General features: G+C 46.8%; 1 protein-coding gene across 1 annotated transcript; it reads right to left on the bottom strand.

The window, feature by feature from the left end:
* Positions 1–18,902: 18,902 nt before the first annotated feature.
* On the bottom strand, positions 18,903–71,354 carry BIN3 (bridging integrator 3). Its single transcript, XM_066593446.1, has 9 exons — positions 71,224–71,354; positions 34,794–34,839; positions 31,242–31,282; positions 30,603–30,664; positions 29,903–30,039; positions 29,039–29,079; positions 28,560–28,701; positions 23,650–23,784; positions 18,903–23,561 (listed from the first exon to the last, which is right to left on the bottom strand). The coding sequence occupies exons 1-9, from the start codon at positions 71,337–71,339 to the stop codon at positions 23,415–23,417; spliced, it is 867 nt and encodes a 288-aa protein (XP_066449543.1). The 5' UTR covers positions 71,340–71,354; the 3' UTR covers positions 18,903–23,414.
* Between the last annotated feature and the right edge of the window lie 735 nt (positions 71,355–72,089).

Genomic DNA, 72,089 nt, shown 5'->3' with positions numbered 1-72,089 from the left:
GCATACACACCCATATTACGCAGTGCTGCAAACCTGCTAGGAAAAGCTAATACTCCGGGACCTCTTTAGGCTATATAGCCATTTAAATCCGGGTAGGAGGGTGTTCCCCATGTGAACATGCCGTGCAAATAGGTACCGTAAAGTACGCAGGCACACACACAACCAAGGGCAAATACGCCGCGCTTATGTATCTCCCTCGGTAAGGTTTAGCTGCATTGTTCCCTAAGAAATGCCTTCACCATATTGAATGTATGTAACTAAATTGCAGGGTTACAGGCTGAACGGAATGGCAGATGGGTATATTTTACCTTACAGACTATATACAGCAATGCACAAAAGTTTTGGGGCTAATTCCCGCGGACGGATTTCTGCCGCATTTAACACTGCGTTATCCCGCAGCTATTAGGTTCTATTGCACCGGTCGCTACTGTTGGGGGCAAGGGTCAGTTAATGAGATGGAAATATTTAAGCACCAGATTTTGTGGCTCTAAGCAGAGGCGTAACTTGAAGCTTCTGGACCCCGATGCAAAACCTGTAACGGGGCCCCCAACTATAATGCTTTATTCATAGTACTAGGCTCTCTATATGGAGAAGAGAGGTCTTATGGGCCCCCTAAGGCTCCTGGGCCCGGGTGCAACTGCATCCCCTATAGTTACGCCAGTGGCTCCAAGGACCTCCCTCTCGTTTGAGTTAAACATGTAATTGTTATTAGTTTGTGTGAATAATAAACAGCTGCTGTGGCCAATTAAACCAAACGTTGTGTCTTGGTTTGAGTTAATTGGAAAGGATGGGTTGGTTACAGTGGGAGTGACTCTGACCGACCGCGGTCATGGTCCTGTATAGAAGGATAGTGATTAATTCTTGTACTTCCACTTCACCACCTTCCAAAGGAAGAACAAACTATCAATCACTGCGGTAGACGATGACCAAGAGTGTCAAAGGGTCATCAACGTAAATTGTTTGAGGCTCGAAGTAAGCCAAAACGGTCTTCTTGGCTCATCCTGGGTCCTCTGATACCCATGGATGGACGCTATTATGAATAGTTTCTGTTCTGAAGGCCAAAGGTGGTCCAACGTGCTCCAACTTTAAGAAAGTGGCCATTCAGTGTATATATACACAATAGTAAAGGCTTTAGATGTCAGCTTGAGAATGAAAATCACACAAGCCCAGCTGATGTTTGACCAGAAGGGTTATCTGGACATAGTGAGTGGATTTTGGAGGGGGAACAAACAGCTGATCCCATTAGGATGTGTGGACAGGTGGCTAGAAGAAGGTACTGGATTGGTCTCCACTATGAATGGCGTTTACCTGCTGCACAGAAGAAGGGCAACAAAGGCACAATAAGCACCATTGTATGTTAATGGTGTAAGGGGCAATGTAGGCCCTACAGTAGGATAAGCCACTAATTAGCTCCTTAGTTTTTGTTTGTAGTCTCAGGTGGTGTAAATGTCGCACTTCCCCTACAGAGAGAGAACAAGGCATAGTTAGCGGAGATTGCTCTGTAAACTATTACATTAGAGAGATGATCACAGAAGACCGCAACTGGGCAGAAAAATGCCCAATGTAATATTAACCGCAAAGAGCTCCCTCTGTTGATCCACTGGAGAACTGCACCAAATTGAGCTCAAAAATCTGATTAATAGTGCAAACTGAGGAGTGGGATGGCTTTAGAGCGGACTCACACGGACAGGTTGGATTATTTATGCGGATTTCCGCAGCAGAAGACCTGCGATCATTCACGGAAAGTGATTGTAGAAGATCGCGGATGTACGCATATGCATAGCATATCTTTGTGGAAGATCTCTCTCTCCATTCCAGGTTTTCTATATATTTTCCTCTGAAGCTGCGAGCGCTTCCGCTGCTCATGTTAATATCATATGTCCAACTGAACACTCGCATCCACTGACTTTAATCGGGGATGTCCACATGGAATCAGCGTTAAAACAGAGCAGGCTGCCATCTTTCTTCCGCTCGTGGAATACGCAATTCATACCCACGAGCGTGAACGGAAAATCGAAAATACATGTCTTTCAATACCCGCGTTTCACCATGGATCTTCTGTGTGGATGGCGATCACAGATTCTGCAATTAAAATCCATTCGTGTGAGACCCCCTTTACTCAGGAAGCCAGTTCAAGACAAACCAGCTGTAAGAAAAGCATAGAATAGCAGCGAAGGCCTCGTCAGGCAGGTAAAAGGATTAATATTATTCAGCCCCAAAGGTCTCTTCTTAAACCGACACAAGGGTGCCGGTAAAACATGAAAAATTCGTAATTGCGTCACTTGACCCCTTTCCGCTTTTGTTCCTGATGCAGTGATGACGTCACCAACACCAGAGACATTGGCAGCCAATCACTAGCTCACTTTGGCCAGTGATTAACTGCAGCTGTCACATGTCCGCTGCCGCAGGAAGTGGAGAGCGTCGGGACACCGGCGGCTACTGTGAAACGGGAGTGTAGGAAGATCGGGAACAGGAGTATAACTTTATCCTTTTACACCACTCTTTAAAGAGGTATTGCAGAGACTGGACAAAAAGTTGCAAAATTCCTCTAAGGTTCCCACTTATTATTGTTATTGCAAACGGCCATCTAGATAATGTAACTGGACTTCAGTACCTTTTTTTTTGCCACTCTGCATCACCGCTACTGTAGCTTTGGAAAACAAGCATATGACGATCACTTAGAACCACCAGAAGACCCCCTTAAGGGCCTATTCAGATGGCTGTATATTTGGGCCGGCCGAGTTATAGCCGATTCACATGAACATCCTATCACATGGGCCGATGATGCCCAATATCCTTCTCTAGTCTGAGTATAGCTCATGCAACATACAAGGTTGGTGAATATTGGACACACATGGTGGGTTGTCCGTGAGCTGATCTAGAGTTTCTTAGACCCAACTGGCATACAGCCATCTGAATGCCTGTTACATGGGCTGACTATTGGGCCCGAGCATTCCTCCGAAGACTCATTCACCCAATCGGGCTGTGTAAAAGGGACCAATGCTTGTTCATCGGCTGATCGTTAGTTTATGAGCACGTAATAATGCTCGCTGCTCAACTAGACATCTTTCCGTGTAAACGGGGAAACATGCAGCTCATCAATTGTGCTAATGGTTGGTCAAATCAATAGAGCATTTAATCGGTCAGTGTACACAGAGGGAACGAGCGCTGACCGACATGACATGCTCATTGGCAGTCAGTGGTCACTGGCACTGTGGAAAAGGATCTGAATTCTCTAGCAATCACGTTGCTTCTGGTTACTTAAGTCATGGCACTGAAATGCGTGAAGGCTAGGCGTAATGAGGCTTTACCATACTCAAAGCATACTTTATTACTGTTGTAATAATCAAAATAAAAAAAAGTTAAATCACATATCACAATGTGGCCCCTAGAAGAAGAAGTTGTTTTGTTGCAAAACTCGTCCTGTAGGTCCATCTCAGGCAGATATACAAATGATGAGAGCTGTGGTGATTAGATGGACGGTCTTGTCATCTGAGGCCCTAGCAGTAGTTACCACCTTGGCCTAGAAAAGGCTCTCGGAGGCTCCTTGTGTGTAGTGGCCTCTTCTTCTGCTTGTGTAGAGCTTGTTGACCGCTAGACGCCTCTACGACGCAGAGAAGAGATTTCCCCCCCCCCCCATTACCAGAGTCTGAGAGGGGCGTGTTATTGGGATGTGAGAAGAGGGATGGTCGTTCTGTCCATACTGTTAGAAGGTGCTGGGACCAGAGGATGTGTGAGGGCATACATCTGATCATCCGACAAGTATGAGCAGCTCCAACTGTTTTGTTGTCCATCATCTAGAGACAGGGGGCTCCCTCGTTACACCCCTGTGTCTGCCTGAACCATTACCAGGTGCTTAACTGAAGGACATTTGGTCCAATGGTGCCCATTAAGTGTACGGCCTTTGATACCCACCCACCATCACCACTATTTGCAGTGGTGTCATGAATGATGAAACTGAACGCTATGAAGTGGACCCGGGTTATCCTCAGCGATGAATCCAAGTTTAGTTTGGGAATGGACAATGGCCGTGTTTGTGTCTGGAGACCTAGGGGTGAGCGCCTCAATCCTGCCTTTCCCGTAAAGCGGCAGACTTCCCCCACTGCTGGTGTGATGGTCTGATGGGCCATCGCATACAATAGTTGGTCAATCCTAGTAGCGGTACAAGGGACAATGATAGCTCAGCGATATGTTCAGGACATCCTGCAGCTCCAAGTGTTCCTCTCATGGTGGCTCCCAAGAGGTACCAGGATAATGCTCGGCGGCACACAAGGGGGGGGGGGGGGTGTCACAGGAAGCCCCCATAACATCGTCACACTTCTGTGACTGTCCGGTCACCAGATTTATTACCAATAGAACATGTATGGAGCCATCTGGGATACCAACTTGGACAGCCTACGAGTTTGTACGATTTAGAGGCTCAGTAACAGCACGGAATCTGTATGATTCGATGCCCACCCATATCCCATCTTATATCCAAGGTAGAGGCGGTACAACAGGGTACTAGAGCCTCCATGCCCACCCATATCACCTCTTGTAGCCAAGCTAGAGGTGGTTAAACAGGGTACTAGAGGCTCCATGCCTGACTGTATCACATCTTGTATCCAAGCTAAAGGTGGTACAACAGGGTACTAGAGCCTCCATGCCAGCCCGTATCACATCTTGTATCAAGCTAGAGGTGGTATAACAGGGTACAAGAGTCTCCATACCCACCCATATAACATCTTATATACAAGCTACAGGTGGTACAACAGGGTACTAGAGCCTCCATGTCCACCCATATCACATCTTGTATCCAAGATAGAGCCTCCATGCCAGCCTGTATCACATCTTGTATCCAAGCTAGAGGTGGTATAACAGGATGCAAGAGCTTCCATACCCACCTGTATCACATCTTGTACCCAAGCTAGAGGCAGTACAACAGGGTACTAGAGCCTCCATGCCCACCCGTATCACATCTTATATCCAAGCTAGAGGCGGTACAAGCGGGTACTAGAGCCTCCATGCCCACGCGTATCACATCTTATATCCAAGCTAGAGGTGGTACAACAGGATACTAGAGCCTCCCTTAAAGGGGTCAGGTCTCCACAATAAATGATCCATTTGCTCTGATATTGTAATCACTCATCTATAACAACGTTACAATCACACAGAGAAAGTTTCATTCCACTCCGACAACTTCTAGGGACTTAAACTTCCAAGTTTAGGGCCACAATGTGTTCTTATTTGTACCTACGATGAACCCGCAGCTCTAACACCAGGACTTCAGGCTGTTGTGATAAGCTGCACCTATTAAGAAAATAGTTGCCTTGTTTCACAACAACTGTGTGACTTTCTTTTATCTCCTATGGGAGGGGGGAAAGAGAAACAATAGAAGAAACACACAAGACCTCTCTCTCACGTGTCGTTGCACCATAGAGTGCGCCATCCTTGCCAGGTTCTGCCGTTTATCTTGGTGTGAAGAAATATCATGTGGGCACATACCTGAGTGGGTGACAGAGGTGAATTCCAAGTTCAGCACGCCTTAACCCTTTCATGGCGTGTCCTGTGCGGTAGTTCAAGATGCTTTTACACACAATGATTCTCATTACAAAAAAAAAGTTGGATCATTCAAATGTGAACGATAATCGATCAGTGTAAACAGGGCCAATTACTGAACGAGCAATCGTTCCTTTGCGTTCATTTATAAAAATCATTGTTGGTCCGTTCGCTCATTGCTTAGTTTAAACATCAGTCATCCAATCGTTCGCATTCACCGATGTAGTGAACTGAGCGATTCAGTTTAATCCCCTCCTCCTCCAAAAAACCCACCAAAAAACTAATTTATTTTTGCGTTTATACTGACCATCTGAGCAAACTGTGTCATCATTTGCATGTTCGATCTATTACTACGAGTAAAAGCTTTTGCTTTTCTCTTTAAAGGGGGTTTCCAGTGAAATACTATGATGACCTATCATCAGGATAAGTCATCAACAGTTGATTGTCTGGGGGCTGTCGCTCGGGACCCCGACTGATCAGCTGAGCGGGCGTATGCTGTCACCGCCACAAATACACAGAGGTCGGAGCGGAAGCCTCTGCACCGACCTCCATGTAGTGGTCGGCGCTTGTAACTGCAGTGCCTGCTCTCATTGATTTCAGTGAGAGCCGTGCCTGCAGTTACAAGTGCGGGACACTACTTAGAGGTCGCGTGGAGGCTTCTGCTCCCACCTCTGTGTATTTGGAACGGAAGTCTCTGTGTGGGCACTCCTATGTAGTGCCCGGCGCTTGTAATTGCAGGTACAGCTCCCATTGATTTCAATGAGAGCCATGCCTGCAGTTACAAGTGCGGGACACTACTTAGAGGTCGCGCGGAGGCTTCTGCTCTGATCCATGTAGTTGCATGCTCAGCTGATCGGTCGGAATCCAGAGCGACGCACCCCAGCTGATCAACTATTGTTGACTTACCCTGCTGATAGTTCGTCAATGGTATTTCACCGGAAAACCCCTTTAATTACTTCCTCACCAGGAATTTGACCCCTTTTCTCTTCCAGACTGGCGTATTTTAGCTCCGTGTTTTGTGGACCAGAATACGGAGCTAATATGAATCTATCGATTCACATGGCTGCATTTTTCGCTGCCGTTTTTTAAAACCGCGATAGGACTTTTTTTTTTCCGGTTTTGCCTTTTTGTATTGGTATCATTTTCTGTTGGGCAAATACAGATGTGGATTTGTCCAGTAGAAGATAAAATAGATGGAGGCAAAAACAGATCAAACACTGATGATATACGGCTGTGATGTCATCTGTGACACGTCCGTAACACGCTGGGAGGAAAGGAAATATCGCAGTATGTTCTATCTCTGGACCTTCCCTCGAAACGCTTTGCCTATTGTTCTCTATGGGATCTTCAAAGCCATCGCAGGGCACTTGCATACCATGCGATGTATCCCATTCCTGAAGTCAACAGGAAACACTTGCAATCATCTGACGCGCTTGAGGATCGCAGTTTCACAGTGGTGCAATTTTTAATCAAAAATACACGCTTAACATTTTAAGGAGCGACAGTCCTGCTCGCAAGAGCTTACGATCTATGAGGAAATAGGGATGACAAGAGGGAGCGGTGCTTGTTCTATACAATGGTCCTGCTAGCTTTTATATAAATTGGGTATATACATAAAAGGTGTATGAGCTGCTCACTGGCCGGTATCTGTGCATGTATTGGGATATATGGGGTAGATACAATGGGCTAAAGGGGGTCAGAGTCTGAGGAAGTATATAGAAAAGGAGTAAACCGACAAGAGTTAGTTTAGGGAATGTAGTAGGCCTCTCTAAAGACATCTATTTGCAATGTGATTTATGGATGTTGGCGGTTAACCTGATTGTTGGAGGTAGCGCAGTCCAGAGAACTGGTGCAGCTCAAGGAAATCTTGGAAAGTTTCAGCTTATGGAGGAATTTAGCAGAAAGGAGAACATGGGTAGGGTGGTAGAAAGAGATAAAGGAGGAGATTAGTGCAGCACGGTGGAGAGTTTAATGGAGGAGAGCGATTAGGTCTTCTATAATGGACAGGCAACCAATGCAGTGATTGGCACAGGGTGGAGGGATTGATGTAAAAGTTGGATGGAAAGTTGAGCCTAGCTTCTCCAGTCAGCACAGATTAGAGGGGAGAGTTTAGGGAAGTAAAGGCCAACCATGGTCCTTTCACACAGGATGACTTGGTGGGCACAGATGCCCAACAGGTCGTCCTAGTGATAATCGTTCCTGTGCCTGCCTGCCTCCACTCACAGTAAGTCATTCATAAGTAAATGACTGCCTGTTTACACAGTCCAATCCATTGTTCGCTTCTTGTTTGTCCAATGTCTGCATGTAGAAAACTGAACAAATTCTCATTTGTCGTTGGATTAGGGCACGACTTATATTGGCCCGTGTAAAAAGGGTGCTTGCTAGAGATGAGCGAGCGTACTCGGAAAAGCACTACTCGCTCGAGTAATTTGCTTTATCCGAGTATCGCTGTGCTCGTCCCTGAAGATTCGGGTGCCGCTGCGGCTGACAGGTGAGTCGCAGCGGGGAGCAGGGGAGAGCGGGCGGGAGAGAGGGAGAGAAAGATCTTACCTCCGTTCCTCCCCGCTCTCCCCTACAGCTCCCCGCTCCATGCCGGCACCCGAATCTTCAGGGACGAGCACAGCGATACTCGGATAAAGCTAATTACTCGAGCGAGTAGTGCTTTTCCGAGTACGCTCGCTCATCTCTAGTGCTTGCAGTAGTCAAGAAGAATGGATGCGCTGGTTAGAGTCTTTTTATGTCCTGCATGGAAGATAGCGCAAGTGTGATTTGCACAGATCTTCCTTGCTCGAACACAGATTTCCTCTGCTTGTACCATATTACAAAACTTGATTTCTATTGATTGAAGTGACATGCGAGAACTCTTGTGTCTGGGCACATTTACATAAAACGGCAGGACTGCACACTTAAGTGGTTAATTGACTTTGCTTCCATAGTCAAGATTTCTACTGCAGGCCCAATTCTGCCCAGTGCTGCCTTTGAACCCTTACAATGCGAGGCCATCACACCCAAAATGTGAAAGCGGTCATTAAATGAACCACTTGGCTCCATGAGTGTCAAGATTATGGCAGACATCAAAGTCGGAATAACGTGTCCTGCAGAAAAAGTACATCCTCAGGTTCAAGAGGTCCATAAACCTGCACAACCTTGAAGTATCTGCTCTCCATTCATCAGACACTTATTTCACACCACATTGTCCAAAAAGTACCTCTCAGCTTTGTGATGTAAGAGGAGGATATGTCATAAATGGGTGGAGAGCAGGACACAGGAAACCATCTCTGGCCACATTTATGTGCATTTCTATAGGAGAAAGTGTATTGCTGCTTTGGAAACATGCAAATGAGAGAAGAGACAAGAACATCCGCATAGTGGAAGAGCAACATCTCTGTATGAGAGCCGCATTCCAGGAGCCATAACTTTATTTTTTCAGCCAGCACAGCCATATAAGGGCTTGTTTTTTTGTGGGCCAAGTTGTATTTTTTAATGGCATCATTCTTGGGTACATAAAATGTATCGTGTAACTCTTATAGTTTTTTATTTTTTTTTTTGGGGGGGGGGGGTTGAAATTCTGTCATTTGTTTTTTGGTTCTCAAGTTTAGGGCGTTCAGTGTGCAAAAAAATAATGCAGTAACCCAATTCTCTGGGTCAGCACAGTTCTGGCAATCAATACAAAGTTTATTTAGTTTTTTAGGTTTTGCAATTTTTGTTCACAACTTTTTCTTTAAAAAAAAAAAAAAAAAAAGAAAAGATTTGCTTTTGCGTCATCGCATTCCAAAAGCTGTAGCATTTTTATTTTTCCATCAACTGAGTTGTAGCAGGCTGGCTTGACACAGGCGAGAAGACCATGCCAGACCCCGCATGAGTATGCACCCCATTCTTTTGAATGGGGTCATACATATCAGCGATATTTTCACACATTGTAGCAAGATGCGGGAACCAAATCGCAGCAGTCCTATCTCTGTGCGTGCTCTCGTATAAACAATGGCGCTGCGATGCGAGAGCATGCACAAGATAAGGCGTGCCACGATTGGTTTCCTGCATTGCATCGCTCATGTGTATGCCCCCACTCTAAAGAATTGGGTTTATATTTGAGCATCTCACACTGCACAAATTTCACGTGATTTTATCGCCCGTGTGAAGCTGGTGTAAGGGCTTCTTTTTGGGTTATAAACTCTGGTTTGCATTTATCCCATTTTTTGAAACCTATAACATTTTGAATATTTTTTATTCCATTGGTTTTTCTAGAGGCAAGATTAGCAATGTGCAATGCGGCACGATTACATCAATAGCAAAGTATGTATAGGGTTTTTTTTGCAACACACACACACGTTTATTATCGCTGCATTCAAAGACCCCTAACATTTTTCTTCTTTTGTCATTGGTGTTTTTTTTTAATGTTTTTTTTGTGGAATGAGTTGTACTTTTTAAGGTTACCATTTGTTGATGCATGCAACGTTCTGATCACTTTCTATATTCCATTCTTCGTAAGGCGAGGGAAGACATTTTTTCCCCATGACGTGCACAATGTGGGTTAAATAACATACTAAATTTTTTCTCCATGTCATTACGAACACAGCACTACCACATGTGATTTTTTTTTTTCACATAGTACATGGGAAAAGGGGGGGTGCTGTAATTTAAAAATTTTTTTATACTTAAACTTTTTCTTTATCTTCCACTAGGGGACTTTGAATGAATGAATATATATAGTGTGTGTATATATATATATATATATATATATATATATACATATACATATACACACATACACACATATATATATATATACATACATACTTTTTTTTTTATTATCACTTTTCTAATACCCTACAATACTTCAGTATAGCAGATAAAGTGATGAGAAGGCAGCTTGAAAAAGACCCACCTTGAGTCGAAATGTTGCTGGGCTTGGACCATGGGCTAATAAAGGTTTTTAGCATATATGTTCTGCTGCTTGGAGTGCTGCCTTTTTACCACTTTATCTGGAGTATTTTGGAATGGAGGATCCAGTCCCCTTGGGCGAGCACCTTTATATGTGGGATCTCCAACTAATTTCTGGATTATGGTGAGTGTTGCTGACGCCTGCTTTCTTTAATAAGGCTGTATACTTCATTATAGCAGTATCGGCAGTGTTGGTATCCAACCCCCGAGCACCTGTTCGCCCCGTCACGGGGGTCCCTTGGCAAGCTGCTGCTGCAGCCGCTGCAAAGAGTGTGATTATATCAGAATAAAACCAATTAACGACTGCTGACAAAAAAATGCATGTGCGATCGTTAGGGGGTTAACATTTGTCAGCTTCCTGGTCCTTAGTAAGTATGGGGGTTGGCTGAGTGGAATCTTACAAGTTAGGGCTTATTGACATGGGTGGGAATCTCACTCGAGGTTTGTGCATTGCGAGATGCACGAATATGAACGCCATTCTTCTGCACTAACTTATTCACATGGGCGATTTTTTCTTCCCTCATCGCGATGCTGCGAGGACGAAAATAGCAGCAGGCCTCATCTTTCATAGCCCTCTCGGAATGTTTTCAATGGGCCTTTGCATGGCATGCGAGTACGATACGGTTTTTAATGTGCAAGCGAGTTCAATGTGATACTTCTCATTGAAATCAACGGGAAACCCTCTAACGCACATGAAAGGCGCACACGAGGATCACAATTTCACAGTAGCAATGTGAGGAGTTTTCAAAAAAAAAAAAAAAAAGACAAAATCGCGCAGTCATGAAAAAAAGGCACACTGTAAAGCGCAATATCAGTCTTGCCCATGTGAATGTAGCCTTCAAGATTTCCAGGGCTAGGATCATCATTGATCAGGGCAGAGCATAAATATCATATTGGTGGGGTTTGCCGCAGAGGACTCCTGCCAATCAGCCTCTTCTGTGGCCAGCACCGTCAAGTTCATTTGTCACATGGCCTATGTGCAGCTCGGAGTGAATGGGAAATAGTGCACTTGAGTACTTGCAACAACCAACTGGGAGACTTAGTTGGGACGTGAAATGCTAGTAGGTCATCAGGTGTAAGTAAAAGTCCCCGGGTGCAAGCACCGAGTCATGACGGACCCCTAGGGTAACGTCACATTGTGACACTTTTGTTGGCAGACTGTTTTTGCGGGTTGGTCTGCCATTGCCTTGCCCAGTCATCTTTTACCCAACCAATTATAAGAACAGGGGTCCCGACGGTCGCAGAATGATTGGAGTGGAAGTTGCTCATGCATACCGCTTTTCATTCCGAATGACACCAGAGATTGGCGAGCGCAGCAGAACTCGAGGCTCTGCAGACAGCATTTTCTAATCTTCAGCGCTGTTGTACTTATACCCACTGCAACCTCAAAGTCCTCTGCTGGCAGGAGTAGAACTTGAGGTCTTCTGCTGAAGGAACCATCTACTTCCAGGTTGGACATGCAGGACATTCAGACACTCTTCGGCATGCTACTTTGGGATATTTTGACATCCACCTCCATAAAACAACCATGGGTTACCAGACTCCTCAATGGCAGATCAGCCCAGAGTGGAGCAATATAAAAGCATGTATGTAGATGTAGCGTAACTAGGGATAGCATGAGAATTTCAATGGGAAATTATGGATTTCACAACACTCTTTAATTTTAAGCAAATGGGGCTGCAGTCCCAGAAACAGCCACATGGCTAAAGCAGTGCTGCGTCACAGACTGCAGGGAAGAGGCTCTGCTGATTGGTGGAGGTCATCGATGTAACCACCTTTAAGGGGATGTACCCCAATTGACTTATCTGTAGGATGGGTTGAACAAGTGATCAGTGGGGTCTCACCTCCGTATCAGTGGAAGTCTCAGTGAATAGGTGTCCTGTGTCCCCCTGTAGTTGCACCACCACAGTGCAGAGGAGATTGAATGGAGCCATGGTTCATTTTCAAAGACCTTGCCGGAGGCGCATGTATTTAGCCATTTCCAGCAGCCCTACTGGAATGAGGGGAGTGGAGCCTTGCATATGGCACCACCGCTCCATTCAATCTGAGGCCGCTGTAGGTGCAGCAACCACCATTCTTAGGATCATGGTGGTCTCAGCAGACACCCCCACTAATTAGCTCATCACCTACCCTATGGATAGGTCTACTATGGCACAACCCCTTTAAATAGGAGCCATCACCTCCCTGACAGGCCTATTTTAGTAAATACTTGTAATTCCCATTAACTAACACTTCTGAAGCCTCTTCTCTTTTAAGACCAATGTTCACAGGCGGATTTTATTTATTGGATCCGCAGCTCCAGCCGCCCATAGAGAAGCATTGGGCATCCGCACTTCATTTAAGTCCTGCGGATTTGATTGTAAATGATTTGCGGATGGCACGTGCGGATAATAAGTCGCAGCATGCTCCATTTTACCGTGGATCATGTGCAGATCTGGCTCTATTCATCTCTATGGGAGCTTAGGATCTGCAGTGCATCCGCAGATTGATGTAAATGCATCCGCATACATCTGTGTAGGCAAAAAAATCTGCAATCTCTCCCAAGGAAAGAAGGACACGGATTACTTACCGGTAGTCCCTTTTCCAGGAGTCATCACGACGGCCCCATTACATATGGAGGTTGCCCTCTGACCCAGGTAGGGACAGGAAGAGTTTAAAAGCACCTCCCTTTCCACCCGTGCTTCAGTGACTTATAAATCATTACGGTGGACAATGTTTACTAAACCAAATTTTACCTTTATTCGGTCATATTTACATTTGAAGAACATAAATTATTCTTAAAGGGGAGGGAACTATGGGCCGTCGTGATGACTCCTGGAAAAGGGACTACCGGTAAGTAATCCGTGTCCTTCCAGAGCGTCATCCCGACGGCCCCATTACATATGGAGTATACCAAATTATACGTGGCCCTAGGGTGGGACTACTGCCTGAAGGACTTTACGTCCGTAACTCAGGTCTTTGTCCGACTGGACGTTAACCCTGTAATGTCGGGTAAATGTATGTATACTCGACCAGGTCGCCGCCTTGCAGATCTGCTCGGCAGACGCCTGGCCTTTTTCTGCCCAAGAGGAGGAAAGAGAGCGAGTGGAGTGAGCTCTAATTTTTCCCGGAGGGTCGAGACCCCTGGCTTTATATGCCTCTTGGATGGCGGTCTTGATCCACCTCGCGATGGTGCTCTTAGTTGCCGTCTTTCCTTTTGCCGGCCCCTGAAATTGAATGAAGAGGTTATTATTTTTACGGAAAGAGCGGGTGGCCTCTAGGTACGCTAGAACAGCTCTCCTAACGTCTAGGTTATGAAATTCTCTCTCTTTCTCGTTACGGGGATTTTGACAGAAGGAGGGCAGAGTGATCGTCTGCTCCCTATGAAATTTTGACACTACCTTCGGAAGGAAGGCTGGGTCTAGTTTGAAGGTAATCCTGTCGTCTTGTATTACCATGTATGGTTCAATACAATGTAATGCTTGCAATTCCCCTATTCTCCGAGCCGATGTTATGGCAACTAAAAGGGTAACTTTTAGTGTGAGCAGCCTCAAGGAGAGTTGTGAGAGGGGTTCGAAGGGGGATTGGCAAAAGCTAGTTAAGACTATATTTAGGTCCCAGGTAGGAAAGGTTTCTCTAACAAAGGGTCGAAGCCGTTCTGCCCCTTTGAGAAACCTACGCACCCAGCGGTGTTCTGCCAAGGGAAAATCTAGATAGGACCCTAGTGCTGCTGTATGGACTTTAAGGGTTCTAGGACTAAGGCCTTTTTCTAGGCCTGCCTGCAAAAATTCCAGGATTACGGGAATGTCAATTCCTGGGATTTTCCCTGGCTCTATTTTACAGAACTCTGTGAATTTTTTCCATATCCTATCGTAGATAGCTATCGTGATAGGTTTACGGCTTTTTGTTAGGGTAGTAATTACATTATGGGAGAGTCCCTTCCCACGCAGTATCATGCTTTCAGCATCCATGCTGCTAGCTTCAATTTCTCGACCCCTGGGTATGTTAGTGGGCCCTGGAGGAGAAGATCTTCTACGGCTGGTAGTAGGAATGGACCCTGGATCGCCAAGGCTTTTAGCAGGGGATACCAGGGCCTTTTGTCCCACATAGGGGCAACTAGTATGACTGACGCCCGGCTGGTTTGGATTTTCCTGAGGGTGCGGGGGATCAGTGGGAAGGGAGGAAAGGCGTAGGCTAGGTCCATGTCCCAGCTTTGGGACAGGGCGTCTACCCCGCGTGGATTGTCTCTGGGGTTCAGCGAGTAAAAGTCCTGGCACTTTGAATTTCTCTTCGTGGCGAACAGGTCTATCTGCGGTTCTCCCCACTGGCAGATTAGTTGGTCGAAGACTCGCTGATTCAGTCCCCATTCTCCTGGATGGATGCTCTGTCTGCTCAGGAAGTCGGCAGCGACGTTTGTGGACCCTTTTAAGTGGATCGCTGAGAGGGACAGCACGTTGGATTCCGCCCAGCGGAGTATCTCTGTTGCCAGTCGTTGCAGGTGCGGGTGTCGCGTTCCCCCCTGGTGACGAACAAATGACAGAGCTGTCATATTATCGGTTAGGATTTTGACATGCCTTCCTTTTATAAGGGGTTCTGCCGCCTGAAGGGCTTCCCAGATTGCCCTTAGTTCTCTGAAATTGGATGAGCGTTTAGCTACTTGGGGGTCCCAAATCCCCTGTAGATTTTGGTCGGCTACTTGGGCTCCCCATCCCGTTTTGCTGGCATCTGTTGTGATGGGTACGGTAGATTCTTGTGACCAAGAGGTACCTTTGCTTAGGTTCCTCTGTGAGGTCCACCAGCGTAGGGACTCTTTGACTCGGACGGACAGGCTCACCTTCTTATCCAGGGATGTCTGCCGTTTGTCCCAGTTGGCAAGGATAAATCCTTGTAATTGCCGGGTATGGGCCTGTGCCCATGGGACTATCTGAATGCAAGCCGTCAGGATGCCCAGCACCTTCATTGTTTCTCTAATGGAAACCGCCGTAGCCTGACAGAAGGATTTTACTCTTTGGGTGAGGTCTTCCTTCCTAGATGATGGAAGCCGGGATTCCTGGATGTGGGAGTCTAGTAATACTCCCAGGTACACCTTTTGTGTACCAGGGTTCAAGTCGGACTTCTGCTTGTTAACTATCCACCCTAAACTGTTTAGGGTGGATAAGACCATGGATAGGTCTATACGCATGGTCTTCTCCGTCCTTGACACCAACAAAAAGTCATCCAGATACGGAAATATGCGGATCTGATTCCGCCTGAAGTAGGCTACCATCTCTATAACGATTTTCGTGAATACCCGAGGGGCGGTGGAGATTCCGAATGGAAGGGCCGTGAATTGGTAATGTTGGATCTTGTCTCCCTCCCGCAGAGCAAACCTCAGGTACTTGTGATGGGCTGCCGTTATTGGGACATGGTAATATGCATCTTTAAGATCTATGGTGCACATTACACTATCTCGATCTATTAGTGGGACGATGGATCTTACTGTTTCCATCTTGAATTTTTTGTACGAGATAAATTGATTTAGGGCTTTAAGATTAAATATAGTCCTAATGGAACCATTCGGTTTTTTTATTAGAAATAGGGGGGAATAGAATCCCTCACCCCTTTCGTAATCGGGGACTTGTGTAATGACCCCTAGGTCCTTAAGTTCCTGAACGCCTTTTATGAGGTTCCCTTGTTCCTGTAGGGACCCCGGGGAGGTTATAAGGAATCTCCTAGGGGGTAGCGAGTGGAATTCAATTTGGTACCCTGCTTCGATTATTCGGAGTACCCAGGGGTTAGACGTTACCCCTTGCCACTGGCTTAGATAGCCCGCTAATCTACCCCCTGTTTGTTCAGGGGAGGGTTGGACTTCCTTACCCCGACCTCCCTTGGGGTACGACCATCTTCCAGTCTTCCCTTTCCCTTTAACTTCGGGAGGAGGCTGGCGCGTCCTCTTCGGGAAGGATGGTTTCCTGAAAGGTTGTCTGTCAGGCAGGGTTTTACTCTTGTCGCCGACTTTTTCCAGGATTTTGTCCAGGACGGGCCCAAACATATATTCCCCTTGGAAGGGGATGGCGCAGAGCTTATTTTTGGATGTAATGTCTGCGGCCCAAGTCTTCAGCCATAGTGCCCTTCTCGCTGAGTTGCTGAGGACTCCGGTTTTTGCCCCGTATCTTACCGTCTCCGCTGATGCGTCAGCCAGGAAGGCGGTAGCCATTTTTAAGAGGGGGAGACAGCTGGCCAACTCCTCTCTGGGGGCCCGATCCTTTATGGAGGCTTCTAGCCTGTTTAGCCAGAGCGCCATGGATCTAGCCACTGAGGTTGAGGCTATGTTAGCCTCGATGGTGAGGGATGTTGCCTCCCAGGCTTTCTTCATTAATCCGTCGATTTTTTTATCCATCGGATCGGATAGCTGGGAGGTGTCCTCGAAGGGCAAGAGGGTCTTCTTGGCCACTTTTGCGATCTGGATGTCCACCTTGGGGGTTTCCCTGTACAGGCGGACGTCCTCGGTAGCGAATGCGAGCCGGTTTCGGATCTCTTTTGGAACAGTGATCCTTTTTTCCGGTTCCTGCCATTCATCTATGATCACTTGCTGCAGCGTCTGGTTGACTGGGAACATGATCTTTCTTCTAGATCGGAGGCCGCCAAACATCTCATCCTGGATTGTTCTCGGCGGGTTATCTTCCTCAATTTGCATTGTTTCCCTCACCGCCTTGATGAGGTGCGCAATGTCGTTTGATGAGAAGTAATATTTCTTCTCGTCTTCTATGGGAACCGGTGGGTCCTCTAATTCCCCTTCGGATAGGAGCTCCAGCGATTCACCGGAGATCGAACTCGCCGACTCGGTCTGTCTAGGTCTTTTAGGGACCCGTGACGGACCTGGCTGGGCCTGGGGAAGGGACGCCATGGAAGCCTGCAGCTCTTCCCTTATCATGCAGCGGATATCGGATTTGAATGCTGCTTTCTCCTCTGCGAGAATTTTCCCCGTGCATCTGTGAAGGCAGAGCAATTCACTGTTATAGCAGTGCAAGCGTTGGATTCAGGAGCATTACTTGCGGTAATACACTCACTCCTCGCATAGGGGTTTTTTATAGCTCTCCTCGAGCCTTTTGTTGCAGAGGACGCATTTTTTCGATTTTTTCCTCGGGTCCATTTTCTTTGGACCCTCCTTATCCATCTACCCATGAAAGTGGGGGAGAGGGGAGACAAGAAAGGGAACATATATGCATCCGCTGTACAAGTGACCATTTGCGCATGTTTTGGCGTATAGCCTACTTACAGTTGGTAGGGTGTCAATCTCTCCCTCACGTGCTGAGCTGTCGCGGGTAGACATACTCACATACACTTGTCTGGCAGTCAGCAGGAACCTCCATGGAGTTTAGCCTGCTTTTATGGGGAGGATTTTCAAATTTGGCGCCATTTCCGGGTTTTCGCCGGTAGCCACGCCCCCTACGTTGTGCGCGTGACGTCAACACGCCGGATGACGTCACCGCTATGCGCCCGAGGTCCAGGGAGGCCGCCGCTGCCGTTCCCCTGCCAGGAGGAACTATCCCATCACAGCAGCGGCGGCCCGAACATGCGATCCGCGCGAGGGAGACCAGCGCTACTGGGCGACTGACGGCTCCGTCGGCAGCGCAGGTCGGGGATGCAGGGACTCTTGAGTGTGCGGCCCCGACCTCTACCCCTCCAGGGGGGCCGCACAGCGTGCGGTAAGTATTTCTTTGCGGTAAGTCTTCTTGCCTCCGCAGCTTCCTATCTCCTGCAGCTCTGGAGCTGCTCCTCTGTCCCACCGTAGGGACAGGAAGACACTGAAGCACGGGTGGAAAGGGAGGTGCTTTTAAACTCTTCCTGTCCCTACCTGGGTCAGAGGGCAACCTCCATATGTAATGGGGCCGTCGGGATGACGCTCTGGAAAAATCAATTTTAAGGTGACCTGCAGTGCATCCGCTGCGGAAATTCGTATGAAATGTCCCCGTGGGCCGGGGACATAAGGCCTAAGGCCCAATGTTCACTTGCATGCACAGATTCTACTGCTGAATCCCGCAGTGGAATCCCTGCGTGGCCGCTGACATGGAGAGGAAAAGACCGTTTCTTACCTCTCCAGATCCAGCGTATCTCTCCTGCGTCGGAGCCGGATCTTCTTTCTTCAGCATGGCGGATGTGTCTGGGCGCAACGACCGGCACATCGACACCTGTGTAGTGTTTTTTGTTCCTAAATCTCCTGTGGATCCGCAGCACGGATTTCCCCAAGCGAGGAAGAAAAAAAAAATAAAAATAAAAAATCATACGCATGCAAACACTGCTTTGAGGGCGCCCATGCATCTCTATGGGCGGCTTGATTTGCGGATCTATGCAAATCAAATCTGCCCATGGACATTGGGCCTAACTCTGTATTGTGCCGTTCCTCTTATTCTTCCTGGAGGACAAAAAGTACCGGACTCGGGTCGCAACAAGAGACAATGGAGCAGGTTTGATATTTTTATTAAAAGAGACCTGTGCGGCACAGGCCCGTGGTAGTAAAAGACACTTCATTAACATACAGGTTAATTAGACAGAATGAAACCTCTACAGACATTGATGAGAGGATGCTCCGAGCCCCGACAGCTGGCACTGGGTGTGCTCGCCAGCAGGTCCTGCCCCAGGTATGCTACAGTCTCTGGTGTCAGGCTTCTGCAGGCTCGTATAAAATGAAGCAAAAGGAACTACAATATGTGGTGGGAGGAAGGGGCAACTATCTCGGGCACAGAGCGCAGTCCAATATGGAGACGGGTCGCAGCGTAACGAGTGTGTACACAACCATGACATTCAATTGTGTTCCCTTATAGTATAACCAAGGAGTATCAGCGCCACAAGACCCGGCCTGTTAGCAGCTTCTCAGCTCTGTGCCCTTGAACACTACTGACCAAAATCACATTGTAAAAAGAGGTTGTCCGGTATTGGAAAACTTAAAAAAAAAAAAAAAAAAAAAAAAAAAAGTTACTTTTGAGATTAGAACAAAGGGCTCCGATTTTCTACACCACCCCATTCCCCACAGAGAGAGCACCACTTTTGTCAATGGGTCATGTTTGGTACTGCAGCTGTATCCAGCTGTAATACCGGATAGAGTTTACGGACATGATTGGCGCTGTATCTGGTGGAAAGGGGGTGGAGTAGAAAATTAGAGCCTTTTTATCTAATCCCAAATGACCTCTACAAGGCCGGATTCCCACAAGCGTTTGCGTAAAGCGTGCCAATGCTCTCAGCCATTGAAAGAGGTGTTCTGTCCATGTGCAAGTGCGCAGGAAAAAGGAGAATGCTGCGCTTTTTTTGGGGTGCGTGATAGAATTGCATACGCCAAATGCGCGCATGTATCGAATCCACTGAAACCAATGGGCTCTATTCTCTGCGTATTGCACACACAAATTCTTCAGGAGCAAACACGCGTGCAAATCTGTCTGTGCGAAACCGGCCTACGGAGCACATCTCCCTACACTTGAAATGTCATCTTCGGTTCAGTTTTCTACTGCTTGTGTGAAGTCTGGCTGTCAGCCATGTGGCTACTGTAGCTCCCAGAAGGGGGCGTCATGGAGCTTCCCATACGCCTCACTGGCAATCTGGTGTAACGCTGCACTATTAGGCCTCTTTCACACGGGCGACAGCCATATCAGCGCTACAAAGTCACTGCGATATCGCAGCTCTGTACACTTTTTTGTAGCGTCAGCCATGCTTTTTTCCTGTGAAAAATGTCGCGTCGCTGCTTTTCTCGCACGATTTAATCACAAGAAAGTTGATCGGAGTAAAAAAGTATCACATGGCATGAAAATCGCAAGTACGGGCGATGCGATGAATAAGGAGGCTCCATAGGGAAACATGGGCTACAGATTTTCTAGCAACCTAGCAGCAGACAAAACATGGCTAATGTGAAGGAACCATGCTTGACATACATGCGCTGTGTAGCCCGTGTGAAAGCAGCCTTACAGGTACAGTCTCTGCAGTATTGGGCAGATCTGACATTCTGGAGATCTAATTCCAGAATAGAATATTCAGAAAGGATTGTTGTGTTTTTTTTTTTTATTTTTTTTTAAGCAGATAAAACTCTGCAAATGTGGTAAAACATAAAAAAAAAAAAAAACTCCAAACACTTAGGCCAGTGTCACACAGGTATAGGTGCATTTACATGCAAAAACACACGCAATATTGGTCCCATTCATTCAAATGGGCAATTAAGGGCTCAAGTTGCATGCGTAAAACACGTTTGTGTGACACAGGCCTGCGTGTGTTTGTTCTCCATCCCGGTAATCCATCACTGGAGCTCCTGTATTCCTCACATGGTATCCGCGTGTACTCAGTGGTCATGCGTCCATACTACTAGCATTAGCGCTTAGTGATGGAAGGAGCATGGCATGAGACCATTGCAGCATTATCAAACGTTACCATTGGCCACGTGTGAGTAGAGATGGGTGGGACCACAGGGGAGCGGGCGCTGGATCACTGGTGCAGGGGAGGAGTTTTGTCTTTTATGGATTATCACATTTGCAGACACTCATGTTTATAAAATAATAACAACATGTATGTATAGTTGTAAATAACAGAAGAGAACAACTTGAGGACGGTACAGATGTAGCAGAGCCAAATGTGTTTCTTTGCTTCTTTAGTGCACCATGCGAACTCAATAGCTTAATTTGCAGCTGCATCACAGGACAAGCTCTGCTACATCTGCATATTTAATAAGTGTTTTGTTTTACAGTAGATGGAAAGTTTTCCCTACAAAAAGGGTAAAATCATGTAACGTATATACTAAAGTTTATGCAACATCCACGGGAGGGCGACACAAAATAATAAACCCTGGCAAGTCTTAGTGGGGATAGCTGGGTAGAGTTAATGGACGGATGAAATGACTATATACGTATATCTTTGGTAAACTGACCAGAAGGTGAGGTAGCATATAGGGGGTCAGCGACTTATACAGTACACTCACGGAGCGTACCGGAGCCTGATCATTTAAAAGGAAGGTGTCAACTTCTGCTTGCAGCCCACTTAAAGGGATTCTCTCACCCGGGTCATGCTGCCCGAACTATATGCAGGATGTGGTGCTCAGTGCAGGTGGCCAACTTTGAAGTTGGACTTGGAACAGAGCTTCGAGTCACAGAGCCGGGCCGCACTGACATCGGACCTCTACCTCCATGAGACGCCACCGTGTTTCAGAAGGGTAATGAACATACCTTTCCCGGGTTCATCCTACACTTGGTTCGGGCAGCACTAACCTGCTGGCAGAATCCCTTTAAGAAGACAGCATACAAATACGTAACAGACGCCTGCATGGGCCTCATCTGTATGCGTATAACTTTCAAGCGCTTCCAGGAGTCATGTCGGGGGTCACAATGATACAGTTAGGCACGCTCCCACATCTAGAATGAATTAAGCTAGAAAGAACGGATGGTATACGGACTTGCATAATTAAAGCGGCTTTTACCGGCAGTTTTGCGTTTACACCCCCTTTGCCTTTATTTGAAGGTTCATGCTAAACTCTAATGGTTCTGTGCAGAATTCAACTGCTTGACTACTGAAGGATTAAAGGAGTATAAACCCTACAGTGTTCTGATCCAAGGATTGGCCAGAAGAGGGAGTAAGTCACTATGTATGTATCCTTTCCGTTTACCCAACCATCTAATAGCCCAGAAGGTAAAGGGATATTCCCATCTCATACATTTCATTGCCTGAAAGATACAGCTTCCACACGGCAGAACAGGGGTCCCCCGAGCTGGCTCAGCGCTGTGGCTACTGCTAGCTGGGATTACTGAAGGAGCTTTGGTGTATTTGGTCCTTCTTGATTTTTTTATCTTTTTTGTGTGCACGTAGTCAAAAACCGCAAGGAGGCCCCATAGATTTATCCTGTGTCCGTGCGTAAAATATGCAGTGAACACCGATACATCATGCATATTTATGCGATCCCAAAATAGGACATAGTGTGATTTTTAGCATATGAAAACCGCAGGTCTGAATACCTCAAAGCAAATCAATGGGGTTTTTGCTATCCGTATTAGGAACGTATTGAGCGCAAATATGTCTGTGTGAATTAGGCCTAAAGGAGATGAAATTTTGCTTTACTACGCCATTTACACAACACTCATTCACCTCAGTGGGAGTTGTAGAAACGACATAGAACAGTCCGCTTCGCTGTCGAAGCTAGCCGAGTTTTATAGAAACAGCAAAGAGCCCAGATGTCGGGGGAGATGGGAATACCCCCTTTAAAAAGAAGAAAGGCAATGTTACTTGCAGCACAACCACATAGAACAGTGATTTTTGGCTCACGTTGTAGATATGGTAGTATAAGGTTGGGCTCTCCACAATGTGGCAGCCGCGACAAACCGCAGCAAAGCCCACGAGGTGCACAATGGCCGCGCAATTTTGCGGTTATTGCTGCCCTTTTACCTGCAAAATTGTGCAGCCATGGCGTACAGCGCAATATTTAGTGTTCTCAGCCTGAGGTGTCACTTACCACCAGTAAGTTAGTGTAATGCACAGCGGATGATAATCATTTACTGCTGAACCCGAAGCAACCAAAGTGGCATCTGAAGAACAGCAGCGTTGCAGTTCATGGATGTAAGTAGGAGCAGAAGAATATAATGTTATAGCCCCCTTTCTAGCCTGGATAATGCTATAAGGGCTACTAGTTATACAACGGCAGGAACCGCTGTGTTATGTGCATCTGGAAATAAACTACAAGACGACAAAAGGATATCTGACGGGTCTGAATGTTAAAATATGAGAAAAATGGGAGTTTTCCTACAAAAAGGCACTTTATGAGCCGGTGAAGCTCCTCGCCACTACCACACCACCTTGTCACTCCCTTTTTGGCTTTTCTCAAGTAATTAGTGGGAAATCTTGAGGACAGTAGTGTATTACCTTCTTCTCCAGACCCGCTTATATAACACTCTGGATACCTTGTATGGACCCCAGTAGTGCAGACATCACCTGCCATACAACCCTATCACTGCTCAGTCATCAGCTACGATAGACAAGGCACGCAGCTCGGCTAGTTTTGCCTCGTTCTCCCTTTCTCTCTCGGCATCTGTCAGCGGCACTTCATCCACCTGCTGAGCCAGCTCGCCGAACACACGAGACATCTCGGTGTAGTACACCACCTAGTGGAGAGGAGAGGACATTAGCATTAGAAAGGTTATTACAAAAGAGTCATAACGAAGCAGAAATAATAAAGAACGCCTCATGTACCTGCGCTCTGATCAACGACTGGAAGCTGGGCTTGAAGAAATCTATGCGACTGTTGTAAAACTTCGGCATCTCGTCTAACAGCTGGCGGTTCTTCGCTTCAAAATCATCCCGGATAGGGCGCAGCTCTTCTCTTGCCTGCGGATCAGGACACAGCGTGTGAAAGACAAACATAACGGCGTGTGAATCTCATGGCGGCAAGGAGTTCAGCAGCATGCCACTAGATGGCAGTGTTGTGTATCCTTCAGAGTCCCACAGGTTTAAAGAGCTGCAATGACGGACTGAACTTTTGGATGTGAGGGGCACCGTATCCACACCAAGTCAGCAAACATTTTGCCTCCTCCTCCCTCTCCCCCTGGACACTTTAGACTTCTACCTTTTTGCTCATTCATAAACATTGTATCACAAAGATAAAACTTGGTTTTTCAATTTATCATCTCTGCCTTCAGTGAATAGAAACATTTTTGGTTACATTCGGAAGCACAATATCCATAATGAACCAGTTCTGACCCCACAGTTGAAAGCCTGTTACAATGTATCAGTATAGACACCACTGTGTGAGCGAAATTACTTGAAAGAAAAAAAAAAAAAAGACTGCGCAGATTTTCTATATCCCTGCTAGCCACCACCAACTGCCTCCTGTCTTAATGTCTGACCATTGTCTATGTGTATAGCATCGCTCACTCTCCACCTCGCCATACCGTGCACATCTCCAGCCCCTTTACCTTCTGTATCACCCCATTACTTGTAGTATGTAAGCTCGTTGGAGCAGGACCTCCACCCCTATTGTTTCCATCAACTGATTACTATGTAACCGTGGTTCTGTAATTTTTGTACTTATGTCTGTCTGTATTCCCCGTCTAAGTAGGCGCTGCGGAATATGTTGGCGCTATACAAATAAAGATTATTATATTTCGAGCCGCTGGCTGACAGGTTACTGTACACCAATACAGATGACACACCGGAGACCGCAGACGGGATGCTTTTACACAGCAGATTCCCTGATCGAACAACTACTGATGAATGATGCAACAGGCCGATCGGTGCTCACATAAAGTGCCCTTCACACATGGGCTGAAGCAATGTGTATGGGGATGAATGATGGTTAATACAATTTGCAGATTGTATGGGCCCAACATCCCATGTTACAGGAGATGTGCTGCCGATCAAGGATTTAGGTTTTTGACTTGCATAAAACTTGCATTTGCTTGTTGTTTATTGGCTGATGGCTGCCTTGGTTACACGGGGCGATGATTGAGCACAAACGTGTTAACGAACAGTTGGCTGTATTGGTATATGTAAAAGGCCGGCTTTATGCAGGACAACTAATGCCTGAAGAAGCACTTAAAGGAGATGTCCCGCGCCGAAACGGTTTTTTTTTTTTTTTAAACCCCCCCCCCGTTCGGCGCGAGACAACCCCGATGCAGGGGTTAAAAAAACCACCCGCACAGCGCTTACCTGAATCCCGGCGGTCCGGTGACTTCAATACTTACCGCTGAAGATGGCCGCCGGGATCCTCCGTCTTCGTGGACCGCAGCTCTTCTGTGCGGTCCACTGCCGATTCCAGCCTCCTGATTGGCTGGAATCGGCACGTGACGGGGCGGAGCTACACGGAGCCGCTCTCTGGCACGAGCGGCTCCATAGAAGACTGCTGAAGACCCGGACTGCGCAAGCGCGGCTAATTTGGCCATCGGAGGCCAAAAATTAGTCGGCTCCATGGGAACGAGGACGCTAGCAACGGAGCAGGTAAGTAAAAAACTTTTTATAACTTCTGTATGGCTCATAATTAATGCACAATGTACATTACAAAGTGCATTAATATGGCCATACAGAAGTGTATAGACCCACTTGCTGCCTCGGGACAACCCCTTTAACAGTGAATGTAAACATGAATTCTGCACTGAGCACAGGGTCGGACCCGATGACCCTGGAGGTCCCTTCCAACTCTACCATTCTATGGCCAAAAACACTGTCACAAGCCATCATTTTTTTCCACTAGTTGCTTTTTTTGCTCAGCTGAACAGTAGCTGGTTTGCTAAAAAAAGATAATTGGGCATCGGTTTTCAGTTGCACAGGAAAAAAAAACAAACTTTTTTTTGTGTATTTGCACACCAAAAAGGTCCCCATAGAAGACGATGAAGGGTGCGCAAATACATGCGCAATACACAAGGAGAGGTGTGAAACACTTGGTAATTCCAATGGAAAAAGAACGGTCTGGAACCATTTCAGATCAGTGTGTTTTTGTGTCCAGCGCACAAGTGAACATGCCCTCTGGGTAGAAAAAGTATAAAGATATACGGATATCTGCCCCTCCCCCCCAAAAAAGCCTCGCTCAGTGCGCGAATAAGTTGTGCTGAGGTGTGTACAGATCTGCTTACGCTCGTGTGAAGCTAGCCTCAGTACGTGTACACACACACACACACACACACACACACACACACACTTTTTGACAGATGGCCAGAGCCAACAAGCTTTGCAGAATTCGCTGCAGTTTTTGTATGTAATTACGTTTTTAGGTTTGGATTTTCTGCTGCGGAATATGTTAATTTTTTGTGATCTGGCAAAACTTCGTTTTCACACATCAAATGCATATTTCCAAGCAGATTCTGTGTTTCTGCAGCGGAAATGCTTCAAAATCCACACCAAAAGTGTATTTGCGGATTTTGGTGCACTTTTTATGTTCTCAATTGATTTCTATGGCGCCTTCACAAGTCTGTTGCAGAATTTTTGCTAATGGAACCGCAGTGAAAAATCTGCAGAATTTATAGTACAGTGATCCCTCGTCTATCGCGGGGGCTACGTTCCAGTGACCCCCGCGATACGTGAAAATCCGCAAAGTAGTAGTGGAATTATATTTACACAAAGTCAGGTGAACTGGCAATCACAAGGGCGAACGAATCATGCGCTTTTTAGTGGCAGTTTACACGCAACGAACAGCATGCTACGATCAGTGAGCCAATCAGCGCCCAGGATACAGAACACATTCCATCAACCAATAGTGTGCAGTGTACAATCTCATGTTGGCAAGCGCTAGTGGCGTACTGCATTTCCTGTATGTACCGCAAAAACCTGCGATGCACTGAAGCCGCAATCATTGAACCACGATATAGCAAGAGATCACTGTACATTTGGTGGAGTGTTTTTGCAACAAATCTACAGCAGTATAATAAAACGCTGCAGATTCTGATTCCACAGCACGTCTATCTATGCTGCGGGATCGCGCTACAGAATTCAGCTCCGGAAATAGGACGGTTCAGTTCCAAAGATCTTTTCCAAAGTGAAAATGCAGCCAAATCTGCACCATGTAAGCGTGGATTATGCAACCCTGGAATTCTTGCAGAATTGCTGTGAGTATTCCGTTGTGAAATGCCCGCAGCAATTCCATCATGTCAAAATCCACAATTTGCACAACCTAATTAGACATGTTGTGGATTTGTGATCTGCAGCGTTTTTTAAATTTCTGTCTTTTCAGAGGGAACCTGTCATCAGGCTCATGATGCTGATCCACAGGTAGCGTGAACCTGGGACAGGTATGCATTGTGCCCACATGTAAGGGATATTCTAAAAAGCTGCAGTGTTTCAGAATAAACACTTTAAAAGTTTGATCTGGAACGAAGCTCTCGAATCAAAGAGGCGGGCCACGTCAGCTTCTCCCCACCTGCATCATAACATCTGACAGCCCTCTTTCCCTATAACACAAGCAGGGAGAGAGCTGTCAGTCTATAGGATTAGGGTGGGGCTCAGAGTCAAAGTTTAAAAAGTGCGTTTACTCCGTGTGAAACATTGCAACGTTTTAGACCACCACTTACATGGGGGCACAGTGCATCCTGTCCTGGGTTCACGCTGCTCATGGCTTGGACAGTATGAACCTGGTAACAGGTTCCCTGTAAATCCCATTTGCTTGCCTTGTACTGTAAAAGGCAGTGGAATTTCCACAGTTGATCCTGTAAGCGTGAAGGCCGCCTAATGGATGCAATTGCATTGAAGGACACAAGTACTGCGGCATAGTGATCAGAAGGCTAACAAGACAATCTAGCTGCATGCCTCTGCCCTCTGTGTTCACCAGAGATGAAGAGTCAATTCTTCTGGGCATATGATTGGAACATTAGGGGACAATTTACTGCTTGTCCCCATGATTTCTAATTTGATAAGGTATTGTTTGGCTGATCCAATCCAAAAGGGAGGCGGTCTTGCTGACAGTTTCCCTATAAAAGCTGAGAAGTATACTGCTAGTCGCTTAATTTATAAATTCCCCCAAGGTTCATGCTGCTACTCTTCACGATTCTGCATCCCACATGCTACTACTGAGCTGTATATAATATACGGATAAATAAGTCACGTAGTCTGCAGTATATATAGTAACACTGGAGAGAACAATTTTAAAGCAATGATAGCACACATGACTACTGCTGCCCCCGTATCTCAGGTAGAACCAGCCATTTCTTACAATAGGGGTCTGTATTTTTGGACATATCTTAGTTTCATGTTAAGGAACTAGTGAGGAGCTACTGGTGTGTAATAAACATCTAGGACAACATACAGTGATGGAGAACCGTCACGACTTTACAGAGAAATGTGATTGAAGGAGAAGCAGTTTACCCAAGTCCTGCAGTGGACTACAGAGTACTCAACACCTTCGGCATCCCATCCCAGATACTAAGCCTACGAGCGGCGTGCTACCGGTCACATGCAGACGATACGCTCTAGTGCATATTTTTAGGAAGTGAAGGGGAACTGGCGGCTGGAAATAGACTTGAAAAGGAAGTGGCAGAAACAGACGCCGTAACTACATGGTTCAGATGCCAGAGAAGATACAGTGGCACTAGGTGAAACTGCATCTCCTGTTGTACACCACTGAAAAACTTTAGTGGGGAAAGTATGCAGCAGCCATGACTACATCAACAAACCCTCACCTGGTGTAGTTTTGCAAGAACCGCCCCCGTTCTCTCCTTTTCTTCATATTTCTCAACCTTTGACTGAAGTCTCTTGTATTCCTGGAGTGCCTGTTCCCTGCGCTTCACCGCCATGTTTAGAGAGGGGAACACATTGCTATACCTGCAGAGAAAGTAATTATACACCTTCTGATCCATCACATACTTTGTCCCATCATACCTGAGGTATATACAGTACATAAACCTGTATATCAGAAGCTCCAACATACATAAGCGAATATATACAGTGCTACAATATGTCAGAATACATTGGATATCACTGCAATCTGACACGTCGCTTTGAATATAAGCTGCAGCCATGAGAGACTACTTTGAATCTAGAATACTTGCAGAGTTGCCATAGATTATAGATGTACTGGAGCAATGACAAACTGGTTGCAAGGATGGACACCCCCATTATTCAAACACACGTGTACATATGAATTATACGCTGTGTATACCTCTTCAATGGATCCATCACAGTTTTCTGAATTTGGTTCACCTGAAAACAAAAATAGAAAGAATAAGATACTCATGAGATACACTAAGAATGCAGGCAGCACCCCAAAATCTACTAAATCCACAGTCATAGAAAGAATGTATATTGTACTCGTATACATTGTAACAGCACTCTGCCGATTAATGTACACTGTACCCATCGAACAGGCAGATTTCAGTTCGTGAATATGCAGCGTATTCATGGACTGAAATATAAACATGTCCATATGAATAAGCTTTTACGCACAAGAAATACGCACATAAATTGGAGCAGAAACATACCTGTGTGAATGAGGCCCAACTGATCCTGGCAGATGTCAGCTGAATAACAAAGCCTACACCTTTTGTATATAGCCCTCTGATATCTTACCACTACACGGGTAATCAATAGAACCCCTGTTTTAAGTGCACAAGAGTCCCGAGGAGCGCAGAGTGGATTTCTCCATTATCCCTTGGCTGTCTATTACTAAGACTCCAGGTATATTCGGGAGCCTTTCCATCTCCAGACGTCTCTCCGGCCAGTCCCGGATTGTGGACAAAGGTTATCTGATTCAATGCTGACTTGGACATTGGGTGCAGGTGGGATTACCCATGACAGGGTTAACCCAGCATGCACCAGGTGAGTTAACAGTCACCTTCCATTTACTGATATAATATACGAGGCGCAAATCTTACCTTTTCTTGCTATGTCAATTCACGGGCACTGTATAGTTCCCACAACATAATAGTGCAGCATGGGGTGTTGAGGGGTTAAACAGCTTGCCCAATTCTCAAAAAAATATAAAGCTGCACATAGTTATATTATCAGTGAATTACACTTCTGGTACCTTCTCTTGATTAAAGGCATCCATACGTTTCATTGCAGTGTCCAGTGCAGTCACCATTGCCAAGAAATCCGGGTCTGGCTCACACAGTGGATTCCCAAGAAGGTCTGAGGTGATCCGGACAGCGGACTTAGACATGGCTGAAGGGAGAAACAAAAGGGTTATATTGTTTAAAGGGATATATTCCTATCCCAGAATTTTATAGCGCATGCACTAAATTTGCCATGAAGGTCCGATAGATACAGGTCGCATCAAACTCAAGAACTGGCCCCCAGTGACCGTGGATGATTGGGAGTATGGAAATAGTGTGGCACAGCAAGCTATGCCATTTTCACAGATCCCGGACTTAAGGAAAGAGTGTAACTTGCATTTACTGTTCTGAAGTTAGGGGAACAGCAAAGCCCAACCTACTCAAATCCCCTGGTGGAAAGGAGGGGGGTGGGAAGGTGTGAAATACATGCAACTTCTTGACACAGAATTCGAATGCAGATTTGCCCACTGAAAAAAAAAGACTAAATCTGCAAACAGATCCACACCCAAGAAGTTGCACAGCCGCTGCAGAGATCCCCGGCTCAAATGCAGATCCCTGCTGTGGTTTTTAGAGGAGGAATTCACGTGGAAAAAAATCCATGTCAGATTCCACTGTGTGAACATATCCTAAACACCGAGGTTAGAGAAAACAAGGAACACACAGTCTTAATACCTAGGTCCGCCTCTATACTTTTCTTCATGTCTTTCTGTAGCTTTTTGGTTTGGTCTTCCAATCTGCAGAAAAGTGAGAGAAGTTTTACAGTACTGTCAGATAGGATGATGGTGATTGACACATCGTGTATTGGAGTCAGGCAGAAATGCTAAAGAGTAACGGTGAACACAACCCGGGCTAAAACAGCAAATCAATCAATTATGAGTGATAATTAGAGATGAGCGAGCGTACTCGGATAAGCACTACTCGCTCGAGTAATTGGCTTTATCCGAGTATCGCTGTGCTCAGGTCTAAAGATTCGGGTGCCGGCACAGAGCGGGGAGCTGCAGGGGAGAGCGGGGAGGAACGGAGGTAAGATCTTTCTCTCCCTCTCTCCCGCCCGCTCTCCCCTGCTCCCCGCTGCGACTCACCTGTCAGCCGCAGCGGCACCCGAATCTTTAGACCCGAGCACAGCGATACTCAGATAAAGCCAATTACTCGAGCGAGTAGTGCTTATCCGAGTACGCTCGCTCGCTCATCTCTAGTGATAATGTGTTACTGCAAGAGAAAAACCCGACATGCTCCGCTTTGTGCCACGTGCACCATGCTGAGGCAGAAGTGCCAAAAACAAGGGTGAGGGGTATTTGGTAGATTACTCACTGCTGGAGCTTGCCATTTTCCCGTTCGAAGTCCCTCTCAACCTGGAAAAAAAAGATTCATGAGAGCCTCGCTGTGGCCACACAGAAGGAAGAAGAAAAAAAAAAAAAGAGACAATTATGATTATTCTATAGAAATTCAAAATTATAAATCCCGCAGACCCATCCAGACCTTATACATAATGAAGGAGAACTATTGAATTGGTGGTGGTTCGACCACTGGGACCCTCCTTACCAATCCAGAGAATGGCTATCTGGAGCGTCCTGAAATGAACAGCACAGTGGTCGCACATAGGCGCTTCTGTTCCATTCATTTTGCAAAAGATGGAGTGTAGCATTCAGCTATCTCCAGCAGACTGATTGATGGGACGACGGTGTGCATGCTCAACCTCCGCTCTATTCATATGGGGACCCTCAGGAACCTCTGTTCTCACTAGGAGGGATCCCAGTGATCAGACCCCCACCAGATAGTTACCCCCAACTGTGTGGATAAGGCATAAGTTTCAGTGTGGGCTCAACCCCTTGGAACCATGCCCTTTTGATTTGTCACATGCAGTCGTACTGGTACCTTAGGGTGGTTTCACATCTGCGTTGGAACCTCCTGGTTGAAGGTTCTGTTGCAGATCTAGCTCAAAGTACCAAAATAAAAAACACTGAATGCAGCGCTTTTCTTTTCCATCCAAAAGCTGGATACCTTAACAGAAACCGAACGGACCCCACTATAGTCAATGGGGTCCGTCCGGCACTGTTCAGTTACATCCCGAGACTAAGCAGTTCTGTCGAGGGGATTCCCCTTTCCCGTCCGGAGCAAGAAAGCAGAACCCCGGGTGCAGGTGTGAAACTAACCTTATGGACAGATAACTTGTAACATGATAACTGGTATTCATTTAAAGGATTACCAGAAAATTATGTAGGCTTTAAAATGAGTTTTTACCTTAAAAACAATTAAGAAATGCTCACAATCCTCTCCCACATAAGTCAATTCCAGACTACATGTTCCTATGCACCATGTGGCCACTATGAAGCATAGCTCTAAATGCTGTTAACAGTAGCTCAGCTGTAGTCATTTACAGAAAATTGTATTTATTCATTTATTTTTTTTAATACCAAGATATTTAAACAAGCATCTAATTTCTATTATGACATCTAGTAATATATTCCCACTAAGCCGACTGGTAATCATTACACTATACCTTGCACGCCGTCACAGACCTATTTTGGACAGCTGCCAGAAGCACAATAACAGGGATGATTTGATAATCCCCATTGTGTTGTATGTGACTGGTTAGTAAATATCTATGTTCCATGACTTTGTTCTTCCCCCCGGCTTCTTATGGAGATGGAAAGCACAACTCGGCAGTGCCTGGCAGTGATGGGACATGCCCTTTAATCTGTGCCCATGATGTCACAGCTGCGCCTGCCCACTCTCCAGTGACAGAAAAGCTGGAGTTTATGCAGACGATGTGGGTGCAAAGGTACACAGTGCTACACAATGGAGGCTTTGTGGAATCCCAAAACATACAGACGGCATCATCTACCCATCAGACTCTGTACATCATGGGCAAACGGCACGGAATGCTCACAATGGGAATACATGGAAACGTCTTGGGGGCTCGTTAAACTGGAGGTGAAGAAAGAGCCTCTCGCATATTGCAAGGACCATATTGTCATGTTGAACCACTCTCAATGCCTGGAATATAACATACCATTTAGGTATATGGCATATATCGGATGTGTGCTGGATACATTTTCAGGACTTCTCATCAGGAGAATTGGGGTCTGCCATCGTCAACACAGACTCTCTCTATTAATGATTTTAGGGAAGATTAAAGGGGTTGTCCAATTGTAAAAACTGTTCAGGGCCTCAGGATAGCCCATCAATAGTAAATTGGGAGGCATTCACCGCTTGGCAATCAGCTGTGCACTGGGCCAGTGTGCCACTGACTGAAGTAGATGTCTGCAGGAAGCAGATAGCCCTGTTCCCAATGCAGTGGCCAGGCTTGGTATTACATATAAGATTTCCATTCATTTCAATGGCAACTTTACCTGTAGTACCAAGCCTGGCCACTACAGTGGGTTTGGAGCAGTCTGCTTCTTTCAGAAATCCACTCCAGTGAATCGTGTATTGGTCTGGCATACAGCTGATCAACAGGGGGTCCTGGGCAGTGGATTCCCACCAATCTACTATCCAGAGGATAGGCAATCAAGAGTTTACAACTGGACAACTCTATGAAATTAAAACCGCAGGAAAAAAAAAAGTGCCTTTAAGGATTAAATCAGAAGTTATTCTGCACCCGTAAAACGTCTAGAACCAGAATTTGGGGGCTGTATACTGGGCCTTCCATCAAGCTGAAAAGCAGATTTGGGTGGAATATTGTGGGCAGGGTCCTGTCTGTTAGCTACATTCAACTAGTTAGTATTGTCAGGGATATAGTAACAAGAAACGTGACTTCTAGCTAAACACAACATTCCTTTGTTCATAAAATCAGTTGGTGAAAAAAAATTAAATTGGGTCATGATCTGATCATTTCTTAAAAGCAGATATGGCAAAACCATTCTGTATACCGCAGATAGGTGGACAGCTGAACTGGCTGTGCTAGGGCGTTTCCGTAACTCCCATATAAGTGAATGGGAGTTAGCAGCCTGCTCAGCAGTTCCTGCACTCCCAGCCACTGGATACAGAAAGGCCAGGTTCACAGGCGCTCCATTCTTCAGACAGGCACGGGTCCAATCAGGGCATTTAAATGCAACTTTCAGAATGTAATTCTTTAGTTAGAGAACAGGCAATCATAGTTTTCTAATACACATGCATTTAAAAATCATGGTCCCATCCCTTTGTAATACTAGTGCAGTGACCCCTAGCTGCACAGTAGAATGCTATATAGCCAAGAGTCAGGTCTGTCCATAGTAGTGGCCACCCTGGTGTAGAACTCTCACTGTGTGAGTCCTGCTCTTCAGTAAACTACCTGCAGCACCATCATGTCTGTCAGGCTCTGTGGAGAAGCAGCTCTTGTGTTCTTCTCACAGCTTTCTGTGTGGGGATTTCTTTTCCAGTTAACTTTATTATTAAAACACAAGAACATCATTGGGAGGCCATTACTATGGACAGGCCTGTCCATGGGCTATATAGCATTCTACTGTGCAGATAGGGGCCACTGTGTTGGTATAAAAAAGGGACGGAAGCAGAATTTTTAATGCATTTATATTAGAAAGTTGTATGATTTTCTGTTCTGTAACAATATAAATAAAAAAAAAAAATGTATAAAGCAGTAGAGAGTGGACAGCCCCTTTAAGGACCGTTTCACATGAGCATATCATGAACACACTTATGTCCATAATACAGATGAGTGAAGTGGGTCGACCACAAGAGTGACCTGAACTGAGAGCATCAGAAGACTCGACGAGGAATCACGTTTGAGTCAGAAGACACAAGGTCTGGTCAAGACACTGTTTCATGGACACATAAATGCACCCACATCACGTGAAACTGGACGAATGGGGAAGGGGGGAGAATTAAAAATAAATTCAAAAAATTAAAGTTCTCTAGTTTACTTACTGTTTTAGGAACAATCTGCTTTTTTGGCCCGGCTTTGAAGGGGTTCCTAAGAGAGACAAAAAAAATTGCCTTTAAAAATACAAAAAGGAGATCTAATGAAAAAGAAAGAAAGAAACACACAAGTAATACACACAGTACATGCACACTTAATCTCCTAGCATAGAAAGACTTTTATCCTTCTGTCTGTGTAGTTTAATACTTGAAGCCGGCACCGAGTAGGCACTCCTTATATACAGAGATACACAGCCAGTATGGAGAGCAAATCTGCATGCAATGAGCTCCCCCTAGAGGTGGCTACAGGCAGCCGGCATTTTATCATTTAGGATTTTCTGCACCATATGAACACACCCTTAAAAGGGTTTTTTTGGAAACTAGACATAGACTCTGGTGTTGGGACACCTACCGATCTGATATTGTTGACTTTTTCCAGTCACCCACATCGGTCAGCTGTCGGAGATGGCCATGCCTCTCGGGGTTAGTGCTGCACCTTGATATCACGCGTACCATATGTGGCTCAGTCCCATTCAAGTAAATGGGATGGAGCCGCTATACCAGGCATAGCTGTGACAACATATAGTCATTGTGTCAGGTATTCAATATAGAGTGGCCACCGGGATGCCGTGACCTCTTCCAGCAGCTGCCTGGAAGGTGCGCCCAGGGTTGGCCCTGACAGATCTGATATTGAGGACTTATTAGAAAATAGGTCTTCAATATTTAGTCCCTTTAAGAGACGCATGAGCATCCTTTTTTATCATTTTACAGGAATGGTCAACCCTCATCTCAGCCACAGGAGTGAATGGGAACGTAGACAATCAGATCTTGCCGTCTGCCCTGCTAGGATGGGATTTGTTAATTCGGCATTCTGGAGTGATTCTGCCTCAAAATCTGCAGCCAAGCTGCGGCTTTATGCTGCAGCTCTACACTTGTATTCATGGAGGAGCCACAAGACGACTTTTCAGTGGGCAATAACCATCGGAGACATGGCACTTTGGATCCCGGGCGATCAGCTGATTGCTCCTCTTGACAGCACATTGGACAGAGCTGGACGTTGCGATCAGTTTTGGAGGTAGAAGCATCATAGAGTGTTTGCCAACCAAAATTAATGGGAGCCCTGCCTTCTATTACACTTCTGTGTCTGATGTTGGAGGCAGAAATGCCGGAAGCATAATTGAGGGCTTCAGCTCTCAATGACTTCAATTCTAGTGAAGCCCTCTATGACACTTCCGCCTTTGACCCGGATGACGACACCCAGCCCCAACGCGGTCCGGATGATTAGCCGATCGCCGGGGATCCCGATTGGCAGGTCACTAACTACCGATGACCTATCCGGAGTTTAGATCATCAATAGGACTTTGACCAGAAAATCCCTTCAATAGGGATTTAATGCAGATTCCACGTCAAAAGCAAAGCACTAAACATCCAACCACGTGAACACGGGATTTTTCTTAATCAGCCGTGAAGCTGCATTTATTACTAGATGCTGATTCCATTTGTGTATTAACAGATTTCACCTGGAAAGAGTCTTTAAATATCTTTCCCAGCGACTCGCGACTATTAATAAACAGTAAAATTCTTTACTTTCCATTACACGGATGTTCTAATAGCTTAAAAATGGAAAAGCAAAGCAAGCAGCGTGAAAAGAGGAAGATAAGTAGCAGAATTAGCGCACTGATCAGCCACAATTAACCCCAGCTTCTCTTTTCCTGTGTGCGGTGGAACAGACCTCGCTGGGTTTCCCCAACATCACGTCTGCTGATCACTTACTGATGTACTTACCCCGCTCACTGCAAGACGTCAGAAGTTAGACGGAGACTAACCGGATACCAACTAATGCCGGGTCCACTCCCGAGGGGGTCTCCAGCAGGGAAGACCCTCTATAGATGCCCGTACATCAACTGTCCGATTGTCAGTGGGAGTTTAAAATTACAATTTGGCCACTCACATGGGGGGGAAAAAAAGGACCAAAAGTAAATGGGAAAAAACATGGGGGACAGGTGCATGATGGTCCATTTTTCAGGACTCGCACAAGCAAATAAGGTGTTAGGGTGCTCTCAGCTGCGGGGTGTGCTGCAGCTCACCCCGCTGTCTGCATGCCAAGCAATGAAGGCACGATGTCCTCTGAATCTATTTGTGATGATGCTGTTGGGCAAATTACGCGACACGGCTGCCTGGAGAGGTGACGTCCTGGGAAAGTGGTCACTTCGGGGGCTTCAAGCCTCCAGGGCCGATAATGTAAAACAGCTGCCAAACAAGCTCCTAGCAGCGTCCTTTGCCTGCATACAGGCTGCTAGGACCTTCCATACTGCGCCAATCGGGAGCTAGGGGTCTGAGAGGGGAGTTCCTCCTGTCAAACCCTTAGCTTCCAGTGGCGTCAAGACGCAGTAATACCTCCTCCCTGTACCACGATCAAGCCTGATCACAGCGCTGTGCGAGGGGAGGCAGACCCTCTTGTTGCAGCAATTGCCACAACAAAAAGATCCCATATTGCTGTGTTGGTGAATAAATACAAACAGTTTAGCGAAATGGAATAAAAAGCAAACAAAAAACCCAAAAATGGTGTTGCTGTTAAAGCCAAAACTAGCCTGACCTGTGAGGTTGTCTTGTTGCAAACTAGTGATGATCTAATAGATAGGTGGGTCCCAGACGGCGTACCCCCACCTGATCAGCTGTTCTATGCGCGGGGGGTGCTCATGCATTGAGAAGATTTCTGCAGAAAGCAGTCAGCTCAATGTCCACTGCAGTGGCCAGATTTGGTATTACAATCTAAGTTGCCATTGAAGCAGTGCAGTAGACATGGAGCTGTCTACTTCCTGCAGAAAACAGCTCAGTGCATGAGCTCACCAGCCCCGAAAACAGCTGACCAGTGGGTTTTCCCATGTGGCAGACCTCCACCAACCTACTATTGGTGGCTTACAACCAGACAACCCCTTTAAAAAGGTATTAAAACACACAAACAATAAAAAAAAGTTTCAAACTGCTGGCCCATGATTTATCTAGGAAGCACACCATGGGACTGTCTCCGGTAACCATCAGAGAAAACAGATGTCAAAGGGAAACCACTCTGCTCCGGTCCAACCAAAGGGCGGTCCTGACTCTGGAAGACTGGATGTGTACATGGAATTACATGGTCACCTACCAAATTTAACATGCACCATTCTATCACATGTCCGTCTGGGATGACTTAGTGATCCTGCACTAAGCAGGGGGGGGGGGGGGGGGGGGGGGGTTAGACCCGTTGACCCTTCCAACTCTACCATTCTAGGATTCTAAAACCACCGCGGACCAAGAGAAAGTTGTCCCAATGAGGCCTTTTAAAATGGGCCGTCACTATCATACAGCCATTCAACTGAGAACTAGGGGGATGCATGTATCCAATAAGAGCAACAGACACCCATTAAAGGAGTTTACTGGGATTTCACCATTAGTACCAACCACCTCCAACCATAATCAGCAGAAGCAGTAGTGCCACACAAACATGAAAACCCCTTTAAGGGGCATAATGCCAAGAGAATAGTGAATGTAATTTACATTTCCACATTTTGCTAGAAAAATAAGCGGAAAAAAAGAAAAAACTAAATTGATTTCCAAAAACAAGGTTTTTATTTGCTAGTTTCGAAGTACAGAAAATGTGGCACAGGAGAGCTTCAGTAACGTCTATGCCAAGCGATATCTTCTGAACACATGGGTGACAATAATATAAAGTAAAAGTGCTTTAATCTGGAGACAGATGGTCCGGAAACATTGCTATACTGCTAATCAAGAACCCAACGAAAAAAATCATCCGTCTACAATAGCCTGAAATACACCCGAACAAATACAATTGGCTGCCGCAGTCACGAGACGCTTCCTCAGTACGGATGACACATAGAAGGAAGCAGAGATCCATCAGACCGCAAGAACAGCGCTGCGGGAACGGGGGGAGAAAAAGCAACACATTTTGGGTGCATTTTGCACCATGTTGAAAAGTCCATTTAGAAAGGTTGTACTAGAATCCACCTCTATCACCTGTCCATAGGATAGGTGATGCAAATATGATCAGTGGGGGTCTCACCACAATCCCGATTATTAAGGGGACGGGGGTGGGGGTAAATGGAGCAGTGGTCACTCATGTACAGAACCGCTCACTAGATTTCCAATGGGACTGGCAGAGATAGTAATCCGCTCACTATTAAAGTGAATGGGCACGCCGCGCATGCGCAGCAACCGCTATGTTCAATCTGATGTTACAGCAGATGCGGGTAGCGAGCTAGCATTGATGAGAAGAGGGGGATACAGGCACCCATTCTCAGGATCAGTGGAGGTCCCAGCAGTGAGACCCCCACAAGTCAGATTTTTATCACCTATCCTACGAGTAGGTGATAAAAATGAATTCTGGTACAAGCCCTTTAAGGCCAGTGTCACATTTAGGCCCCATGTCCAAGTGCGGATTTGATTTATTAGATCCGCAGCTCTAGCCGCCCATAGGAAACCCTGTGGATTTGATTTTTTTAGGTGCTTTGCAAATGCCCTGCGCGGATCTGAAATCACAGCATTCTCCATTTTATCATGGATGTGGCTCCGTTCATCTCTATAGGAGATGAAAACACACAATGGTGATCACCCACAAGCCATTTAAAAAAAAAAAATAAATAAAATAAAAAAATCATTTTTAAGATGATCCGCAATGTATCCACATTGAAAATCCGCACGTGCCGTGGACATTGGGCCTAAGGCCTCAATTCCACGGGTCCGCACGGTTTTCCCGTGCAGAATCCTGCAGCAGATTCCACCCGGCTCGCAGACATGGGGCCAAAAAAAAAAACAAAACCAAAAAACCTTCCCGGACGCTGTGAAGCTCTCCTCCGTCGTGAAAAATATCTTTTTTTCTGCCAGCGGATGCGCTCAGGACGCTAGCAGCGTGCCAGGCGCATGGGCAGTGCAGTCTTTTTTTTAAAACTCTCGCTTTACCGCGGCATGGATGCAGTGTCAGCTACGCCTGTGCCACGGATCCAGACGGCTTCCATTGGTTTCAATAGAAGCCGTGGATGCCGTCTGTGCGGGGAAAAAAAAAAACAAAAAAAAAACAAAACACAAAATGGTGCGTGTTGCGAGTGTTTTCCTGCTCATGCAATCCATGCACCGGGGGAAAAAAAAAAACTGTCATCTGCAGGTATTTAATTACCTGCGGGTGCCCAATGATTCCCTATGGGCGCCGATCGCATGTGCGGGAAACGTTGTGCAGTTTTGTTAATTCTATTTGCCCCATGGACACTGGGCCTAAAAGGTTTTAAGAAGAATGTTCACAGCTTTCTGCAGAAAAAAAATTAAAAAGTAGCATTCAGATGTTAGCTGTAAGTCAATAGTAAACTGTGAAAAGCGCTACAAACATTTGCATTTTTTGGGGGGTCTCGGGAAACAGATCCATGACAAACCCTTGATTCCTCTATCTGCTCATCTTCCCTGCAGCGGCCACTATAGGTGAAATGTAGTATTACACGATGTACAATATACAGATATACTTGGTCTTCTTAGCAGCTCTCCTCTGACTTCTACAGGGGAGGGGGGGGGGGGGTTTAAATGAAAAAAAGGGGTTGTTCATATTGGACTCATGCTGTCAACTATAGCGAGTTCTAGCAATGCTCAAGGAGGAGAAGCGACTTCCTTCCTTACTGGGCAAAGACTAGTTGCCACATTCTTGATGGATGAAATGTTATATAGGTGGAGATTAACCCCTTAGTGACAAGTCTTTTTTTTTGCCTTAAAGGCCAAGCAATTTTCAGCAACACATTGCAGAAGCCAGAACGCACTACTTCTCACAGCCGAATGAGAAATTCCGCCATTGTTTTTGGGTTTGTGTTAATCATTCCGTAAAACAGGATAACCTTCTGTGGATCAGCAGGATGACCGCGATACCAAGTTTCTACAGGTTTGGTTTTTTTACTTTTTCACAATAAAAACACGCTTTTAAAGAAAAACACGTGAATCGTCATCTTTACATTCTAAGGTCCGCAGCATTGTCATTTGTGCCGCCGCAGAGCTCCGTGAGGCTTGTTTCTGTGAGAAGAGTTTTAGTGCTTTTGTACCATTCTGATCTACATCTGACTTTTGGATCGCTTTTTATTGCACTATTTGAGAGGCGAACAATAGCCGTTCTGACATTACTTTTCAGAAGTATTTTTACGGCGTTCACCATACGTGCTAAATAAAATAATTTCATTGCCTGGGTCATCATGAACAAGGTCATACCTATTATGTGTTGCTTTTTCTAAAAATTTTTCAGTATTTCATCCATTTAAAAAGGGGGTTTCTGTTTAAATCTTATTGAATTATTTTTTTTAAAGTTAAACGCCATTTTTTAGTTCCTCGAGGGGAGTTGAAGATGCGATCATTTGTTCTCTAGGACAGTACACTGCATTACTTATGTAGTGCATTCTACTACACCTTTGACAGCAGCCTATTAGACTCTAATGCAGGGTGCTGATGGCTCACAGAAGGAGCCCTCTCCCCCCTCTTACATGCTGCAGTTGTGTTATGTAAGGGGTTAAACTGTCAGGATCTTGGGTTTCTCTACTCCTGCTGGTTAGAGCAGGAGCCTGGCTGTGGGTAGCCAGTCAAGCCACCGCCTTAAAAAGACGTACAAGCAAGTCTAAAGCCCATTAGTGAGGTCAATAAAAAGGTGTATTGGCTGTCACTAGGGGGTGACAGGGCTTTTCCCACTAGCCAATGAGCGTGAACAAACGTTTGGTTCCCCCAATAATTTTCCTGTGTGAAGCTGCTGGCGATAAAGCAACAAAGAAGCAGATTGTCATCTTTTTTGTGCATCGCCAAAAATCATAATTGTTGTAGCACATCTCCTTGTGTAAACCGGGCTGACGGTGATGAAAATACGGTATATGGGGAATGAACCACTGTATTAACAAAGGTTGGTCCCTCCCGTATAGTCCACATCGGTTCGTGTGAAGGCCATTTAAATAAGTGATCTAGTCAAGCGGTACTCATCATCTGGCTTAAAATCAAGCCATAATTTATTATATATGACCCAAAGTCATGCAATCCGGTGGAGATAGGCGAGCGGGCGGTGGCTCTAGCAGGTCTGTGTTACCCAACATTAAAGGTCATCGAGGCCATACAACCTGATTCCTCACCATCTGATCTCTATGAAGGTTTCACTACGTTGATTTGATCATTTCTAGCAGGTGATGGAATTCCTGCAATTCGGGAAACACATATAAAAGAAATTACTACTTGGAGAAGTGCGTGATGTCAATTAATTTTGTAATTCCTCTCTAATAATCATGTGCACGACGAGAAGCACGAGTACAATGTCCGAACCAACTGGACCGGCAACATTTCTACACGAGACGTCTAAGTAATTGTTCACCTGTTCAAAAGTGCAAACCAAGCAACTTGTTCAAGAGGAGTATGGTCAGTGGTTGTGGAAACCAGGAGGGCTGCTGTGACTTCATCAGGTCTCTCCTCTTCCTTAGTAGTCACTGCTGCACCCCGAAGAAGCAAGGTGACCTCCACCAACTTTTGAAGACACCAGTTTTTTTTCTCCCCCTTCGTACTTACAAGAACGCCCCTTACACTGATGGCGCAGGCAGGAGACGCTGTGCGTCTGCACTGCACTTCTGGATTCAGCACATATGCAACAAAGCCCGCTCTCTCTCTCTGACATCACGCACATGTGCCACAGCGCCAGTGTATGGAGACATCAATCATCAACACGACAGGCATGCTTGCACGTGTGGGGGAGAGCAGAGAGACCAAACAACTTCAGCTCCCATTGGACTGCTCCATAGTGATTTGTATTCTGCGCAGAAAGTGTCAAAAAGTGAAATTCTTCACATATGCAAGTGATCCGATTACTGTAGTCTGCACATCGTACATTGCGATTGGATTCATATACTAAATAGAAGGGCCAAACTTCCTTCAAAAAGGAACAGGTCACGTCCCCAAGTTATGCTGCTGTGGCGATGTGACAGGTTCCCTTTAAGCAAGTGTTTAATTTCCCTACAGCACCTCCACAGGGGACCTGAAGCATTACATGGTGCCCATTCAAATTAATGCACTGCGTGGACAAAGTCATCAAGGCCACAACCTAGGAATTTCTATCTTATGCAGAAATCTTACTCATCAGAACAAGCCGGGTCCTTTATTCTATAAGATCTGGCAATTTCATGTATTGCTAAATAAGACGAGGTCTTCTGTTCAAGGTCTGGGCACAGATGCCAAAATTGGGTAAAAGAAAAAAGAAATAAATTGAAGCAGAGACTGATGATATGCCACCCTCAGACTTTACAGAAATATTCTATTACTCACTATATGGTAAAGTAGGTCATACAGTGGTAAGATATTTAACAGGGACCAAGAGCGGAGAGAGTGATACCTATTACACCCACAGCGAGAGGAGACTTCTCTTACAATGTACCCGGGCAATGAGTGGATGACTGGAGCCATCTACCCCCTCGTGCAGCAGGGCATCAGAGTCATCCATTGAAGATGCTTTGTCAGGCACAAGAATGTGGATCCGCCTTGCCTCAAACACCAGTCCTGAGGAGGCCCAGAACTGGACTGGAGGAAGTCGGAGTAGTCAAGAGACCCAGGAAGTACATGAACAGGGGCTTTACAGCTGTGGAAAATTGAGACCAAATCAGAGACGTGTGAACGCACCTTTGTGGTGAACAGAAAAGCTCATTTAAATCTATAGGCTATCACCCAATTCAACATCCAACCTTACTAAGGCCGGACTCACACAACCATGGTGGTCCACGCAGCAAGTATGCAATGACATGCGTCCTTGGTGCATGGGGATTGGCGGCACTCACCATGTTGGCACATTATACACGCCAAAATGAAGTGTGCCACGATTTTTTTTTGCATGAGCAGTATGCGTGAGAAAAGGAAAAAAAAACAAACAAAACAAACAAAAAAAAATGCAGTGCAAATGGGCCAATACAAATGAATGGGCTACTGGCATGGTGTTTCTCACATGACATGCAATGACAATACGCCCGTGTGAGCGCTGCCTAAAAGGTCCTTTTAACACTGGACGATGGTGGGACAAGAATACTTGTTTCTCCCGATGATCATCAGTTCGTGTAAACATGGCCACAATAAGACGACGAGAAGATATTTTATGCAGACAAAGACGTAGACATCACAGGAAGTCAGGTGAACGCCGCAGCGTCACATTCCCAAACTCCTGGCATAATGGCACTCAGAAAGTGAGCGCTGATGCCAGAAGAACGAGCTGCGGTGCTGCAGCCTCCGATTGGCTGCAGTGGTCACCTGACTTTCTGTGACATTGCTGTCACAACAAACACTGGGACCAGAGCGGGGCTGCAGCGCTGGATCCAGATGGCAGCAGAGAGGAAAGTCTTGCTCAATTTTTTTTTTGTGTGTCCAGACGACCCCCTTAATGCCCCTCCTGTGAATCAGCACAGTCATATTCCAAAAAGGTCACAAAAAGCTTGTGAGGGTTGTTGATTCTGGAATGAGACATTCAAGTTGTCCACATATGGTGAAACCTCTTTGAGACAACCACCCGAAATTGCATTGCGGAGCGGTCTTCTAGGGGGTGGTCCTAGAATCTGGAGAAGGTGGTGCGCTTTTGGAGAAGCTTCACTGTTTATAGCCAAGGTCCCAAAATATACTCTGTTCTACTATTGCTGGTGGAGTTGACCCCCTTTAAGTGCTGTGTAGGACCTGTCCCGTACATCCTCAGTGGGAGTCCATATCATGTTGTTGCTGGCTCCTAGACCTGGTTTGTGTAGGCCACTCGCACACATAGGTTCATCGCGATTTTGAATGCATTTACAGCGGCTTTCTGATGCATCCCATCATTATGATGTGTGTTGAGCGATAAAATGCACAAAAATAGAGCAGACAGCGCCCGAAAATCGTGTCATTAGAAACACTACGTTCGATGGGAGCATTGTACTACGGTTAGCTTGGCATTTGAAAAGCCACGCAAATCACGGTAAAAGGCGGGCTGTGTGAGAGCGGCTTGAGGCCGGCGATCCTGCATATCTTCTTTTCCTGTAATACGGATGACTGTGGCGGCTCATTGTCGGTCGTGCGAAGTACATTTTAATTTTTTTTTCAATATTTGCATTTCCTGCACTGTCACTAAGCGATGACGCGGGTACCCGCGCTGCCCATATGAAATGTTAATTGCATATGGGCTGCGGGTTGGATGACCTCCACTGACTTAAAGGGAGACTGTCCACACGGAATTGGCAGAAAAGTAGAGCGTGCTGTGATTTTTTTCCTCCGCTCCCAGAATACGCAATTCGTATCTGCGAGTGTGAAAAAAACAAACAAAATTTAAATGCTTTTCAATGCCCACGTTTTGCCATGGTCGCCGATTGGGGATTCCACAATTGGAATCCGCCTGTGTGAGTCCGGCCTAAGGCTGGTGTGCAGCAAGAAATGCCAACACGCTCCTGCCTCCTCCGGCATCACACGGATGATGAATGGATGTGTAGTTCTGCAGCACTACATCTCTTTACTGTTGCTATGTTAAGACCTCTATTCAGCCGCTATGTAGTAGAAGAATATGCTCCAGGCAGGCCAAGGACTTCCGATTACTTATTCTTGGCTTCATCTCCCCCTCCTTCCGTCTGTGCCCACAAGTCATACAATTATGGGCAGGTAATCACTGGCTGCGGCCTGGACTCCTTCCTGTTTATTGTTACAGCACAGGAGGACACAGACCACGTCACTCATGGGGAACGCTAAATAAAAAAGGTCACCAAAAAACCCCACTTCTGTGCACAGGGGATTGTCCCAAGCTTGTCACACTCCTTCCCTGCCGAAGCATCTGGAACACCAATTATGAGAGTAGCCTCCTTTATTAACTCCTCCCCTGCCAGAGATTGAGGCAAGATTGCACTATTGCATCATGGGGAAAGACAGCATGACTACAGCCGTAGGAAATCACACACATCTGGATGCACGCGTGTCCTGCATGAGCGAGCGCTGACTCACAAAACTACAACTATGGTGATTGCATCCTTATTCACATGGCTTTATGCATGCAGTACCCAAGGAAAATCAGGCGCCACTTACAGCGTAGGGATACCCATCCATGCCCTGTCCGATCTCCACAGGCCATGCATCCGATCGCCACAGACCATGCGTACAGATACCCATCCATGCCTCGTCCGATCTTCACAGACCAAGCATAGGGATACCCATCCATACCCTGTCCGATCTCCACAGACCAAGCGTACGGATACCCATCCATGCCCTGTCCAATCTCCACAGACCAAGCGTACGGATACCCATCCATGCCTTGTCCGATCTCCACAGACCAAGCATAGGGATACCCATCCATGCCCTGTCCGATCTCCACAGACCAAGCATAGGGATACCCATCCATGCCCTGTACGATCTCCACAGACCAAGCATAGGGATACCCATCCATGCCCTGTCCAATCTCCACAGACCAAGCGTATGGATACCCATCCATACCCTGTCCGATCTCCACAGACCAAGCGTATGGATACCCATCCATACCCTGTCCGATCTCCACAGACCAAGCGTATGGATACCCATCCATACTCTGTCCGATCTCCACAGACCAAGCGTATGGATACCCATCCATGCCCTGTCCGATCTCCACAGACCAAGCATACGGATACCCATCCATGCCCTGTCCGATCTCCACAGACCAAGCATACGGATACCCATCCATGCCCTGTCCGATCTCCACAGACCAAGCGTATGGATACCCATCCATACCCTGTCCAATCTCCACAGACCAAGCATAGGGATACCCATTCATGCCCTGTCCAATCTCCACAGACCAAGCATAGGGATACCCATTCATGCCCTGTCCAATCTCCACAGACCAAGCGTATGGATACCCATCCATACCCTGTCCAATCTCCACAGACCAAGCATAGGGATACCCATTCATGCCCTGTCCAATCTCCACAGACCAAGCGTATGGATACCCATCCATACCCTGTCCGATCTCCACAGACCAAGCGTATGGATACCCATCCATACCCTGTCCGATTTCCACATTTCAAGCGTACGGATACCCATCCATGCCCTGTCCGATCTCCACAGACCAAGCGTACGGATACCCATCCATGCCCTGTTCAATCTCCACAGACCATGCGTACAGATACCCATCCATGTTCTGTCCGATCTCCAAAGGCCATGCGTATTGCTAGTCTGTGAAAACGTACGAGAATAGGGCATGCAGAGATTGCAGCCCACATGAGAAATAATTCATCTGAAGAGTGTCATAAACCATAATGGGACAGTGCAGAATACACAGACAGCACATGCCCCATAAATACAGCCATCTGAATGGACACTAAAAGGGGATGTCCAGCAATCAGCCTTTATCATCTATCCACAGGATTAGAAATGTTTGATTGCTGGGGTCTGCCCGCAGTGAGGTGCTGGAATGGAGGATGGAGAATGGAGCAGGGTCATGCATGCACCCGGCTGTGCTGCTCCATTCCAACGTCTCTTCCCACAGTTGTACGATAACGAGGTACAGTGGGGTTCAGGACCTGTTCTAGTGACCGGTGGGAATCCCAGTACTGGGGCCTGCAGAGATCAGACATTTACCAACACTAAAATGGATTATGGGACAACCCAAAAATGCAACAACCCAATGCTTTGCCAGAAATGCAGAGCGTAGAAAGTTAAAAGGGTTGTGCCGAGTTTAAAAGTTGTGTCCTATGCACAGGATCAAAGACCACTTTCTAATCACTGGGGTCCAACTGCTGGGACTTCTACTTATCACAAGACCGGGGGTTGAGGGGGGTGTTTTATATACCCCCAAATCAATGGAGCGCAAGACAATCCTGCACATTGCAATTCCATTCATTTAAATGGGACTGCTTAAGTTGGAGTGATTAAAAAGTGTGCCATCTCCATCAGTCCCATCGAAATGGATGGTGCAGTAGTGCAAATGCACGACTACTACGTTCATACGGCGATGTTCCAGATTCTTGTTCATGGGATCAGTGGGGGTCCCAAAAGTTGGGCCCCCACTGATCAGGAAGTTTCTCCGATCCGGTAGTTAGGAGATCTCTTTACATACATAGAGGACTTCTTGAAATAGTCTTGGATATTTATAAGCTGCAGCTAGCCACACCTACCACCTCCAGCCAGTACTGATTGACTTCTGTCAACCATTGGCTGCAGGATGGGGTGGGTGTGGCTAGCTGCAGCTAATGAATATGTAGGACTACTGCAGGGGTGGGCAATTAATTTTCCCATGGGGCCACATGAGAAATTGGAATGGTTTTAGAGGGCCAGACCAACATACGAAGGCTCCATGCACATTGCCTTAACCCTTTCCAGTCCAATGTCGGGCCTGCCCCTACATCATAATTTCCCTCCACAGCTCCGATGTCGGGGCAGGCCCGACACTGCAGTGCAGGAGTGGATCTGCACCCGATCGTCAGGCACATCGGGTGCAGATGCACTCCTGCACTGGTCCTCATTGAGGACCCCCGAGGAGAAGGCAGAAAGGGTTTTTAACCCTTTCTGCCTTCTCCTTTACACATTACATAGCGCTCAATTAGCGCTATGTAATGCAGGGATTCCGGCCGGCGATCATGTGACCGCCGGTGTTACTTGACTCCCGGCAGTCACATGAACGCCGAGCCGGGAGCCTGCACCGTGGGGGGGCCTGCTTACCTGACCGGCGTCTTGTGCATTCTCCTTCTGTCTCCCGGCCCGGCGATCATGTGACCTCCAGGTGTCACCTGACCCCAGTGGTCACATGATCGCCGAGCTGGGAGGCAGAAGGAGAATACGGAAGACGCCGGACAAGTAAGCAGGACCCCCCACGGTGCAGTGAGCACCTGCACCCTCCTGAACTCTGTCAGATCAGGAGGGTGCAGAGAAAATGTATTTTTTCTCACCCATTCTCCCCAGCTCCAATTTATTTGGAGCTGGGGAGAATGGGTGAGAAAAAATAAATGGATTGGAAAGGGTTAATGGGGCCGTATTCCAGCCGCCCGATTTGCGGCCAGAATACGGCCGCCATTGAAAATGAATGGCGCTGTAATATGGCGCGGTGAACACCCGGTGTTTCACCCCGTTTTACGGCGCGGCCCCCGTGTCTGCCAATGGAGAGGGGAGCGGTAAGGAGCACTCCCATCTCCTCTCCGCAGCAGCACGCCGTAGTTTCGCCTGGGTTACGGGCCGGGCGAAACTACAGCAGTGTGCATGAGCCCTTAGGGTGCATTCACACGAACGTATATCGGCTCGGTTTTCACGCCGAGCCGATATATGTTGTCCTCGTGTACAGGAACTGAGCTTCCGCCCCCTCTCTGCCTCCTCTCCGCCCCTCTGCACTATTTGCAATGAGAGGAGGCAGGACAGGGGCGGGGCTAAGGTCCGGGAATTAGCCCCGCCCCTGTCCCGCCTCTCCCCATTGCAAATAGTGCAGAGGGGCGGAGAGGAGGCAGAGAGGGGGCCGGGAGCTCAGTTCCTGCACTTGGCTCTTCCATCCTCCCCCCTCTGCACACGAGGACAACGTATATCTGCTCGGCGTGAAAACCGAGCCGATATACGTTCGTGTGAATGCACCCTTAAAGGAGATGTCCCGCGCCGAAACGGGTTTTTTTTTTTTTAAACCCCCCCCCCGTTCGGCGCGAGACAACCCCGATGCAGGGGTTAAAAAAACCACCCGCACAGCGCTTACCTGAATCCCGGCGCTCCGGTGACTTCTCTACTCACCGCTGAAGATGGCCTCTTCCTCCGTGGACCGCAGCTCTTCTGTGCGGTCCACTGCCGATTCCAGCCTCCTGATTGGCTGGAATCGGCACGTGACGGGGCGGAGCTACACGGAGCTACACGGAGCCCCATAGAGAACAGCAGAAGACCCGGACTGCGCAAGCGCGGCTAATTTGGCCATCGGAGGCCAAAAATTAGTCGGCACCATGGAGACCAGGACGCTAGCAACGGAGCAGGTAAGTAAAAAACTTTTTATAACTTCTGTATGGCTCATAATTAATGCACAATGTATATTACAAAGTGCATTATTATGGCCATACAGAAGTGTATAACCCCACTTGCTGCCTCGGGACATCTCCTTTAACTTCATTCAGGACACTCTTTGCGGGCCGGTCCGAGCTATTCAGCGGGCCGGATGTGGCCCGCGGGCCGTGCTTTGCCCAGGTCTGGACTACTGTGTGGCAACTACTAATGAAATGCAAGTTTCTCCCAAACTACTGAACGAACACACACACACACACACACAGCAGATGTATCACTGGCACTACGTTATGCTGCCCTCAGCAAGAACTGCGAAAAGATGGTGACCTATTCCTTTTAGCTTCTTTGTAGCTAGGGTTAACCTGTGTAGCAGAAGTCACTGACAATGACCGATGCTCGGGCTGTTGGCCTTCTGTAAGGAGGTGTGTGTACACGGCGTCTCCACTATACAGGCATCACCGCCGCCTGGAAATAGATTTTCTATAAGCGTTACATCAGCTCACCTTGGATAACAAGCGGACAGTTATAGCAGACAGGAAGGGGAGCGAGAGATCGAGGAGGAGAACAGGAAGAAGTGCGGGTGTCAGGAACAGACTGAGGTCTAACCACTAATGATCACTTCCATACCACAGCCAGCCTGACACTAACTGTGCCACTACTACCATAGGGAGGACGGGGAGCAGGGTATACAGAGACCGCTCAGCATTATTCGCCGTGTGTAACAGCAAGTTATAATATTATATAAAAATACACACACACACACACACACACAGTGTATAATACTATACGTTGGTAGTGCTCATCATCATATACACCATGCACATTACCTGTACACATATGAGAAAGTCCTAACAACCTTGTACAAAGTTGTAGCGGCTTTATATACGGGGCCGCCGCTGCCAACGTCGCTCGAAATAGTCACTAAATGGTATGAACGACCGTGCGCTTCTACACAGAGTGATTGTTGTTCACCTGTTGCTCAATTTCACGATGGCTGAAAGAATTGTTGGGAGCATTTAGACGGGCCAAAATATTGTTTGCCCACTAGTTAGGGGCAGGAGGTTCTTTGGCAGACATGTATCTGAAATTTTGATTCCCTCCCCAAGAGCGCACTAAATCAGGGCTCCAGGTTGAACAAAATGGCGAGGCCACACGCTGCGCTTGTCCGCCAGGTGCAGGAGAAAGCTTACTGCCTCGCTTCTGTTGTGTCAGGCAAGTATGTAATAATATACTTGTCAGCGATCACCTGGTAATGTTATGGGTGGGGGGGGGGGGGGGGGGTAGGGGTGGCATCTGACATGGTTACAGGGGTAGGAGGGTGTGTGGCACCTCATAAAGCTACTGAGATCAAAAAGCACATCTGCAAAAATCCTCCACCCGGGACCCCTGCCAATTCAGCTCTTCAGCAGACCCATGCACTTGTGCACTGAGCCTATTTCAGTAGGAAGTAGACAGCTCTATTCTCACTGCAGTGGCCAGGTTTGTTACTACAAACAAAATTCCCATTCACTTCAATGGGCACTTGACCTGCAATACCAAGTCAGGCCACTGTAGTGGAAACGGAGTTGTCTGCTTCTTGCAGAAGTCAACTCGATGCAAAAAGCATGTTGGCCCGGAGAGCTGCTGACTAGTGAGGGTTCCAGTCGGCAGACTCATGCTGATCTACCTAATCTCAGGATAGGCCATTAATAGTTTACAACCCCTTAAAATTTGGAAACAAAGCTTTAATTGGCACCTAGATTTTTTAGTTTTGGAACCAATGGCTTCTGGGTAATTTTTTTTTTTAGTCTGGAGCCCTGTGAATAGTGTTGAATTTTAGCTGGTCATGTTTATACGGAACAACTGCTGCTTACATTCACTCTATGGAGAGACTATTCGGACAATAGGTGTCCCATGTAAAGCTACCCCGACAAAAAAAGTCGGGTCACACCAATCACATCACAGTTCTCCCTTCGCTGCTCACAAGTTTAGTCCTCGCTCTCTTTCGTGAAACTTTTCTTCCCCATAAAAAGCGGGATGTGTCGGAGTTCTGGCTCCAGTGCTTCTTTGGCAGCAGAGGGTAATTAAAGAGAAAAAATAATTATGAAAAAAAGAAAGAAAAAAAAAAAACCCCACTAGATATGCACATGGCAACCAGCTCCCTGTCAGCCAATAGGATGGCAGCAGTGGCTGGAGCGCTTTTCGGAGGCTGGCGATGCATCGGTATATTTAGAAGGCCTGACTCACAGCTTGTTTACAGTACAGATCTCCAGATGGACTCGTGGAAAGCACAATCCACTGCAGGGAAAATATACAGATATATTACTGCTTTTTAACATCTCAAGATGAAGGCTTGTTAACCCTTCTCATGCTCCTCCAGTACTTGGTGCATTAGCACAGCGCTGAAATACATTAGCCACACGGAAAACTGGGCGCTATATGTTAAATGCCAGCCAGCACTGCAGCCCGTTCCCCGATGTATGACAGGCACCGGGCGCCGTAGGCCGGTCTCATCTACATCTTACAACCTGATAGCGCTTCATTATAAAACACCTCTCCAAATACCAGAGATGCCTTAAAAAAAATAAAAACACCCAGTGCAATAATAAAAAATGGACACGTGCAGCTTCTGTGCGGAAATTCTTGGCATGGTGGACTGGTACAATCTGTTCAGTGAGCAGAGAAGAATATAGCAGCCTGTGGAGCCTCTATTAACATATAGATACTCCGAGCCTCTTACAACAAGCAACCAAGGAGGGAATTCACAGGATATAGCTGGAACTTTTTCCCCTCATTCTAGTTTTCCACACAGTGAAGACAAAAATGCACAAAGTGGGAGAAGTGCGGCAGAAAGGTGTCGAAGTTATTAATTCCAATGAAGCAATAAAGATAAGCGCTAATTGTTACCCGTTCGTAACAGGCCGAGATTTAGTTTTCTGTCTTTAAGACAGAAGATGCGCCAAACTTTTTCAAAAGTGTATGCCTTGAAGAGGTTTTGGTGTAGTTTACTCAGACTTATCTTTAAGGTGTGGGAATGTAATGATGATATTTAGGAGTAATTACAACATTATAGTGAAAAGTTTATTGGGAAAAACTTCACAATTCAGAGGCGGCTATAATACCCTCTTGGGCCGCTTCTAGCCTGGTTACATGATGATACGGGCAGGCATGGAGGCTCTAGTACCCTGTTGTGCCGCCTCTAGCCTGGCTACATGATGATACGGGTGGGCATGGAGGCTCTAGTACCCTGTTGTGCCGCCTCTAGCCTGGCTACATGATGATACGGGTGGGCATGGAGGCTCTAGTACCCTGTTGTGCCGCCTCTAGCCTGGCTACATGATGAGATATGGTCAGGCATGGAGGCTTTTTCATGGCAAAAATATTGCTTTTCAATAACACTTATGGAACCCGAAATACACGCAATTAAAAGGTTTAGGTCGGTTTCACACGAGTGATGTGACAGGGCTATAAATTGCATGTATGTGAAGCCCATGCTTTCCAATGGGTTCTCACACATGAGCGATGTTTTGTAGACTGCTACATTGCGAGAATACAAAATCGCCTCATGCTCTATACAGCCACGATTTGCTGTTTTGTACCCCATGTTTCCCTATAAACCCTGCCTCCTGTTAACTCGCATGAAATTGTGGTTCTTGTGCGGTGCAACTTTTATAGTAGGAAAAGCCCTAAAATAAGCCCTGGCTGAATCAAAAATAAATATCCATCATCTAAGAGGTGCTGTCGGCTTTCCCCCGTGTCTCCTCAGCAGCTCCGGCAGACTTGCTTGTAGTTTTCAGTCAGCGCTTCCTGGTTTGGAGGTTCAAAATCCCCGCCTCCAGGAAGCGCTGGCTGTGATTGGTTCTTGAGCGCTGACTGAAAACTGCAAGCAAGTCTGCCGAAGCTACCGACAGCGCCTGTTAGGTGATAATTTTTTTATGCAGCCAGGGCTGTGTGTTTTTAGTTCTGCTTATCCAGAACAATTGCTTTATTCCTTTGGCCTCTGGTGTTAAACACAATACTGGATTGTAATGGAAGAAAGAAATTGTTTTGGACAAACAATTAAAAACACACAAGAATCTCAGAAATTATTTAAAAAAGGATTTTCTTTTAATCAACAGATCAGATACAAACAGAGATCACAGCTGCAACAGATACAAAGTTACCAGACTGTCAAGATCATAGCTGTTAGCGGCATAAAAACGGTGATGAAGGTGTATATACTGTGTATTAAGTAGACGGTATATACACTTTAGGTTAGCTACTGGCAGAACAAGAGTTCACTTAAACATTACAGAATCCAGACCACCCCTACAACAGAATTACATTAAAGCTGCCTGTCCATGGGTGATTGTTCATTGCGTTATCCGCGGCAATAATCCAGCCGCGGTTAACGCAGTGAACACTTTCCATAGCATTGCCATGGAAAGCGCAGCCGCGGCATCCACAAGCAGAGAAGCATAGCGATTTTCCGCTCACGGGATCTAAATCACTGCATGCCGCGATTCTCCGCGATGAGCCTATCTGTCAGATAAGCTCACCGCTGAGACCTGTCAGCACTCCCCCCTGGCGGAATATCGCTGGCGATATTCTGCAACGGTCGTGGACAGAGGGCTTTAAGCGAGTTTGCCAAAAGTTTTTTTTTTTTTTTTTTTTTTTTTTTTTAAGAGACTTGGAATATTTTGACAAACCAGCCTCTTTGATTCAGTTGATCACCCAACCATTCTCCCATGTTTAGTGTGTGAACTGCAGCTAATTAACTTAAATACAAGAAAAAGTCATCTTTTAGTGATACGGGTGAAGGAAAAAAAAAATAAATAAATAAAAAAAACCGCACTGCTTCAACTCTTAGCAAGACTCAGAAAAAAAATCCAAGACACTTCCAGGTATTCCATGACGCGTATGAACCCTGAATCTCTTCTCTGTGTTGTAGAGGCGTCTAGTAGTCAACAAGCTCTACACAAGATTTTCAGTGAAATGGATCATGGATTCCGGTGGTGTGCACCTAGCGTTGTATGCATGAGGCTGTGTGATTGAGCCCTAAATGATGCGTCACTTGTTTTTTCCCACCCCACAACATATGCCGTGTAAACTACGAGGAGGTGGTATACATGCCGTTTTATGTGCACAATATGCAATGGAGCTGCACATCTAATGTGTTGGTAACACTAAGGCTGGTCTCAAGTGACTGGATTTGATTTGCAGATTCCGCGGATGGACGATCCGCAGTAAGACGCAGGAATGGAAAGGCATGCATTTTTGATATTTCCCTCACAATCCTGGATACGAATTGTGTATTCTGCGAACGGAAGGAAAAAAAAAAAAAAAAAAAAAAAAGGAAAATCACACCATGCTCTATTTTACCGTAGAATCCGCACGGACAGCCTCCATTGCATATGGGCAGCGGGTACCTGTGTCATCATTAAGCGTCAGCGCGGGAAATACATCCTCAATACAGGTACTTGCAGTATGCAGGTCATCGTTTGAGGGAGCCCTGCCAGAGGGTAGGTGAACATGGTGGAATCCAACGCAGGGACTTTTCTGTGTGGATTCTGCCTCTAAAAGTCATGTTAGAAATAAGCGGTGATGCAGACATAGGGCCATGAATCTGCATGTGGATTTAGGCCCTTTCAATGGGAAAATCCACGTGAAGAAACCCAAAGGTGCTGAATATCAAATACTCGGAGCATAGGTCAGAAGTTGAAGAAGCAGCGGCGCTGGGTGTCCGTTACAGGTTTCTATTTTACTAGTCGGCTGATAGAAACAGATCTGTCCCATGTCTGAAGTGAACGGACCCGCGTTCATTGATGTAACAAGCCCCACTGACTATAACGCATCAGTCATCATGCCATGCCATCTCATCTGGGATTTTTTGCTGGATCCGTACCGGAGACTCCTGCGTTAGATGTAAATTTTTGCCCCATATGCCGATTCTTAACCGATGTAAAAGAAAATGAAGTGAGCGCCAACAGGCAAAGTATTTGGCCCGTGTATAATAGGACCACAAGTCTGTCCTTTATAGTCCCCATAGCTTTTGAGTAAAAAAAAATAAATAAATAAAAAACACACAAACAAAAAATAAAATAATAATAATGAATCTATGATTCCAGCCAAAGTGCAAGACTTCCAGAATTTGTCCTCAGGAACCTTAGCATCAAAAAGTGGCAGCTCTCCGCTCAGCGTAGAGCCCCACCCCCGCTGGTCTGTTTAGAAGCTCAGACTTGCGCTCCATGACTCCTACTAAAGTGAACAGAAAACTGAAACGCAGCATAGTGTCGGAAACTTTTCCAAGCCTTCTCTGTGGCACCGGGCAAAAAAAAACATTGTTCATTCCGCAAATATGTGGCACTCATGCCTGCACAAATACGCAGGTGTGAAGCCAGATTTTGTACCTTAAGGACCAGACACTTTTTAGGGATTTCATGCTCGCCTCCAGGACTTCACCAGAGCAGCACCCATCCTCTGGAACGCTCTACCCCAAGGCATCAGCACAATTCCTGATGTACAAAATTTCAGACATGCCTTAAAAATGCACCTTTTCAGGGAGACATACCAAATCCCCTGACCTAGTCCACCACCCCTCCCTATGGCTCCCCACACCTTCCACCCTGCCTATTAAATACGACCTTTACCGCTGCACCTCCTTACCGCCCCACCCTGTTTGCCTTCTAATAACTGATTTCCACATGAAATCCCCTACTGCCCGTGTTCCCCATACCTCGATTCCCCCCCCCTCCCCATCTTGTACCTCCTGTACCACCCCCATCCCATTTGTTTCAAACTGATTGTACCCCACATTGTAATTGTTGTATTGTCTGTGTTCTTCTGTGCTTGAAAGCTAAATATAAATTACAGGAATGGGTTACTCTATTTGTTTTGGACGTTTTGATATATACACACTATGTATGGTTTTGGATTACAGGGCACTTCTAGTGACGGTTTTGGGTTATTTTCCTTATGTATATTGTTGTTTTATTTATGTAATTGTGTTTTTTACTATGTCCCCCATGAACTCATTCCTCCTGGGGGACATTCACTTTTTCTTTTTTTTTTTTTTTTAATTAAACACACATTCCCACTGTAGCTGGGGTGTCCGCTGTTACAGGGGAAAACATCCCCTGTGGTGACCCTTCCATTTTCTAGTACACAGCGCTCATTGAGCACTGTGTACTCGGGGAAGGAAAAGGCAGAAAGGGTTAAAAACACCCCTGCTTTCTCCTCCAGGTTATCAGCCAACAACCCATCCTGCCTCTGATTGATTGCAGAGTCAAGAGGCTTAAAGCGCCGTCGTAATTTTACTATCGGTGGGGTTTTAAGCCCAGGACCAAGCGTTGTATATTTACCACACCGGGTCCTTAATGAGTTAAATCAGTTGCGTATTCACAGCCAATTTCAGTGCACCCCTTCACCCAACGGCCTCCAGTGAGCGCAGCGCCGCTGGTCAGGTGATGACCATTTTTTGTTTAACGAACATGCTGCAGATTTTGCTGCAGAAAATCCTCAGCATTTCTGCTTTGTGTAAACATACCCTTGGCCTAAAAACCTTTACCATTTCCAACCAACGCTGGCAAGCTCCTGGGCAGTTGTCCATCGCTGCACTAGGATCTTCAGGGGGCCAGCAGTGCGGGAGCGAGGCCACAACCCACCAACTGCTGGAAGTGGAGAAAACTGGTAGGTAACCCCTTCAATGCTGCAGCCTAGCAATCACAGCACCGCGCAAGGAGGTGGATCCCTCTGGTAGTGCAAAGTACCAGTCCAGACAGTAGAATAGCTGGCAGCACCATGAAGACAACCCCTCGCCCTACACACAAAAGTCAGTCAGGGAGAGGCCAGCAAAATTCCACTCCTGCGACTCCTAGCCCTGCTCCAAGTCGCCATTTAACCCCATAATGACCACACATACGTCCTTTTTTACGGCAGCCGTTAAGAGGCATTATTCTGATGCACACGTCTTTCCACAGCAGAATCCCAGAAAGGGTCTTCAGTGCCAAGATTTCAGCTGGTATTTGCTCTAACAGCGAGGACCAGAGAAACCCGCCATCTCCCCGCTGCTTATCCCTTCACACACCATGCCACCGCGGCATATAAAGTAAACGGCTTCCAGACCCCTGCGATGTGATCATAGGGTCTCGATACGTTGCTATGGCACCCAAAACCTTGAACATGGCCTCCAGTTCTGCCATCTATGGTGGCCTAGGATGGTCAACCTCTGGCTGAGCCTAATAGCCTTTATGATACACTGCTATACTGTAGTGTATTCCAAGAACGAGCAAATGTGAGGATATTTAAGTCTTCCGCTGGGGCAAAAAAAAATAAAAATATTTTTTTAAATTTAAAAAATAGTAAAAAAAAAAAAAAAAAAAAAAAAGAAGAATAAAAGTATCATAAGGCTGGGTTCACACGGGACAGAATTGCTGCGGAATTTTCATATAGACTTTCTGCACGGAAATTCCGCTGGCAATTTTTATCCTGGGATAAAGCAGCAAAGTGGATGAGATTTGCAAAAATGTCGTCCACACGCTGCGGACGAGCCGTTGCGGCCAAGCCGCGATAAAACTGACATGCCGCGCGGAATGGCAATTATATCGCCGTCTCTACTGCAGCTTCTCCCCTCTCTATGAGGAGAGACGGCTGCAGCGGAATGCAGGCGGTGAAGCTGCTTCAAAACCCATGCCGAACTGCGCAAGTTTTAAAGCTGCATTTCTGCCGCGGAAATCTTACGGTAGTTCCACAAGCTTTACGCTCCGTGTCAACCCAGCCTTAGCCAACGTTTTTACCCTCTGCTATTTATAAAGAAAAAAAAAAAACCACAACACACATCACAAATCTGGTATCATGTTCACAGTGACCCGCAGGAGAGAAAAAAAAAAAAACGGGAATTTTTTCTTACCGATAATTCCCTTTCTGGAAGACATCATGACAGCATACGCTGGAGGTTGCTCACCTGCTGACCTGAAGGGACAGGAAGAGGCAGAATATAAAAAGCACCTCCCCTCCACCAACACCAGTGCGTTCCAAATGACCACAGTGACCAGTTACTTAACCAGAAGGTGTGTTTTTATTGACATCACACACCTCAAAAAACAAAGTTAAAGCATACACATTACCTCATGTGTTGGACAAACTAGGGTAACCATGTTGGTAAGGGGGGGAAAAAAGCCCGTATGCTGTCATGATGTCTTCCAGAAAGGGAATTATCGGTAAGAAAAAATTCCCGTTTTCCCCCTGACATCATGACAGCATACGCTGGAGGAATACCAAATAAGTGGCATGGGCTTTTTAGGGAGGGATTACGGCTTGGAGCACCTTCCTACCGAAGGATGCGTCCTGACTATATTTAAAGTCCAGCCTATAATGTTTGATGAAAGTATGGCCTGAAGTCCATGTGGCTGCGTTACAGATTTGCTCAATCGATGCATGCGCTCTCTCCGCCCAAGAGGATGCCACCGCTCTCGTTGAGTGGGCCTTCAATCCTTCTGGAGGGGGGATGCCCTTGGCCTTGTAAGCCTCCTGGATGGCTCTCCTGAGCCACCTGGCGATCGCATCTTTAGAAGCGGCCTTTCCTTTGGCCTGCCCCTGAAATTGAACGAAAAGTTTGTCAGACTTCCTGAAACTTTCTGTTGCCTCGAGGTACGCTAGTACCGCTCTTTTGACGTCTATATTATGGAGCTTTTGTTCTTTTGCATTTTTGAAATTTTGGCAAAAGGCTGGAACAACTATTGGTTGGCCCCTGTGGAAATCTGACAATACTTTAGGCTGGAAGGATGGGTCTAAAGAAAAAACTATTTTGTCCGGGTGGATAGTCATATATGGGGCCCTTCGTGAGAGGGCCTGGATTTCCCCCACGCGTCTGGCTGACGTAACTGCCACAAGCAGGGCTACCTTGTATGTCAGCCAGGCGATGGATAGATCCGTAATCGGTTCAAATGGGGGGTCGCATAAGGCCTGAAGGACTATGGTTAGATCCCAGGGTGGTGCCGTGGCCCGTGTGAATGGATGTAATCTGCTCGCCCCTCTAAGAAATCTCCTAATCCACCTGTGCTCCGCTAGCGCGAGATCGAAGAATGCCCCCAAGGCCGCAATTTGGACTTTGAGTGTATTCGGACTCAAACCTTTATCCAGGCCCGCCTGGAGAAAATCTAAGATTTTCCGGATGTCTGGCTGATCCAGCTGCTGGATGTCCTGGCCTAACCACTCCGAAAATTTTTTCCAGACTTTGGAGTAGATTTTGTGTGTCGAGGGTTTAAGGCTCTCGCTAATGGTGGAAATAACCTTAGGGGAAAGACCCTTTCCAAGGAACTTTACCCGCTCAAGCTCCAGGCCGTAAGCCTGAACTTGTGAACTTCCGGGTAAAGAAGAGGGCCCTGCGACAGTAGGTCCGGTCTTGTTGGAAGGTGGAAGGGCTCTCCCACTGACAGGGATCTCAGGAGGGGGAACCACGGTCTTTTGGGCCAATATGGTGCTACAAAAATTACTGTTAGGGTTGACTGCAGTAATTTCCTTAGCAGAAGCGGGATTAGTGGTAGAGGGGGAAAGGCATACGCTAGGTCCCAATCCCAGGGGTGAGAGAGCGTCCGTGCCCAGGGCCTGTTTCTCTGCGCCTCTGGAAAAGAAAAGCCGGCATTTGGTGTTTGCGCTTGACGCAAAGAGGTCTACTTCTGGTACCCCCCACTTCTCCACAAGAAGGCTGAACACCTCTGGATGGAGTTCCCACTCTCCTGGGTCCACTTTCCTTCTGCTTAAAAAGTCCGCGGCTGAGTTCTCGGCTCCTCTTATATGAAAGGCCGATAGGGACTTTGTTGTGCCTTCCGCCCATTGAAGGATCCGCCCCGCCAGTCGTTGTAGTGGAGGATTCCTGGTGGTACCCTGGTGGCGAATGAGTGATACTGTTGTCATATTGTCTGAGAAGATCCTCACATGTTTCGCCACTAATCGTGTTTGCAGGCTACGCAGGGATTTCCATACAGCTTTAAGCTCCCTAAAGTTTGATGAGCTAGCTTTCTCGTGAACGTCCCAGGCCCCCTGTACATAACCGCCTTCAAAGTGGGCCCCCCACCCTTTGGCGCTGGCATCGGTCGTGATTATTACGGCCGGGTCCAAATTCCAATCGGATGCCTGAGACAGGTTGTCCGACGACACCCACCAACGGAGTGAAGCTCTGGCTTCCGCAGAAATAGGGATTGTCTGATCAAGCGAAGCCTGCAACTTGTCCCAATTCTGGAGAATTAGTGACTGGAGTCCGCGACTGTGGAATTGGGCCCAGGGGACCACGCCGATGCACGAAGTCATTAGTCCCAGGATCCGCATTGCGTCTCTTATCGTTACCCTATGTTTTTTATATAGGTTGGAACATTCCTCTATGATAAGATGTTTTCTTAGGGGAGGAAGGGACGAATTTTGTAGACTGGAATCCAGGATGACACCCAGGAATTTCTTCCTGGTTTCTGGCTCCATGTTGGATTTTGACTCGTTAACAATCCAGCCAAGCTCCTTAAATAATTGCAATGTGGACTCTAAGTGTGATCTCAGAGCAGACGGGGAATCCGCCACCAACAGGAAGTCGTCTAAGTAGGGGATGATCATGACACCCTGATTTCGTAAGAAGGCCACCATTTCCATCACGACCTTGGAAAAAATTCGCGGAGCAGAGGAGATTCCAAATGGTAGGCAGACGAACTGGAAGTGGCGGATTTCCCCCTCTACCCTCAGCGCAAACCTCAGAAATTTTTGTGAGTTGGCGTAAATAGGGATATGAAAATAGGCATCCTTAAGGTCTATTGTAGCCATTACGTTATCCCTGGCAATTAAAGGAGTTGCAGTTCTAATGGTTTCCATTTTGAATCTCCTATATTCAATGAATTTATTCAGTTGTTTTAAATTGATAATGGTGCGGTGGGAGCCGTCTGGTTTGGGAACCAGAAAGAGGGGGGAATAGAAACCTTTTCCCTGTTCCTTCTTAGGGACTGGGATAATTGCGCCGAGACCCTGCAGGTTCCGTACGCCCTCCAACAGAGCCTGTTCTAGGCCTGGAGACTGGGTTGGGGTTATCATAAACCTGTCCGGGGGGCGGGATAGTAGCTCGATCCTGTACCCCTCCGCCACTAGGTGCAGTACCCACTCATTAGTTGTAATACTACGCCAGCTATTGGCACAGCGAGTCAGTCTACCCCCTACCGGGCCCGAAAGTATGGGCTGAGGGACAAAAGTTAAAGTCTTACCCCTTCCGCCCTTTGGATAAGACCATCTTCCGGTCTTTCCCTTCCCGGCGTACGTAGACGAGGGATGAGGGGTGAAGGGTCTCTTGGGTGGTCTGGTGGCAGGCAGTCCGTGACTCTTGTCAGCTGCTTTCTCCAGCAGACGATCCAGGTCTGGTCCGAATATACGCCCGCCCCGGAACGGTAGGGTACATAGCCTATTTTTGGACGCTGCGTCCCCTGACCACTCTTTCACCCACACTGCCCTTCTGGCGGTGTTCGATAGGGCTGCCATGCGGGCTCCGAGGCGGACTGTTTCCATCGAAGCATCTGCCAGGAACCCTGTTGCCATTCGCAGCAGAGGGATGCCGCTTGCGAACTCCTCCCTAGGGGCTTTTTGGTCCACTAGGGCTGCGAATTGGTCCAACCAGATTGCCATGGAACGAGCCACGGAAGTGGCCGCGATGTTAGCTTTCATGATGAGACCGGAAGTAGACCAGGCTTTACGCATGGATGTGTCCACCTTATGGTCCAACGGGTCCTTTAAGTGGGACGTATCCTCAAAGGGCAACCCGGACTTTCTGGATACCATGGCAATTGCAGCATCGACTTTAGGTATCTCGTCCAAAAAGGACACTTCATCTCCCGGGAATAACAGGCGTTCTTTAAATTCCCTGGGGATTAGCGGAGCCTGATCCACACTCTCCCACTCATTTAGAATCAGCTGCTTGAGTGTGGCGTTTACGGGGAATGAAGATTTTTGTTGCGGGAGTAACCCCGCGAACATATCCTCCTGGACTGTGCGGGGTTGCTGCACATCTTCCTCCACCTGCATGGTCCTGCGTACTGCTTTTAGCAGCTGATCCATGTCCGCGGTAGAGAAAAGATATTTCTTGTCCTCCTGCGTCACTTCCCCGTCAAAATCCACATTTTCCGCTATGTCGGAGTCAGACTCAGACACCGCCGGAACCGACCTGCGTGTAACCCCGGAAGGCCCAGGTTGGAGGTCTGAGAGGGAGGACTGCACTTCTTCTCGGACAACTGACCGAATTTCGGCCATAAGGGAAGTTTTTTCCTCCTGCATAATTTTCGCGGAGCAGGTAGCGCATAACGTTTTGGTGCAGGAGTCGTCAAGTTTGGTTAGACATACTGGACATTTTTTACTCCTGCGTCTAGCCTCCCTCGGTTTTTGAGTATCCCTGTCCTGTAAGACAAGGGAAACTCTGTTAGTCGGGAAGTGTATGTAGTGCAGGTGTAGGTTGGTCCACTGGACCACTTACAGTTAGGAGGGTCTCTGGGTCCTCTCTGGTCGACATCTTGCGCCTTGCAGGAACGCTTCCTGTGCTTAGGATCGTTCCTTAGCGTGGAGAAACACCACCAGCTGATGCAGGGGCAGCAGATTTTTGAATTTGGCGCCGGCCGCGCCAGGCCACGCCCCCTTTGCGGAGCGCCTGACGTCACCGCGCTGTATCCGAAGCCACGCCCCCTGGAGCGCTCCTGTCGGCCCTGGACCCGGAGATGGCGGCCGCCGCCGTAATGACGGCCGCAGTGGTGCCGGCAGCCCGTACTTGGACCCCGGCCCACCGGAGATGGCGGCCGCCGCCCGAAATGACGGCCGCAGTGGTGCCGGCAACCCGTACTTGGGCCCCGGCCCACGCAGTCCCCGGAAAGCTCCCAGATGGGGTCCTTCCCACTGGGTTTGCCGGGGCTGCCCGAAAGATCCACGCCGCCGCTTCGCCGGTAAGTCCTCCTCCGGCATGGGACAGCGTTGCTGGAGTTCTGCCGCTGCTGTCCTGAAGGGACAGGAAAAACACTGGTGTTGGTGGAGGGGAGGTGCTTTTTATATTCTGCCTCTTCCTGTCCCTTCAGGTCAGCAGGTGAGCAACCTCCAGCGTATGCTGTCATGATGTCAGGGGGAAAAAGGTATTACATTTAACTCGTACAGTGTACGCAAGAGGAAAAAAAGCAAAAACACAAGACATGGCAAAAAACAGAATAGAAAGGGATCAAAAAGTCATATGGGTCAACAAATGCTAGCATTAAAAATTACAACTCATTGCATAAAAACTATATAAAATTTATCGACAATCATATTGACCCACAGAATTAATTTAACATACTACAGTATTGATACTGCACAGTGAAATCCGTTAAGCGAATGTACATTTGCATGAACCTCAGCGCTGAGTTTTCGCAGAATGTACAATATTTATTTGCGTGCATCTGTGTACTTTACTGTACTTTTTCTGCCCACAGGCATGTTCAATTGCCCGCAGCAGGGGGAAAAAAAAAAAAAAAAAAGTTCCAAATGGGTTTGTTCTTTTTCCAGTGGACTTACACAGCGTATTATGCACCTCCTTGTGTGCATTTACGCACCCCCTCAATTGACTTCTATGGGGACCTTTGGTGGGGAATGTGCAGATAGTAGAGCACGCTGTGTTGTTTTTTTCTGCACAACCAAAATGCGCGCAAAATATGGAAAGGTGAATGCACCCATTGAAATCAATGGCTTCTATTCTCTGTGTATCGCACAAAATACAGCTGTGTTAAGGACCCAAAAAGCACTAACGTGCTTCATTACTAAGGGGTTAAAGTATGTTTTTATTGAACCACCACAGCATTTCCGAAGAGACATAAATCGCTGCAATGTCTGTACCTGGTTTGCACAGAACTTCCTGTTCTGTAGGGATCACTTTTCCACATTCATCTCATCACATTCAGGATTGCAATGAAAGCTAACAACCCTTGTATAGATAACACAGGAACCACCATTCACAATAGTTAATGTCACAACTCACCTCCTCCAACTCCCTGCACAATCACCCCTGCAGAGGTCACATCCACAGCACTCTCCCATATAAGATAATAGGTCCCCTCCTCTCCATTGTGTCTATGGCCCATGAGGCTGCTGTAAAGCAAATCTGTAAATGCTATTAAATTGCCATGTACAGAAAAGAAATAAAAAAGTCTAAAATCCGAAAAAAGCTAGAATAGCGGAAAAATGTTTCACCAGCTGATTTTAGCTATAGGCCATGAAAGTCTGATAGGTATGGGTCCTAGAGGGTGGTCTTGCATCCATCTCTAGTTCTGGCCCCCTCCCTGAATGAACATAGTGGCCAGGGCTAACAGAAAGGAAACTTCATAGTGATGCTGTAATGGGACTTACATATATCCCATAGCAGCTCTAAAGTTAAGGGAACGGTACAATTCATTGTGCTACTCTGTTATAGTGTAATAATTCCCATTCACTCCTATTGGACGTAAAGAAACATTGTAGCAATGCCAACTTGGTTGTTTCTGCAAGCCCAGAGCACCCCGGGCCATCACATTCAGCTGAGCCAGGGGCATTTATTGGACTTTTAAAGCATATACTGTAGCTATGCCAAAAAAGTCTTAAATGACAATATCCCTTTAAGAGGCATCAAATATTAAAGGAAATTAAATGGTTTAGTATCTTCAGCATCTTTACAGTGCCACGTAACCCCGTGTATAAGTAACTAGCCCTCGTTTCTTTCCAAGGCGATGCTGCCAGAAACTGAGACATGACGATGATGATCTGCTAGTGGTGAATGTAGAACAAGGCGAGTCGGGGCTCAGAAGAGCGCGGGAGGAGGGAACTTCACATGGATTCTGTTTGCAGAACATACTTGGCCGCATAAGATATTTTTCTCTAGGAGCTGGAAGGTGGCCAAAAATACCCAAGAATGGGCTGTGCAGAGAGTTCTGCGCTGTCAAATCTGTGTAACTCTTGTGCTGCCAGGAAACGCACATCTCCAGGCACTTACATTACCATCCAATGCAACCCCTTCCTCAGTTTTATTACCTCCACCGCTGCTAATAACGAGGGGCTCTTACTCCCTGGCTAACAGCAGGGTCAGCATGTACTACCTCTCCCCATAGGTTTCAATGGGAGCTTCGGAAATAGCCGGATGCGCCCATTCAGCTGCCTCGGAGCCGGGGATCTGCAGGACACACGCTCAGTTGCTAAGCAGCGGCCCGAGCACATTGCAGGCAGTGCGAAGACTGTTTACATCCAGTGTTACAACTAAACTCAACGTATCCATAGGGCCCCACTGAGCCGGCAGATGACAAAAGAGGGGTTTGTGTTTTTTTTTAGTTTTTGTTACAGTATGGAAAATATACTGGGCTCCGCTAATCAATACAATGGCAACCGGAAGAAGTTTTTATTTTGTTCTCGTTTTAACCCATTAGTGGCCACCAATACGCCATTTTACAGCAGTCACTACTGGGCTTTAAACCTTTTTTAGATTTAAAAGGAGTATTTTGGGTGTTTTATGTTTTTTTCTATTTGTTGCCGCTCAGATCCTCGTCGATCAGTCACTGTGGTCAGCTCAGGAAGCAGAAAGTGTGGACCAAAGCGCAGCGGCCCGGGTGGGTACTGCAGTGCAGCTCCCACTGAATTCATCCTGAAGACAGGTCATCAATAGGTTATTGGTGGTGGCATTTAGCTTGGGACCCCCAGTGATCAGCTCTCAGCCCTTCTCTCCTTCCTCTGCTGACAATAGGGACAGCGACCTTGGCAATCAGCTGACTGGCAGAAATCTGAGTGGCCGATCAGCTGTTTATAACCTGTTGGTCATCAATATAATAAAGAAAGTAAAACCGTCACAGAGCCCCCCTTTAAACAAGTTGTGTGTCCCATCTGCTGACAGCTAGGCTCCTGCTCTAATGGTGGGGAGCAGAAAAACTTGCCTGAGGATTCAGGGGGGGCCGCGGGGGGGGGGGGGGGGGGGGGGGAGAGAGGGGGTTGCAGAGGGGATGGGGAGGGAGAGAGAGGGAGGGATCTCTCTCACTCTCCTCTCCGCTCCCCCTCACTGCCCCCCCACCAGAATCTTCAGGGATGAGTCAGCAGGTACTCGAAAAAGGCGATGCTCTCTCGAGTATATTGCCTTACCGAGTATGCTCGCTCATCTCTAGCCGACACCTTTCAGCCAACCACAATGCAACTCGAAAGTACTAATGGGTTTCCATACTAGCCAGACTGCTGATAGAGATGTCTGGCATGTAACCCAGCCTATTAGACCCTGATGGAAGCAGCGTCTAATAGACTGATTGAACAGTCCCCTTGTGGGATTAAAAAATGGTGTTAAAGTATATTTTTAAAAAACTAGTGTGCAATAAATAATTAAAAAAAAAAAAAAAAAAAAAAAAGATATATATTATACACAATTTGATCTGATAAATCCCTTTTTAAATGCAAAAAAAACAAACATATAAATAGGAATCGCTTTGTGTGTGATGACCCGAACAATGCACGTTATGTATATAGGATGTTGTGTTTTTTTAGGCCTCGCGTCTACGGGCGATATATCATTGAACGATGTACACAAGTCTCAGCAAGCTGCCGCGATGAACTCATCATTATTGATAGGTTCATCGCGGAGAATTGCAGTGACTTTAGCGTTCTCCCACGGCGGGAAAACGTTACGCTATCTGTGCCTACATTACTATTTTTTTTTGTCTATGTAATAAAAAACAATTCAAAACTGTACAAATAAACTACAACACCTGCAAAAAACAAAAGAAATACAAACATCTGTTGGCAACAAAATAAAATACAGCAATTCAGAGAGGACTTTAGGTTTTTTAGTGTGAAAGCGTAGTAACGCACAGCAGCTGTTCAGCACTAACACTGGCTGTGGGCTCCTGCTGCATCAGTCTCTGTAAGGGCTTATTCACAGAGGTGAGAATCTCCTGCCAGTTTTGCGTGTTGTGAAACGCACGAGTAGGAACTCCATTCTTTGGAATGGACTCATTCACATGAGCAATTTTTGCCCCTCACTGCGATGATAAAAGTCGCAACACTTTTGGCGTTCCCACAGAACGCCTCACCCATTGTTCTCACTAGGACCTTAAAAGACATTGAATGGCACTCACATACCGTGTGAGGTTCCCCATTGGCGTGAAACACGCACCTGAGTATCGCAATTTCACAGAAGAGATGCAAGGCGTTTTTGAAAAACGCACGTTGACAGGTGCGATATCGCACCCACCTGTCTGAATGTAACCTTACTTGTTTTGCAGTTTTATTAGACACATCACGTAGGATCGCTGGCCAACAGAACACAGCAGAGGTCTGTCCGCGTTACCGCTAGGCAGTACTGCAAAGACGAGGAAGGCATCCGTAACTGCACTTTGTACGGCCGGGCCTGCACATCTCCGGTTGGACAGGTTTGCTCCCATTAAGGGCACGGTCACACGTAGAAAAGGTGTTGCCGAAGTTTCTTGAATAGTTCCATGTTTCCAAATGGTGCTTGCAGATCCCCATGCATACGGCACAAACTAACCCGGTCAGATCTGTTGCAGAAATTTCTGTAAATCTCCATCCCATACATCTGCCATGTGTGAATGTACCCTCAGGCCAGATTCACATGGGTGGAATTGCGCGCACGATACACAGTGAATAGAATCCAGTGACTTCACAGTGTATTTTCCTGCGCATTTCGGTCGTGCAAAAACGCACACTGCCTGCTCTATTTTCAAACACACAAAAAGTCCCCACTGAATTCAATGGGGATGCATAAATGTGTGCAAAACACACTAGGAGAGGCATGAAGCCCGGCATAATTGCGGAACAGAGAAGAAGGGGAAGGTAGGGAAATCCACCCCGAGAAAGGATGTCATCTGTCCTCCTCACGGTGGGCTTACTGCACTCCGGCATCAAGAGGGGCGCTGCTGAATGAGACAAACAGCAAGCACTCTGGTACTTCCATCCGCCCCATTGCAATGGATGGATTGGTGGCCACACATGCTCAGCCTGCGCTCCATTCATTCTGTGATAGGCAGAATGGGACACAACCCCCGTTTTGGAGATTAGGGGGTCTCACTACTGAGATTCCCACCAATCAACGGGGATCCCAAGCAGTAGACCCCCGCTGATCAACAACTGATGACCTATCCTGAAGGCAGGCATCAATAGCGGTTTCCCAGAAAACCCCTTTATCTCAGAATTGGGTATATGGAAACAGGGTTTGTTTTTTTTTTGTTAAACTGGACAACCCTCCTACCGTATCACCTGACCAGCAACGTAGTGCTCACCAGATGTGGCCGCCGGATGCCAGGTGACGCAGCTGATTCCTAGTCAAAATGCCCAATGTTGGTGCGGTTTTTGATGCAGCAGTGCTGTGAACGTACCCTAAAGTGTTTTTCCTGTGTAAATACTATCGATAACCTATCCTCAGCAAACGGCAGCAATAGTTCATTGCCAATGACCCGCCACTTGTGATCCCCGGCATATTCTGATTGCCTAGCTTACCGTCAATGCAGTGGGGCGGGACATAGTCATGGGGTTGGCGGCTTTACTCTCACTGAAATCCATGGAAACTCCTATTAGGCTTGCGTGTTCAACCCCAATGACAACGTCTGACCCTGCTGCACTGACTGCGGGCGATCAATTGATCGACAAGGATCAAGCATAAATCCACATAGCAGTTCTGCCGGGCACTAAACAGTCGGATCCACGTTGAAAAAAAGTCTATTTTCCCACATGAAGGCCTGATAGGATAATCTCAGACGGCAGAAGTCAACGGGGATTTTACCCCCTAGAAATCCGCATCGAAGCTGTTCAGCACACGAATCGGCTTACAGAATACCCATGGTTGCCGGTAATTTACTCTAGAGGCTGCTGCTGGTATTTTTTTTACCTGTCATATTAATAGCCAATAAAAGATAATTAGCAGATATGAGCCCATCAGGAGCCATGACTCACTGTGAGGCTCCGGCCGGGACGGGACGCCGCTGCAGGTCACAGAAGATCCTTAGTCCTCCTCCCATCCTGTACGTACCGTACGCAGCGCAGACGCCAGGATCTTCTAGAAGTGCTGCAGCGTCATATATATTACACACACACACACAATATCTCCATCCCCTTGGCAGGTATTTTACGGCACGGATTCTCACTGGACGGTATGCAGATTTTGCATCGAAAAATCCGAACAGTAAAAACATAATTGTTGGTGTTGTCACAGCCATTAGAGTACGGACAGGTAAACCCCGACCCTGCACGCTACTCCGACATCAGTCGCTCGATCAAACAATAAGTCGTCTCATCCAAATACTGACACTCAGACTAAGGCCGAGGTCACACGAGCACAACTGAATGGCGACGTACGCACGTATAATACGCGGTACATCGCGGCAATTCAAATACATCGATTTCCGCTGTTACTAGCGGTTTTTTGCATCGCGCATAATGTGAGAAACAGAGCATTTTTGTTCTCTACGCATGCGTACTAAACGCTGTACTTACACAGTTATAGCGCTTATGGGCGGGGCGCAACGTAACTAAGCGGAGGGGGGAAAACGAACCCAGGAAGACTGCATGGCAGCGAGTGCAACATATGTTGTCATACACAAAGAAAAAAAAGGCGATACGCTCACAGTTATATCACAGGCTGGTGAGCGCCCGGCCTAAGGCTGCTCTACCACCTGCGGCGCGGCTCACTTCAGGGTTTACATTTTTGTGGACAGAAAAATAACACAGCAGACTGCGCAATATTTTTCATCAAAAAATAATCTAAAAGGAAAAGGAATGCAAATAAACAGAACCCTTTCCATTTTTGTTTTTACTACCGCTTTGAAATCAAAGGAAACACGGCGAACAAAGTATCGAGAAAAAAAACAAAAAACAAAAACATACATATTATAGAATTACACACAACACCAGGATTGCGGTTTTTAAGTCACCAAAAAAATAAAATAAATTATATAAAATATATATTATATTAATTACACACACAAAAATGGCCTTAAACTGAAAAATTTAAGAAAAAAAAAAAAAAAATAGGTAACGCATCAAATAATCAAATAATGCAGTAATTTAAAAAAAAAAAACGTTGCAGAAGCAGGGTGTATAAATGTGGATCCCGCTGAGGACACTTTCACGCCAGCGGATGCAGGTTTGGGTTGCGTAAAAATGCAGCATTTATATGTGACCGTGCGCGCATTATCACGCAGCGTATTCACACTCCATATACTAATACACTACCTCACCCCGTATACCGCGCGGCGGCGGGCGCACTGCAGGTTCTTGTTCACCTGACCCAATTACACCACAAGTATAGGCAGGGAGTTTTACCTGCAGGTCCCACGCACCTGCGCACATGGAGGATCCCCTAGGACACAGTTACTGCACCGGGTACACAGGGCCCAACTAAAGACTGCAGCACAACCGCCGACGTCTGGGACATGACAACCAATAGAACCGACATATAGGGGGCGCCACAGAAGGAAGAACACGTCCAGCTACAGTACAAGGTTCCCTATGAGGAGACGCCACTCACCAGCTCATCTTCCCCGGGACTCGCAGGCCTCCCCGCTTTGTTTTCCCTTCTCGGTATTTTCCTCCGACGACTTCCGGGTTTGTGTCGGTCTCCAGGAAGTTGACATTTCTAGTCATGACGGCGGCGGACGTGACGTCAGGCAAGACGTTTGGCTCTCGCGGCGCAAGGCGGTGTGTGAGGCGTTTCCATAGTGACCAGTTTGTGTCACGAGTGCGCATGCGTAGCGCGGAAGGCGGGAAGTGTCAGGCACAAGGAAGGCGCAAGCTAGTTGAACTAATGGCGTCGTGTTTTTGATGCTTCTGTGTCAGCCAGCCGGCCTGTTTGGGCTGCTTTGGACAATACATCTTAGTAAAAGGGTTTAGACCTCAATAATAAGTCAAACACATGGGGCCCTCAGCTATAATCTGTGAGGGAAGATGGAGCCTATTATACAGTTCTGTCCTCCTCAGGGGAAATTAATTGTATTGTTGTGCCTAATAAAGGGTTCCATAAGCCTCGTCTGGTTTGTCAGCACCGGCGGCGCAGTGTTCTACGCCTCTCTGCTCCTCAGGCCTCCGCTCACTTAAGGGTAGCTCAGTCACATCCCGGCGAAGCACTTTACCTCAGCGGCCATTCCCTGGCCTCGGTGTTATTACAGCCGAGGCCATAATAGAGACGCACCCCAACACTCGTACATATTTAATATCTGAGTAATATTGCACAACTGTTATTCATACTAATTGCATAAAAGTTCTTAGGGCACATTTCGATCAAAACACATGGGCCCATCCGCCACGTCCAAGGAACGTCATTGGCTCTAAAGTCATCTGTCTTTGGGTAAAAAGCCTCCAAATGAATGGAAAAGCTGGATACCCGGCTGCATGCTA

The sequence above is a fragment of the Eleutherodactylus coqui genome, chromosome 2 (assembly GCF_035609145.1).
Source record: "Eleutherodactylus coqui strain aEleCoq1 chromosome 2, aEleCoq1.hap1, whole genome shotgun sequence".
Taxonomy (NCBI): domain Eukaryota; kingdom Metazoa; phylum Chordata; class Amphibia; order Anura; family Eleutherodactylidae; genus Eleutherodactylus; species Eleutherodactylus coqui.
Note: the sequence above shows the minus strand (reverse complement) of the source record. Positions and strands in the feature narration are given on the sequence as shown.

Bases quoted from the DNA above. Each gene is read 5' to 3' on its own strand.
- BIN3 (XM_066593446.1), bottom strand. From the start codon at position 71,339: ATGACTAGAAATGTCAACTTCCTGGAGACCGACACAAACCCGGAAGTC. The intron at 34,840-71,223 runs GTGAGTGGCGTC...TGTCTCTCTTAG, and splicing joins GTCCCGGGGAAGATGAGCTG to GAACCCCTTCAAAGCCGGGC. The intron at 30,040-30,602 runs GTATTAAGACTG...TTCTCCCTTCAG, and splicing joins AAGTATAGAGGCGGACCTAG to CCATGTCTAAGTCCGCTGTC.